Source organism: Cygnus atratus, chromosome 3, assembly GCF_013377495.2.
Source record: "Cygnus atratus isolate AKBS03 ecotype Queensland, Australia chromosome 3, CAtr_DNAZoo_HiC_assembly, whole genome shotgun sequence".
NCBI lineage: Eukaryota > Metazoa > Chordata > Aves > Anseriformes > Anatidae > Cygnus > Cygnus atratus.
In genome coordinates, this window is record NC_066364.1 from 103,579,421 (window position 1) to 103,650,894 (window position 71,474).

The 71,474-nt window shown below is 43.4% G+C and overlaps 3 protein-coding genes and 1 long non-coding RNA gene across 7 annotated transcripts; 2 read left to right on the forward strand and 2 right to left on the reverse strand.

Moving 5' to 3' along the window:
* Positions 1-13,104: 13,104 nt before the first annotated feature.
* YPEL5 (yippee like 5) lies at positions 13,105-24,023 on the reverse strand. 4 transcript variants are annotated; one of them, XM_035563822.2, is made up of 6 exons: positions 23,936-23,986; positions 22,180-22,279; positions 22,011-22,070; positions 21,691-21,838; positions 16,870-17,042; positions 13,105-15,200 (listed from the first exon to the last, which is right to left on the reverse strand). In XM_035563822.2, the coding sequence occupies exons 5-6, from the start codon at positions 17,008-17,010 to the stop codon at positions 14,976-14,978; spliced, it is 366 nt and encodes a 121-aa protein (XP_035419715.1). In that variant the 5' UTR covers positions 17,011-17,042; positions 21,691-21,838; positions 22,011-22,070; positions 22,180-22,279; positions 23,936-23,986; the 3' UTR covers positions 13,105-14,975. The 4 variants fall into 4 exon arrangements, with proteins under 4 accessions (XP_035419715.1, XP_035419698.1, XP_035419720.1 ...); XM_035563805.2 differs by lacking the exon at positions 23,936-23,986 and having other exon boundaries at positions 22,011-22,075; positions 22,180-22,316; XM_035563827.2 differs by lacking the exons at positions 21,691-21,838; positions 23,936-23,986 and having other exon boundaries at positions 22,011-22,075; positions 22,180-22,316.
* Positions 24,023-36,789, forward strand: LOC118256717 (uncharacterized). The gene is made up of 3 exons (XR_004781305.2): positions 24,023-24,319; positions 27,168-27,294; positions 36,091-36,789. It is a non-coding gene; the product is annotated as an uncharacterized LOC118256717 (long non-coding RNA).
* A 2,383-nt stretch (positions 36,790-39,172) lies between these two features.
* Positions 39,173-40,985, reverse strand: LOC118256644 (uncharacterized). The gene is made up of 2 exons (XM_035563781.2): positions 40,840-40,985; positions 39,173-40,130 (listed from the first exon to the last, which is right to left on the reverse strand). Exon 2 carries the CDS (start codon positions 40,072-40,074, stop codon positions 39,355-39,357), a length of 720 nt encoding a protein of 239 aa, XP_035419674.1. The 5' UTR covers positions 40,075-40,130; positions 40,840-40,985; the 3' UTR covers positions 39,173-39,354.
* A 13,045-nt stretch (positions 40,986-54,030) lies between these two features.
* On the forward strand, positions 54,031-54,921 carry LOC118253891 (ankyrin repeat domain-containing protein 9-like). Its single transcript, XM_035558754.1, has one exon. The coding sequence runs from the start codon at positions 54,031-54,033 to the stop codon at positions 54,919-54,921; it is 891 nt and encodes a 296-aa protein (XP_035414647.1).
* Positions 54,922-71,474: the final 16,553 nt, after the last annotated feature.

Genomic DNA, 71,474 nt, shown 5'->3' on the forward strand with positions numbered 1-71,474 from the left:
CTATTTCTGCATGGACAGGGGACTAAAACTGTCGGTGTAAGTCACATCCATCCCAGTATAACAAAGCCAATGCACTATCTTTGGCTGCAGTAGCTGCATCATGTCCTCAGCACGAAGAGGAGAGAGGCTGATCAGTGCAAGGCAGCTGAAGCAGTCACCCCAGTTGGTTCAGAAGAGTCAAAAGGACAAAGGAGAGAAAAACAGTACTGATAGATGAATGAAGTTTGGGGGATGACTGCTTGCCCAACACTGAGCCCCAAGCTCCACTGATTACAGGATTGGCCTTTTATATCGAGGCCTTTTAAAATCAGCCTAGGAGGAGCTACAGCCACAGAGCACAGGAGGGGCTGAGAACACGAGAACCGGGCTGTGCTGGGACACCCTGTAGCAGCCAGGTCCCCAACAGCTGTGGTGTGCCTGGATTTAGGGAGCTGCCTCCCAGGCCGTGGGAGTGCTCATCTCCCTGCTCTTTCTTGCACCTCCGTGTGTGCAGGAGGCAACGTGTTCCCCTGTGTGCAGGACCCCATCCCATCCCATCCCAGATTTGATGAAAGGTTCCTACTGATGCCTATTAAACCAAGCCATGATGCTCAGCAATGACCTTAACTCCGACCTAAGAAGACCTACATCTGTCAAAGAGCAAGAAGTAATCCCATGAAATCCTCAGCTTCCTACTTAAGAGCAGAGGCTAGTTATCCTTGTGCCTTCTGCCCTGAGAGCTCGCTAACGCAGGGATCAGTGTAGTAATTGCTTCTTTTGGGACTCCAGGAATGAATAGCTGAAGTATTTGTGCTCTGCGGTCTGATGCCTACTTGGCCAAAAGTGACTGGTGCCTACTTGGCCAAAATCACACAGAGCTTGCAAAGTGTGACTGCACAAGCACGGAGGAGTGAGACGCCCACATCTGCACCTGCATGAGAGGCAGCTCCTCTCCCCTGCTGGTAGTCCCCAGCCTTCACAGCTCCTCCACCTGGAGAGCTATCAGCATCACCAAACCCAGGGTGAGGCTGTGCCCCGTGAAGGCTCCCAGCACCGTGGTGCACCCCAATCCTTGTGGAGAATCCTCAGTCCAGCAGAGACCCACCAAGAGGAAGATGTAGAGGATGAAGGTGTTGCAGAGTCGCACAAACCGGCTGCAGGCTGCTCAATAGAAAAACAATCACTCACACTCCATCTAAAGGCCTGTGATTTAATCCTGGGGGACTAAGAAGGAGAGATCCAGGATAAACAACATCTGTACATTCACAAATAGGAAGTGGAGCTGCTTTCATGTCCTGAGCCTGTTGATTAACCGGTGTTATTGTTTGGCTTGGCTCTCACTGCCTGGTAACTTGGAAGGAAGGTAACTAAAAGGAATCATTTGGTTACACTCTCTAAATGTGAGTATCTTTAAATAGTGCATGGGTTTGCATTTTGCCTGCAGAGGACTGATGGGAAAAGGTAGCAAAAGAGTGCAGATGGCTATCAGAAGGGGACCTGTGTTTAGTCTGCTTGTGCCAGATGGGAATGGAAAATTTGCTCCCCTGCCAAGTGTTTAAAAGAGGAAATGGGATGTGATATTCTGCCTCCCACTCCTTTCTCTCCCCTGAAACCAGCATGCTGCTCTGCTTCCACTTGGTGTAAAAAATAAAAAATGCAGCTTGGACCATGTAAAGCCTTGGAGATGGCTAGAGATGCATCTCATTCCTTTTTAATGTGTTTATTGTGTAGAGATAGATGTAACAGAGTATTTTTACACACAGCTGGGTCCAGCACTGCGTAACAACTGTCTTTCAGTCTCCAATATTAATCAGTGCAGCAGAAAAAAAACTGCGAAGTCCTCAAACTGCAGAGATGTCCTGCTGTGATCTCCCTGTCTCTGGCCAGGAGGAGATAAACCCGTACCACAGCTCTCTTCCTCCTGCTCCACAGTAAGTCTCATGTCAAACACCTTGCCTGAGAAATGTACCTGTGAGATGGACCAAAATCTCTCACCTGAAATTCCTGTGACTTCCCCTGGCTAATAAATACAGGTCTGTCCTTCCAGAGATGGTGGAGGCTGAGAAAATGTGGGGCTGAGGCTCATCAGGTTGTTTTAGGGCATGCTGGGGTTGACCCTAACCCTGTCTCATTGGCATGAGCACTGTAGCAACCTTGATACGGTGCATCAGTAAACCCTCAGGTTAGTCTCAGAAACATCTCATGGAACCTAATGCCATGAATCACACCACCACTAAAGAGCTTTGGGCAGGACCTCTGGAGGTCTCCTGCCTAGCTCCTGCTCCAGAGTAGGGCTGACCTTCAAAGCTGGAGCAGGTTGCAGAGGGCTAGTGGAGCTGAGTTATGGACACTTCCAAGAGCAGAGACCCCACAGCCTCGCCAGGCACCTGTTCTGCTGCCTTACCATCCCCAGAATGAACATTTTTCTTTCCATGTAATGAGAATTTCCCTCCTGCATCTTGTGCTCGATGTCTCTGGGCCTCTTGCTATGTGCCTGGAAGCAGAGCCTGGCTCCATCTCCTCACCAACCCTGTTACTGTAAAGAAAGCAGCGAAGACCAAGGCATGTTTTAATGTCATTGATTTCACCTGTTATTCGTGACAATACCATGGACTTTCATAGCTGGGGAAGATGAGAAAAGGAAAATGAATGTCTTCCTCTAATTGGCAAAAAAGTCTGGGGCAGTGCCAGCACCCAGAGGAGTGGCACTCGGGCAGAGAGGGCACCAAGGTGTCTGTCACGAAGAGGGTTTGCAGGCAGTGATTGTGCCTGCCTAGGGAGAGGAGCTGGCCTCAATGGCCATATTCAGCTGAAGTGCAGGTAGAAATGAGGCCAGCTATCAACTATTCTGTAATCCCTATGAAACCAGGACACTTATCAGGACCCAGGATGATCGGGTCCCATTAAAAAGCACCTGCCAGTGTGACTTCTCATGGGTTTTATTATCCTGCTTAGCTAGAAGTCGCCTGTGAGGACTGACCTCCTGTGGGCTTTGCAAGATCAAAAGCTGCTGCACAGGAGCATTGGCACAGGGGTGTTTGGGGTACAGTGGCATTTATTTTCCAAATTTCTCCTCTCTCAAAGGCAATGGGATAGTGCCAGCAACAAGTGGTATTCTTGGTGGTCACGAGAGACAATAACATAAAAACTGGGGAGGAGAAACCTGACTTTCTCAGAAGTGAAGAGTGAAGTGCTTGAGCTTAGGAAGGTTGCTGGGAGGGAGGGCAGACTGAGCTCTCAAAATCAATCCCTGGGTATGGGACAGGGCATGGCTAATAGGCAGCAAAGAGAAAACCATGGAAATGCCCACTGCTGTTTGCTGCTTTCTTCTGCATTCATTTGGCTTTTGACTACTGCAAAATCCCTGAGCCATAATTAGGAGCAGACCTGTTGCAAGAGTTCTCAAACCTAATTGAGCTCTCTTGAAACTAAACCATTTATAACAACCTTTTGCAAGAAGAAAACACGATGTACTCTCCTTTGGTACAGTCAAGAATATGCTGGCTTGGGCCTGATTAGTCTACCTGCAGCAGATAAATGGTATGCAGCAGCACAGAGGTTAGTCTCTTCTTCCAGCAGGCAAAGGGTTAAGCAACTTGAACACGATCCCATTAAAATTAGTAGGGATTTTAGGATCCCTTAAACAGAAGTCCTGGGCTGATGGACCTAGGTCTGTCTGCATGAGATATTGTTAATGGAAAGGACCTGGAGTGGGCTATTAGGAAGATGTTTTCCTTTCCTGTGCATTTGACTTTCAGAGGGTAGTGATATCCCTAGCCAGTCTCTAACTGAAGTTAATTTAATTTGATTTATTTTATTTTATTTTATTTTTAAGGGACAAGCAACACTGACTGCCATGCCTCTGACAGGGTGCCTGAAAAGGCTCACATTACGGTGGCATAAGCATACAAGGCCAGATCCAGACCTCTGCTCATAGTCTAGACCCCCTCACGCCTCTCTCATGAACAGCTAGAGATCCAGATGGCAGCTGAGAATTTCCTAATGAAAAATCTGGTCCATTTTGTAATGGGCTAGAACTACTATAGCTGTCCAGAAATCATCAGCTTGCCTTTTTGCTTGTCTGGGGCAAGAGTACCATGCCGAAGTCATGACCTGCTTCTGCATGACACCCAGGCATCCCTGGCTAGCAGAAGAACAGAGATCGGGGCATGGTGGGACCAATCATTTAGCCACTAAAAAGAGTTGTTTCGGACTTAACAGGAATATTTTCAAATGCCAGTTTAAGTCAGCAAGCAGTCATAGCCCTCAAGGCTTATGAACCAGGAGCATTCACATTATCCAAAAAGTCCTGATGGCAGCAGGCTTTACAAAAAGGAGCAAAGTCAGCCTAGGGCATTCAGAGTGAGAATGGAGAGAAGAAAGAATTACAACATTTTTTTCCTATTAAAAATAATTCTAAATGCTGGAAATACAAAGGGCCACTAAGCAGAACTGTCCAAAAGGAGTAACAAGAACTCACCTGTCCTTTTTTACTCCCTCCTATTCTCCATCCTCAGCAAAGACCAGAGCCAGAGGACCAGCCTCACTTCCCAAGAGGTTATGATGTGCTACAGCAAGGGGATTTGGCAGCAGCTGTAGGTCTAGAGCAACTTAGTAAAGCAATAGTTCATTTATTTTGGGAATGGGGAAGAAGAGTCATTATTGCTTTGCCTTCAGACTTCATTTCACTCTTCTCTCCTTCAAATCCTTCTCCTGACAATAAATTTACCTGCCACCACCCACCAGGTGGCACACCTGCGATCAAGGCACCAGAATTCACAAACTAATGTGACAGCAAGTATCATCAGCCTGTGTATCTGAAACCAGGCTTGTTCAAGGCCGAGAGGCCTCAGGTATCACTTGAAAAGACCAAAGTTACTCTTGGTTGTTTCTCCTCTCCGCCGGCACAGACTTTTTGATACAGGAAAAATCAGCCCAGCTGCATTTTGCAGGTAATGGGGCTGACCCCCCCAGGAGGTTTTTGGTCCCCACAGTTTAGGGAGACGAAAAAACAAAAAACACTCAAGGCCTAAAACCAAACCAGCTAACAGAGCCTCTGCAATGGTGGTTTCTGACAGCAGAGGGGGTCATTGGGCTTTTTTTCCTTCTCCTCCATTGCAGAGCCCTACGTGCCCTACGTTCATCTGCACGGTGAGGGCTGCATGGTGCTCTGATGTAGGGTGAAATATGGGCTGGTGGAGCAGCTCTCTGCCTGCGCGGGATCTGCAGTGGCTTTTTGCCCCCTCGTCATCTCCAAAAGTATTGGGTGGGAGAAGAAGGTCTCACCTGCAGCTGTCAGCAAGATGTGTTTGTCTCCAGACACTACCGCTCTGTTTCCAGGTCCCAAACTGTTCTTTCCGAGTGTCAGAAGCGAACCTCCATCATAAGCAATGTCATGAATACTTCTGACTGAATGATGTCCCCTGCTGCATCCCCCAGATGTAGGGTGGGAATTCATTCTCATCCTCTGCTCTGGGGGACCTCAGCCTGTCCCTGACCAGTGGTAAATGCAGTGCTTCACTCTGAGAAGACACCAGAGCAGGACAGTAGGACACAAACCCCTGTTCCACTGTGGAGTGCTCCCTGCCCAGTGCCAGCCCAGTCACATCACCTGTCCCCACGAAGGTGGTGGATTTAATGGCAAAAGGAGGCGAAGTGGGTAACAGTGCACCTCTTCTAAATTGCCTTAGCTCCTGGGGATAAAAGGTGTTTTATGAAGCTAAAATATTAAGACTACCCTGGATTATTCATTAAACATCAATTATCATAATCACATTTACTGTCAGGTGTTTCAGCGTTCCTATTCTGCTCTAGGAGGGAATGTATTTTCAAGCTGGTTTCCTAACAAAGGAAGTTCTGTGGGTCACACACTCTGGTTGTCTGTCCATCCTCACCGATCTGGGAACCTCGTGGTTCACTCCAGCTAAAATTTGCAGAGGCCTGGAAGCCTATGAGCAACAATTTTTGGTTGAAGGATAAAGTTAGCCTCATTTGGAAAACAGGATGTTCCAAAACCAGATCTAATTTTCCATCATGAAAACCTCAGGCGAAAGTAAATTGATATTAACTTTAAAGGCAAACATAAACAAGGACTTATTATTTATCATTAAAACGTCTTAAGAAGGCTCTAGAGCCCTAAAAGCAAAACTTTGATGCTGTATAAAAGAATTATGTTTCTGAGATGTATCAGTTCAATAATTAAAATAGCATCTATGAAATATAAATGTAAGATATTAATAAATTAAATTAAATTAAAGCCACTGAAAGCCAATTATCTTGTAAAATATCTCTGATAGCTAAACTGGTGAGATGTAGAGAGATTAATTTAGACCCTCATTTTAGGAAGTGACTATAAATTGTTATAATGCCACATCCAGTTACTAGGTTGTTATTGACACTTGTGAAATACATTTGGAAGGGCTTTTAAATATTTAGAATGAAGTAGAAATTAGAAAGGTATTAGAAATATTTAAAAACTAGCTGTCTTGTCTCATTTCACCTATAATCCGATTACATCTTCTAGTTTACACAGCTTCAGATTTGTAAACACCAGCACCTGGGAATCCTGTGCAGAGGAGGACAGGAGGAAAGTAAAGGCTGGGCCTTAATTCATGGAGGCAGCCATCCTTTTTGGTCGTGTGAAAACACACAGCCTTTGCTCCTTTGGTTTTGCTCAGATCAAAGCGTGGGGCTCTTGGGGGGAAAGAGAAGGGTCATGTTGGTGCAGTGTATGCCAAAAGCCCAGGAAACATGGTCGTGCTATTCCAGAAAGTAGGCCGCTAGCTGCATATGGAGGTTTCAGCTTGGAAGTTCATTGTTCTTGCTTTGGTTGCGACTTGCATAGTTGTAAGAGGAACTGATGAGCCCGTGGCCCCCACCTACCCGTGCTCAGGTTTTGCTACACTCTGCACTTCCTGCCACAAAGCACAGTTAGCTCTGGGCAGAGCAAGCCCTCCCTGATCTGCAGGAGGACTGCAGCATGGGGATGTGTGTAGGGATGATTGTGGGACCTTGAAACATCCAGGATGGGACAATACCAGAGGCCCTGGTGCTGCGGGATACCCCCTGTGAAGGATGATGACCCTGGGGCAGAGCGAGGAACAATCTGCAAGGTGTGCACAGCCCTGCTGGGACAGCTGGGTGGGTGTATCTGGCTCTGTGACCATGCACCAAGTCCCACAGCTAGGGTTTTTTCTTTTATCCCCTTTCTAATACTCTAGTTAATATTTGTCACTGTTAGTACCATTATAAGTGGGTTAACGAGCACTCTTTGATTAGACTGTTAAAACTTTTAAGTACCTGATAATACATTTTATGTCTTATTTCCCTAGCCCACATAAGCAGCACAAGTTGTGGTGAAACAACTCTGACTTCAGTCAGGGCAGTATTTGCTAAACAGAAGTAATAATGGAAAGAAAGGTGAGCATCCAATGGTAGCCTCAGAAAACTGGGGCAGGTGAAGCGCCACCTTCCTCGGCTCCACCAACAGTGACCCTGCACTGGGGCAAGGCAGTTCTCCTTGCCAGGCAGATGAGTTTCCACAGGTGTTCATTGTCTTACCAGGCCACAGGATGCAACACAGGACTCTTGACCTTCTCCTGCAGTGCTAACACCCCCACAATGTATGACTAAATGTGCCTCCTCCTCACAGTACATGTAAATCAGTGATTTACCCCATTTCCAAAGCACAGCCTCAACATTCACAGGTCACTCTTCTTGGAAGCAATGGCCACAGGCCCCATCTCCAACACCAACAGCCCCACTGTAGAGCTTCACGTCTGTTTTTTTTTTTAAGATGTGAACAACGTTCACATGCAGTGCAAGCTTCTGGCTCCTCTGTCCTGTTGTGGAATAACAAGAACACAGATTTGGGTCAGGTCAGAGGAGCAATGGTTTATTTACTATAGCTGTAGGAGAGAAGAGAGAGAAGCAGACAAGCAAGCTCTGCTGATGTGAGCACAGTCTTTCTAAAAGGAGCGGAGAGTTTATATGCTCTTAGAGACACCCCATGAAAGATGACAGGGCGTGAGCTATACATACCTGTTGCAAACACAAGGCCACAGGACTGCTCAAGGACAGTCTGAATTCTGTTTTCTTCAGTGCAGAAGTAATTTCTCATTAAGGTTACACGATGATTACTGTTCCAGGAGACAGAGTGAAGGTTCGATTAAGAGGCCTACGTAAGCCCTAGCATTTCTACATCCATAATTCTCCAGAGGTTGTTCGTTATGCTCAGAGTGACTGCCTGTTACATGGGAACAGAGAACTGCTACTAGTTATGATGGGGGGAACAGTCCTTCCACCCTTGGCCTGTTTCATCAGGAAGAAGGGTGGTACAGGCTTGAAACTGTAAGGGACGGTTGCTGCATCACACCCCCAATGCGCTTGTGCTAAATGGCTTCTAGCTGCAATATTGTCTGTAATGTCTGACATATAAATCATTTCAGTACCTTCTGCTTAAGTACAATGAAACAATAAAAATGAGTCTAGAAATAGATAAGGAAAAAGAATTATTTACATGAAATCATGTTTCCCTCCTTTCTTTGGTAAAAAGGGTAGAGAAAAACATCAGGTGTGAACCTCAGCATCTTGTTTCCTCTTGCTGTTCTTTTTCTTTTGATTCTGGATAAAAAGGAGTAAGAAAATTTGACTTCCATAGAAATAAATGCTGCAAGGGTTACAGCACACCTTCTTTATTTATTGTTCCCCAGAATCTTCTAAGCCTATTAAAACACTCTGAGATAATCAAATGAAAAGCATTGTAGGAATGTGTTTCTTTAATAAGAATCCTTTGTTCAATTTACAGACCAAAACAAGTGATTGGATCTGAGGGCATGCTGCCTTCATGTAAGATTGCTTTGCTAGTCACATCATAAAGCCATGTGCAAATGGTTCCCCACCACATCTCATCTCCTTCAGATGTCTAAAATCTTCTCTCATGAAGAACAAACCTTTTTGCCCTCCATGGCATACATTTGCATCTCTCCAGATAAAATCTCATCTGGTGATACTATGCCCATGTTTTTAATCTCTAGAGAGATGCATTCCTAGAAGTGAGAGGCATGAAGGAATTATATACATTAGCATAGCAGAGGATAAAGGCAAAAAAGGAGCTGGTATACATGTGGACAAAGGCATCAGGTAAAACTCCTGCAATTTTTCCAGTCCCTGAAGGAATAAATGGTGGTATAAACCCCAGCTGCCGTAAGCAGCGGTTCTGTTCACTGTATCATGATTCAATGGATCGAGTAAATTAAACAGTCTGCCTGGAAAAAGAATAGCAACGACAAAAGCAGGGTAACTGTTGAGACATTTCACAATGTTTTACTCCATTTTTTTCTTTCCCTCTTATCTGATATTCCCCCTTTCTTCCCCCTTTTTGGGGATGTTTTTGCAACTCCTTCAATGTACATAAAATTTGGTAGAAAAGTTTACTTTCAGCCCACACCACAGATGTTTCAAAGGCAGTAACTGACTCAAGTTTGTCTCGTGATGGAAGCAGTGTTGTAGCTTTATGTTGCCATGGCTTCTTCAGTCTACAAAATAATACTTTTGAGAGAACATCTAGGTCTTCCATAGCCCTCTTATTTCTTATGGGACGGGGGTGACCTAAAGGACAAGAAAGTGGAATCAATTGTCAGGGGTTCTAGATGGCTGATGGCAGACCCTGGCAGAGACCCAAGGTATCCTCATTTCCATCAGGCTGTAGCAGCTGCCCTTATCCTGACTTCATGTGATGCAAGCAGGATTTTGGACATCAAAATTTCACCCAGCGCTGGTAACACTGGTTCACTGAAACAGTTCTGAAGACATGCTGGGTTCAATATAGCTGGGTCAATACATGTTCCCAAGGTCTTCAGCAGAACTTCTGGCTGGGGTGATGCTCGTGGCTGTAATTTTCATCTTCCCATCTTTTCCTCCAAAGCCCTAAACAGGGCAGGAAGTTCATCAACTCCAAGCATCAGGAGAAAGAGGGAAAAAAGCAAGACAAAAAACTAACCACAACCAGCACACAAACAGAACAGAGCTCCCTGTTCCATGTTGAGACCATACATCAAATGAAAACCACTGAAGCCTAGGTCTGACATCTGCTCAGACTTCTTAGATTAAAAGCTTCTTACAGCTGTTGGTTAAGTAGCAATCAATCAGCCTTGAAGTTTAAGTAGTTATAGTTACCGCTCTAAATGCGTGGGATTTCCATTTCACATTCTAGTCATGAAGAAGCCAGCAATTACTAATGCTTAACCTGAGTTTCTTTTACTTTTGCACATTGGAACGTTCATATCCAAATTACCTTTAGCAACCAAATTATTGAAAAGTCACAGTCCAAATTTAGGAACACTAGAACACTGGTTGTCACTACAAGTTGAATGCATGCCTATAAAAGGGTGATCCTATAAAAGGGTGATAATGGTACCATCCTTACCCTCGTGACTCCATATCGCTTTCATTCCCAGGCTGCATGTATGCAAGGACAGGATAACCATACGCTGGCTAACCCAATGGAAAGCTGACATTTTCTAAGTGTTCTGCTTTTGTGACCTGAATTACCTCTCTCTAATGTACTTTTGGCTACAACAGAAATCATGCTGAGAAGCCTCATCACAAAGAATGGAGGTTTATCAAGTACATCACTATGTTAATGTCACCTCAGCAGGTAGACATGAAATAGACAGTCCATTGATCCCTTCTGAGACGAAATGAAGAATCTGCCATTCTGGTATAGTAATACTAGGAGTGACTTCTAACATTGCCAAAAGCAGACACTTCCCCAGATCCTTAAACTGTGCTAATTCTGCAGGGAATGTGCAGCAATCACCAGAGATTCACACAGAGCTTTTTTCTACATGCATTTCACCACATACATCTGGGTGCTGACTGAACTGAGGCAGGTTTTACTTTTCCACTAATCACAAAAAACAAATTGATTCTCATAAGGAAGCTTAGGCAACTTGCTCAAGTTGAGGGCATGGACAGTAGCACTCTGTGTGGACTGAAGCATACCTGCATATGGATTTCCAGACCAGACCAAACCTAATAAAATGGGTAGGATGGGGTTAAACCACTGCTCAGCAGGAGCAGAGCCATAGAGGCTATTTCTGCACCTCGTCCATTCCACCTTTCTTGACTGTGCATGAGAGTGAAGGTCCACTCCTGAAAAGTAACATCTTTTTCTTCCTTCTTTACTTACCATGTAGTTGTGCTTAGGCCAGTCTAAAGGGACAGAAGAAAGTCACCAAGATTTTTGGTCAAGCACCCTTGTATGATCTGGCCATTCTGCCTGTGTTCCCCCAAAAGGAAAGGAGTCTTGCTATTTCTCAAAATGCACCTGTTGCAATGTCACATTGGACTACAAGAACTATGGCATGCAGTCTGCTGTAATTCAGTAAACTTGCTGTTTCAAACATTTGTAAATGCTTGCAACAGTCAAATCAAACACTTTCAGTAGGACAAAGCAAGATCCCAAGTCTAAAGACGGATTTCTTTCTAAACAAGTTTTACAAAAACTGCAATGTATCTAGACATCACGCAAGCACACCTCTCATGCTAAATCAGAACGTAGGGTCTGAATACTCTTCTCTCTCCCACCTGTCTGACCCTCTCTGACGCTTAGGAAATGCTAATAAATACCATAGTTTTTTGTTTTCTGATTTTTTTTCTACTTCTGTAAGAAATACAAGTTTCTGCTAGTGTTGGAATGCTTCAGATAATACGAACATAAACAGAACCTGCTTTGAAGGACAAATTCTTTCCAGCTCCATTCACACAAGCAGAGGCCAGAAACTCAGCACTGTTTTTTCAGTACTTCTTGTTATGAGTGTCCTACAGTGACATTCAATGAGGTTTCTGAAAAGAAACTGAAGAGCTTAAATTCAGCATCTTCTGCCATTTTTCAGGGGACCTCAGACCTGTCTACAATGCCCAAGTGAACGTCCAGTTCCACTTTCCCTGAATCCCAAGTTATAAACAAGAGGTTCAAGCTTACCTCTAGAGCATGTCACCTCTTCTGCTTCTCACAAGTGCATTTATCTGTTATAGTAAGCTCCCCCCTTCTCCAAACACTGATATTTTCCTTCCTCTTTTATCTGGATTTTTCTTCTATAACCTGCCTCCTGTTGCAGACAGACTTTTCCTTATACCTGGCAACTGTGTCCTGAGCTGTACCTTCACCAATTCCTTACCTGTTAATCCACTGACAATCTGCCAACTCTGTTTCCTACAGATCAGGGGGAAATCCACAGGGACAAGATTGCCCTGTAAGAATAAGCCTACGCCAGCTGCCCATAGCCAACCCCAAAATCCAGTGTAATGCTACCATTTCTAACAGAGCCGCAGGATGCGTATGCCATCTCCAAAGTTCTTTTAACATCCATGGAGAGATTAAAATGCTTTTTCAGTCCACAAACACAGCATCCAATCTTTTCATCTTACCAAAGATGAGTTTTGCTGAAGTGGCAGTTGGCAGCTTTAATGAAGGAAGTACTTCAGTTTTGGGCACACCTAGACAGCAACTACAGGATGAGATCATAGCACGAGATAATGTAAACTCTAATACTCTAGCGTAAACTCTAATAACATTGCACCATGCCAACCACCCCTTGTTTGGGAATCTAAGGCTATTGCCCTATTAAAAAATAACACTTAAAGCCAAATAGCAATGCATTCTATGTGGCTAGGTGTGCTGAAGCTCATCAGCTTGTCTCCTACACATAAGTTATCCGTAAATAAAGCGTCTCAAGGGAGAATTTTTTGATGGGAAACTCTCCCAGCGCCACCCAGGTGATAACAGAGGGAAAAAGCATGTAGACTGAAAGAGCAATCCAAGGTCCATTGGATTCTGTTTTAAAACTGCAATGGACTTCAGTTCAAGACTTATTTTCTCATGAATTCACCTCTGAAATGTCCAAGTGATATCCATGAAGTGATATGCACCTAGTACCTCCCCAAACCAACTGTATACTCTTTTTGCCACCTATTTAGAGAGAGATGCTCATCTACAACTTATCACCATACGCTGTAGAAACCCAATTATTTACTTAATGAAGGGAAAGGAAGACGGATTATATAATTCATTTGGCAGACTCCATGAAAATAAAATAACTGAAAAAGACTGGCAAATACCAATTCAGGACAAAACATACTTTATTCTATTGTAATGTCAGAAGTACAAGAAAAGTACTGCAGAAGACCATGCTAATGGGACTTCGGGGGGTTTTGAAGGACAGAAACACAAGATAACGGGGTACTACTGTACTCAGTGCAAAAACTGATCTGAGGCACAAGTACACTACTGTTTAAGCAGCTCGATTCAAGCACAGCTCTGGTATGTGATCTACTCTGTTTTCTTTCTATATGACAAATCTATAGTAAAGCTACTTTTACATCAAATAGGCAGTAGATTCAAGTCAGGGGTGTCCAAATTGCCACTAGGCAGCTAAAAAAAAAATACCCTGCACAGTCACCTTCCACATTTTAACTTCATATATGGAGCTGTGGCAAGTGAAGAAAAGTTATTCGGAAAGATCAGAGGCCAGATCTGGTTGTCTCCTTGTACATCTGTGGGTAACTTGTTTCACATTGGCCACTACTTACCCAATAAGAAAAAATAAATAAATATGGATCTTTGATAAAGAATCATACATGTCTAACATTGAAATTAATTGCAGCCCTTGAGATCTTAACTTATGGCTTAAGACAATGAAAGTGTTTGGGCACCCTTGAGTTAATTAAGTTAATGAACAGCATTTTTGCTACAAGGCAAGCAACATCACTGTTTTAAGCGGAGCTGACCTCTACAAGAAAGCAGAAATCCAAGTCACTAGTTACTACTAGGCTGACATGTACTGCTGCCCAGAAAGATAAAAAAGTAACATCACAATGAAAAATTTCAAAGTTGAAAGAGAAGAGAGTTTGAACACCAGAAGTGGCATATGAAAACAAGCTGTTTAAGTTAATCTTTTCACAAGATGCAGCTTGCATAACTCTGCATGAACAAACGTGCTGGCAGTCTTCTCCTTTTACACAGCAGTTGTGTTTAACATAAGTTCTGGGTTTAAAGAAAGCTACTTGAAGAATTAAGATCTGCAATTGCCTGTCAACTTAATGAGATTAATAGAGAAATAATGAAGAAAATTTACTACGGAAACAGGAGTTTCCCACTGGATCCCTATCATGACAAACAACTTCTGATTTGTAAGCAACACAAGACTAAACAGACAAGTATTATTTTATATTATTACTATGCTTATAAGTTACATCAGTTTTAAAAAAAGAAGCCAAGCAGTTTTGCCCTATTTCAAGAATAGTTTTCAATCAACATCAGTTTACATAGTGACTGTGACTTCACAAACAGGAAATGGTGACATCCTGGGGTCAAGAATGACAAAAAAAATAATGGGCTCTGTGCTACCAATCAACCTCAACAAGAATATGACACAAGGGCCAGCCCAAGCTGTACCACCACTGAACCTTTAGCACTTGGCACAAATTCGGATCTCTTTAGTTTAGCTAGCAAATCAGGTGAAAAGACTGAGTCAAAAAAAAAAGTAGCTAAAAACTTAAGCCAAAAATTGGAATATACTTTTAAAAAAAACCTGTAATTTTAAAATAACTTTACACTGATATCAGTTTCTGCAAACTAAAAAAAGAAAATTGATCTCTCTCTAACAAAAGAAAAATCCCCCAAACATTTTTCTTTTAGCCCACTGTATCTGCAGATACATTCTCAGATCTAACAGTTATAAATGCAAGAGAGAAAAAGTTACAGCAACTGCACAACATTCTTTCTACGAACAGCTGCTGGAAGGATAGTAAAATATAAAGTAATAAAGAAAGGAAGGTTCCATCTAAAAAAACTCTCAAAATCTTTCCCACTCTGTAGTCCATGAATCCGACTCTGATGCTAAGGTGACAGTGTATGTAAGCAGATTTTTTTTGTTGATTTTATTACTTTCGAGTTTCAAATGAAGAGAACCCAAGAAGAGACTCAAGTCTCTTCAGGAATTGTCAGACGGAACATGCTCCTCAAATCCTTCACTCTCTCGGACCAAAGCTCTTTCCAGGATAACACGGCCTTCCTTGTAGCGCTGGCTGTCTTCAGTAGCAAATTCATAGATCCAACCCAGTTTGCTGTTGCAGTTCTTGCAGCTCACATCTCGAACCATATGGCGGCCAGTGAGCATGACCCGATCCTGAACTTCACTGTACTGCAGATTTACCACCTAACACAAACATACAGGGGACAGGGAATATAAAGAATTAGTCTGCCTGGAGCAAACCTTGAAAACAATAGGCATGACTGTCAACATCTTGAAAGTAGTCTGTGACACTGCATGTGAACTGAAAACTGAAGTGGAATAGTCTGTGGCCCCTGAAAATTTCCTGCTTGAAAAAGTAATGCTTTTAAAGACATACTTCACAGGGTTGTATAATGACCACTATCTAATTGAGAGAGGCATGAAATCCTATCGTTAGACAGGCAAGAGTGCAAAGTACTGTGTTCAACTTTGGGTGATAAGTTCCTGGTGAAGAGTTTATAAACTAACTGATAGTGAACCACTTGTAAATACATCTACCCTATTTCTAGGAACTAATATGACCACTTATTTCCAGAAATCAGAACTAAAATATTAAGATGTGGTACTTAAAATTCTTGGGAAGCTTTTGAAATAATCATACAAGAAAAAGGCTTGGTGGCTGAGACCATAAGACATTCACTTTTCATTATACATTCACTTTTTGTGTATGCATTATATTGTCAGTTTAAAATATACTTTTAACTTGTTTAGGCAGCAACATCACAAAATCAGGATGTATAATTCACTCAAAAGTTACGTCAGAACTATATCCAAACTGACAATGCATGGCAAAATTCTAAAAGATGGGGCTGCACTTCTCTTTACGCTTTCCACCTGATTATGCCTGCTCTCTCTGCGTCAGCTGTAAGGGTCCTGACTGCAAAATATAAAAATCTAACTTCTTCTGTGATTAAAACCCACTATTTAACACACACAAAATTTCAACCCCAAGACCACGTGCTTACTGGATGAGAAAGAAATCAGATGCACAGCTCTCTTTTATAGTTATACAGGCTTTTACTTGCATATTCATACTACCGACAGGATTCAGCAAATAACAGACAGAAAGCCCCAGACAAAGCACAGCAAAGTGAAGACACTCATGACACCTTTATCAACTCTGCCAACAGCCAGTGGCTAAATGGCTTTCAATGAACTCAAAACAAAAGAAAAAAACACTAACAGTTACATGACCAGGAACTTTGTGAGAAAGCAAAGGAAGATCGCTGTTTCTCACTGACTAATGAAGAAGTCTATATCAAAGCGTTAATAATTAATGCTACAACTCAGGGTTATGACATACATATTTCAATCAGTTGATTTTAATCAAATTTGATAAATATAAAATATTGAACTAATCCCAAGCATTATTACCTGTAAAAGAGAGTGTGGTAACCTAATTTGCTGAAATACTATTAGTCCAAAATGTTTTAGACACGTAAAATATAATCTACACTTCTTTTCTTTCAAACTAAGTAAATAAAAAGCAAATGCCTTTGAAACTCTGATAAACAAAAATTCTCTCACAATGAGTTTGAGGTTCATATTACAGAACTTGGTTTCCAAAGCTAAAACTCCCTACATTTTGGTGATGCCACAATATTCATAATCCTCTTTATAGCCTTTTAGTATCGCAGATAAATTTAGATAGCTTGTCATTAACAGTCAATGCCAAATTTGACTTCAAATACAGTGGAATAGATCAAAAAAATAGTAATTACACAGCACTCTTGGTAGAGTTAAAAACTTCTTGGCTGACAGATTCATATCTCAGTTTTCAGAAGTATTAGGTCACTTTTGGCTTCTTACCAACCTTGTTAAAAAGAAAGGCTCTTCCCGTGGCCCCTGTGAAGCGAGTGGAGATGAGCTCAGAGCGATTGGTCAGAATTGTGTCGCAGTTTGCACAGGAGAACAGGCGAGTGCCACCAATATGATCCAGAAAAATTCTTCCCATTTTTAGAACTTATGTAAGTTTATACTCAAGACCTGAAAGCAAAAAAAAAAAAAAAAAAACATTTAAATAAAGCATCCCAGCAAACAAAAACAAAGAAGACCCACATATATTGCTGAATATTCTGCAAACCAATTCAGCTACTCATTGCAAAAGTTCTTTCATATACAAATTACTGAACTCACAGACTGTATTCACTCTTTTTCACCAGATTAAGAAACACCAAACTTAACCAAAATAACAAGTTCTTTCCTAAAATTGACCACGTCACGAGTAAGAACACACCTAGATACAAGTTAATTACATTAAATGAGGGAAGCATGAACTGAAACTCTTGAAATATTGTGATGACATTTGCAGACCAGTCTCCTACTAGACTATATGGTTCTTAAACCCAAAAGCTTACGCTTCTTCCCTATTTTCTTTTCCTCTTTAATATGATGCTGAAATTCCATTCCGATATATATTCCCAACGAGTCACCCAGCTTAGTCAGCACTGGGAAATGAAGTACACAGAAGTACATTGAGTCACCAAGACAATTACAGTGTCATTTTCCCAAATAACACCCCCATCCCCTCCTTTATAAATATATTTTCTCCTTGTTTTGCACATTTATCACATGCAGCCACAGAATACCACCATCCTGGATGCTTTAGTCCTCTACTACAGCAGACTGGCTACTGTACTTGACACACTTCAATACATATACATAACGATTCATATACATGACATTGGATGATATTTAACTTAACAGTCAGCTGAGTCTTTACACCAGACAGCATTATATAAAACATTTAGAGCTGTCTAATCTAAACACAAAACAGTTTCATTTACCCAAGCTCCATTGCTAAAATACCTGAGTAACTCCCCTGATCAGAAAAAGAGCTTCAAAAGCAAATGTAGATTTGCAATACCTTATAAATAAAACTCTTGCTAGTAGGGAAAAATTAAAGTATCTCAATACTAAACCAACAAATTACTACATTAGCTAGTGAGTAGACACAGCGTATCAGACAGTCTAAAACTTAATCACAGAGGATGAGATAACATGACAAAAGAATTTAAAGATGCTATTTTCATTTCAACTGCAGAAAAGTTTTATGATTAAACATCTACAGTTAAACAATATGCCTCCATTTATGCTTCAGATGTGGAATCACAAAACAGTATTTTCACTGCTTTTTCATGCACAACAATGCAAAGTAAATCTGTCACTGCAATATGCACATTGTGTGGACATTTCAGAGCAGGAGACAGTGTGCTGTTCATACAGAAACTCGTCAAAGTCTGTGCTCATCAAGTTGAATATTCTACGTCTAATGCCTTCAGAAGAACAAATACCTAAACACGTTTCAAGTTTTAGAGGCTCAGTTTCTTAAAGCTTACTTCAAGATGCACAAACAAAACGGTATAAAACAAGCACCTGCACACACAAAATTTCAAGTAGTTCATACGTACAAAAACCATAAATCACTGGAAAATACTTATAAACAGGTTGTTTTCTTGCAATGTAAAAATCTTGCAATGTAACAATTCTAGCAATGTAAAAGATGACTAACATTGAATGGAGTGGTTTTAGCGTAAGCTCCTGGCATGTGGATTTTTCAAATCACTAGTCTTCTAGACCCCATCTGAAGGATATATAAAAATTCAAAGCAATGGAATGACACTTTCCTTTAAAGGTGATACAAAACCCATTGCTCTTCCTGAAGGATAAATATAACAGGTCTTGAGTTTGACAAAATATTTCAAATAATTACCGGAGCATAGTGGTGTAACTCCTTGTGACTTGACTCAAAGTAAATATTTTTCTTCAATTTTCTCTATCGTACCTTTCTAATATGTGCCTGTATCTTTCATAGCAAACGATGGAGAAAAAAAATTTGAACAATGACAGCATGAAGGAAAATCAACAGACAATAAGTGTGAGTAAGGATCAGTCAGTCTCCAACCAGAAGAAACCACAAATACAAGCAATAGAAGTAATTGTGACAGATATGCCCCTAAGGCATTTGGCGTATCTCTGTGTGCCATTCTTACTAATTTTGGATGCTATTTTTATGTTGATTGTATTGTGTATTAAAAACAACTAACTGATCACGTTACTGTAAATGTGAAATCAACATGCAAAGGGGTGTTTCTTTCAAGGTAAACAAAAGGCTCACCCTGTCGTTATTTTTAGAAGCTAACATAAAAAAAATACAAAAACATGTCTGTCTTTTACCGAGAGCAACCCAAACACTAAGCTTGCTAAGTGACAAAAACAGATCCATTACATAGACTAACCTAGCAAACCATGATAATTTGAAAAATATACACCAGAACTGTCAGAAATGCAAAGATATCAAACATCTAAAAACATAATTCACTTAACTGCACCAAGAAACAGGAACCTAAAGACACTGAGAATAAAATTTAAATACTTAAGGAAAGTTGAGTATAATTCTTGCTAGTTAAAAGTCAAAGTGACACCCAAATGTTTTATTACTTCTGATATGGCGTTACGCATGCAAGTGTTGAGTCCTAGAGTCCAAATATTTAAATAAATGCATTAATTAATATACCCAAAGACTTCAGGTCTGAAAAACTTGTACAGAAATAAAAGGCCTAAATCCCTCAATTATTTATATCACCACAGAGAGCTGAAAGATACCTCATCATTAACTAAATGATAGAGAAGCTTCCAACGAGACTTAGGTCCTAACAGAAAGACAAAATGAGATTTATTCAATGGCAGCACAAGGATGTGAGAATTCACACTAAAGTTCCAGCAGAATCTAACAGACCAACTGGTACTGAAAGAACGTACTTCGGAATACAGGACATCAGGAAATGTCTTTTCGAGAAAATCAACACATTTAAAAGTTTAGAAAATGAACCTCTATAATCTGCATTACTAAGGAGTTTTTAATCAGTCTTAAAGAAAAAAACACGCTCAAAATTTAATATAATCCTATTAGAATTTCTAACATTTAAAATAACCACTGCACTCATCTGCCTCACGGCAATTTGCAGTTAAAATAAATAACAGCCTAGAACTCCTATCATTAGCTCCCCATTTTCATTGTTACAGAATTTCAACGAACCCAAAAAGATCCAGCTGAAAACTAGTCGCCTTGCATAGTCATTGCATTACTACTCACAGTTATAAAAAGTAGAAAAATTACAAAATGACTTCTAGTAAGACAGCCTCCAAATGCTGCATTTGATCATGAGTTTTCTAAACGAACTAACAACGAACTGTCACTTTTTCTTCACATTTAGTTTACAGAAGTGAATTTTAACTTGGAATGACGCCCCCCACACACACCTTTTTCTTTTTAGGCAAGTTACGAAACACAGTGTTCACTTCTAAGACCAATGCAGAAGGTACTTGCTGTGTATAAAGACTGTTCTCCCATTACGTAAAGATCCTAAAGGGTATACTCACTGTCCACTGGAGGAAAAACAAACAAACAAACAACAAAAAAAAAAAAAGAGCAAAAGCACAACAGAACGAGGGAGAGCAATTTTCCATACTGAAAATGGAATCGGGGCTCATATTCCTTATATACAGAAGTGGAGTGTACAAAGTCACCCAAGATAATTGTGATGTTTTCCCCCCTATAGTTTTCACTTCCTATGTAAAAGGCATGGCCATCTATTTACGTTTACACGTGTAAATGATCAAAGAAAAGTCACAGGATTATGAAGCATTAAAGCTCCTCTGATCAGGGGAGGGAAAATGCACAGGAAGTGCACTTTGCCATTCATCCACTCTTTACACTCAAAGATAGTGAAAGTAACTTCCATTTGTGCGGAGCTGGCCAAGTTTCCTATTGCCATTCACAACACCAGAAAGTGACGCTACCAAATCGCACCAATGACATCACGCTACCAGCAGAAGTTGCAATAGCAGTGGACAGAATTTCAGTTACTCACAAAAACAAGGTCTGAGAACAGACATTTTTTGGCCCATGCTTTCTTCTTTAAAATCAATCTAGATATTTTTGTTGGATATATGTCTCTGACAAAGTCCTAGTCATCCTGCCCTCGTGCAAGTTACCAAGCACAAGTCATAACATTAAAATCATGGATACCAAATTAAAATGACAGACTTCTTTGTATCTCATTAGTGTATGTATCCACCTACACAGTTAAATCTGTGTTAAATCTACACAGTTCAAAGAGGCAGGTACTTCTATGAACTTAGAGAAGATGCCACTGTCCTAAGTCAGCATCCGGAACACCACTATCAACTTGCACCTTTGAGAGTACCTTTAGAAGAACTATCAGTGATAGCTCATCTTACCTAGCTAGTAAGGCTTGTTGATAGAGCATTATTATGATAGTACAAGCCTTGATATAGGTTCTTAGTCGTACTGTAAAATGTTTCTTGCCTACATGCTTCTCCCAGTAAGTGCATAGACAGTCAGGAAACATGAGCATTGTGCCTGGGTGCTGTAATATACATTCCTAGTGCGGAGTGCTCCCAAACTTACATGTCTTTCAGTGCTGATTTTGGAAATACCAAGCAACAGCTGTAAAAAAAGCTGACATTCAACAAGTTAAATTTCACTACTACCTGCACACAGAGTTCAAACCACCTGAACAACTATGTGATTGGTATTTGTAGTACCTAACCAGCACACTTTCATAAGCAATAACGAATAAAAAAGTAATGCAAAGAGTTATTTATTAACATTTTTCAAACTATAAGTCAAGGTTTTCTTGTCCCAGAGTCCACCTCTTGAAGACACAGGACCATGAGTGGGAGCTCAAGAGAGCCAGCAGGCACACACCAGACTGCAGATATAGCAGATGCTTCAGTGTTGCTTCAGCATCTCAGATCTACAACAGAAAACAGCTACTAGTTAAAGGATACAAAGCTCTGACAGCCTCTCATTCTCCATACCTCTAACTAAAATCATTCTCCTTTGTACGGTGAGCAAACAAGTGCTCACTCCCCCTTGAAAAATGATGGTGCATTCCCCTAAATAAAACATTCTGACAATGTACTTACTCTGGAACAGGGCTTAAGATTCATCGTCTCATCTCAGGAACAGGGCTTAAGCTTTATCTTCTCATCTCACAGATGGGCAAAAGAGAAAAAAGAATACTTAGCACAGCTACATAAGACTACACGCTAAAAAATCACTGGGAAAAAAAAAAACAACACACTTTGTCTTTACCTTGCCAGGTTTCTGCTGCTCACATGTGAGGATGCATATGAAAACATGTAGCTTCTCAGCAGGTCTGACAATCAGCAGTCCTCCAATTTGACTTCCACGACTGTTAAAGCAAACAGGGCCAAGTCTCTGGCCTCTGCCTACATGCAGAATTTGTTATCAGAAAGCACCACACGTAGCCAAAAGCAAAGTAAGAACTGGAACAGGATGCTACACTCCTCAGAGCCACCCCCACTACTCTACGAAACTACACAAGGAAGTTAACGCAAACAAATGACTGAAGAGTCTTTGGCAACGTAATGAACACAGTGCATGGCTCCCACCCATAACAAGTTGACTTTCAGCAGGAAACTGCATTTGTGCAAGTGACAGTAGTGTAATTTTCTGTTGTAGACAGTTTTCTTCAGGTAAAGTGAAAGCTTCACATTCAGATAGTGCATTTAAAAACGCTAACGTACGTTATACTGGTGTATGCAAACACTAACACGTGACAGCGGATGCACACAGATGGGTGCTTGTTTCTAGCACAGCCCCTTTATCTCAGTGTCTCCCACACCATAACTTACACCCTCACAATACTCTTGCTAGATAATAAATAAAAGCACTAATTTACAAGTGGTAGCAGATTCAGATTAAATTTCTTCCCCACTACTACACAGAGTCCAATACTAGTAACAATTTGTGTTTCCTGATCATCTGAAAAGAATTAATTACTAAAGTGTTTTAAGAAAGCTGTATTTCCTGGTTTTGAATATTTTTTTTTATACTAACCATATAAAACGTTTGTCTATCGATCCATCCTGCAACTTCCACAAAGTTGAACTAATTCAGATGTTCTGTTTTCGTTGATTTTAGTGCCAAAGTGGTATAAATATTCACCAGAAGACACCAATGGGTTAATGAGTCAGGAAAAAAAAAATAAATAACATACAAACACTAAAGAGATGGTGGGAAGACAATGACCATCCCAACTACACCCACTGGCATGAAGGTTGTCAGTATAACTAGCTCACCTCACCGAGAGATTCTTACACCACCTAAGAAATGCCTAAATGCAGAGGCTCTGAAGATAAAGAGAGCCTTGCCCCCAAGTTCTCACAGCGCACAGACGTTTCACAAGGTAGTTTTCAAGCTCAGCCTTGCACGTTTCAGCAGGAGCCGAGCAGCTCAAGGTTTACGCGCAGGTCAGATGACAGTAAACAAACACGAACCAGCGACCTCAACAACACCTCAGCCTGCCACGGCCACCGGCAGAGGGAACGCTATAGACACAAACGCAGGGACGCGCAGCTCACCGGGGCCGCCCCCCCGGCAGGCCGCAGGGCCCGGTCCCGGAGCCCCCCTCACACAAAGCGCGGCGCGGGGCGGGCCCGGCCGGGCTCCGTCAGGGGCTCGCAGCCAACCAGCGCGGGCCCGGCCCCGCCGCCGCCCGGAGCCGGCAGCTCAGCGCCCTGACAACAAGCGGCAGGAAACAGCTGACGGGGCGCCACCGCCGGGAGGGGCGCGCGGCCCAACACCGCCCCGCGGGGCGCCGGCAGGGGCCTGGGCACGGCCGCCAGCCCCGGAGCCGGCCCGGGGAGGTGCCGCCGCCCCACCGGGGAGAGCACGGCAGGGGAAGGGAGGCAGCGGCGGCCGGGCCGCGGGGCCGAGGGGAAAGTTGCGGCGGCGCCCGGCCGAGGCGGCTCCGTCGCGGCCCCGAGCGGCGGCCGCCACCCCCTCGACCCGGCCTCCCCGCTCGGCGCGGCCGCCCCGCGGTTACCTGGAGCGGCTCCGCGGGTGCTCGGCCGGTGCCTTCCGACGCTCCGGGTGCGCGGCGCCGCCCCGCCCCCTGCCCGCCCCGCCCCGCCCCGCGCGTCAGTCAGCGCCGGCACGGCCCCGGCGGGGCTGGGCTCGGCAACGGCCGGGAGAGGGCTCTGAGTAAACGGCGTTGGTGTGCGCGTGGCTGGGCCTCAGCCTCTGACTTCTCCGCCGGATTCCGGCCGTTAGGAAGGGCTGGGTCGACGTTAGCGCGTTAAAAACTGCCGGTTGTTCTGGGCTGAGCTCCAGAAGTTCAGGTCTCCTCAGTGCGGCTGGTCAGATCCGCACAGAACTGAGCGTCGACACGGCTCATAGGTGTCGTCAGCCTCCCTGTCGGTGATGCAAAGTAAGCGAAAAGGGTTGGGAGAGTCTGTCAGACAGCAGTCACCTCGGAGTTGGTGGCACAGGGACAACAAAAGTATGGAGAATAGTAGGAGAAAGCCATAAAGACTGTGCCAGGGGGACCATTCATCGCCAGAAAACAGAGACAACAACCTGTTTGCGGTGCCCTTGTTATTAACAGATTGATCTGCTGGGCCTCACTGAGCAAGTGTGAGCTTTGCTGCCAGTGGTTTGTTCAGTCATGTCATGGGAGTTCTGTGAAGGTCCCCATTTTAATCATAATGCTGCTGGGGAGATCGCTGTAAAGGACAACAACAAAAAGAAAAAGATAAAGTGCTGGTGCTTCAGCTGGAGTTGGTGACTGAGTCTTACCCAGCTCTCTGCTGCTGAGGCATGCATACATCCCGGGCAAATCATTTTTTTATGTCCCCTTTTCCTCTCCGTAAAATCCCCTCACAGGAATACTACCTGCCATGCTGGGTAGGTGTATGTTTACTTAAGGACTGCTCATATGATCTCCAGTCTGGGCATACAGAGAGGATGCTTCTCTGAATGTTGCAATCGTGTAATATAACCATGAAAATAAAGCACAAACCTCTAAATAGCATCGGGGAACATACAGGGACCCCCTCATGGTCAGGGGTTGCTGGTGGTTCCTGCTCTGCCTCAGCAAGGTGGTGGCAAGTTGCGGGACCATGGGGGCAATGCTGGCTGTCAGCAGGGATGGCTGCAGAAGCCCATCCTCGTAAGTGATACTTAGCAACATGGTTTAGTGGGTAATATCAGTGGTAGGGGGACAGTTGGTGATCTTGGAGGTCTTTTCCAACCTTAATGATTCTATGATTCTATTACTTTCTCACAAATAAGGAAGGTAGCAGCACGAATCAGGAAGAAGCCAAACTGACTATGAGACAAACAGAGAATGGATTAGCCTTTGTTCAACAGATGCTGTCAGGGACTGATGTTTTTATCTCCCTTGTAAAGGAACTTAGAGGAAAGGGGGCAGGGGAGGGCACGTTTATTAGAATGAAGCAGCAGGCTCTAGCAGCTCTGCTGGAAAACACCAAAAATACCAAAAGGAATTTCCAATTAGTTTGTAAGGGAGATGCTACGCATCAGCTACAGGGTGAATAACAGGAACAGCAATATTGTACCACATGATACTTGTTTTCAAAGTAGCCTGGAAACATCAATTAATTCTCCTCTGGCATAGGCAAATTCAATGCACTCAACAGTTCTTTCCTATACTTCACATGCCAGGATTTGGGAAGACCCTGGGCCTTTTCCACAGCCGATTCATATCATGATAGCTCAAATGACCCTGGAGGAACCAGCCTGCCGTGCAGCACAACCAGGCAGAAAAGGCCTGGTGCTAGGTCTGGAATTTAATAGACTAGAGAGAGATCAGGGGCTGCCTGTACCCAACAGTCCTAGGAAGGCCCACCCTTGATACTAAATCCAGTCTTCCCCTACTGTGAGTGATACTATAGGAGGTATTTAAGGGAAACTGAGGTGATTGAGGACACAAACTGCACAGTGAAAATCTGACACCAGCATATTGATTTAATTAAAACCTCTGATAAAACTTCAGCAGAAGTCAGTGAGCCCTGGGTTTGTCCCATTGAACTAGCATCAGGACTCAAAGGCTGTTTATGCAGATCTCTCTTTAAAGATGAATGTTAGGCCTTAGTGGTTTTTACTCCTACTCGGCCTCCAGAAACACTAACAAATTTCTAGTACATATGTGGATTCCTGTGTGTCAAAGCCAAGCCTACCAAACATGCATCCCAAAGAATGGGCAGGGATCTAGCAGGATTGTCCACTGCTGTTTCTCCCATGCCCAGAACTTCTGGCAGCAAAAATACTAAGCTAGACATGCAGGCTGTGATTTCTGAGATACAAACTTGACTCTTATATGTCCCCTCTATGAGTTCTCAGCTTTGCTGCTTTTCAAAGACTGGGTTCGTTCCACTAGATGCTCTTGTTATTTGAAAACAGTTACTGATGACCTGTATTTTTCAGTGGAGAAGGTGCAGCCTGCAGCTTCATTCTCGTAAAGTGAGCCTATTGACAGAAAAAATAAATTTACTTTTCATTTTCCCCTCAGAAGCTGGCCATTCAGTCCCAGCACCCTGCAGATAGCAAGCTGAAACCTGTTTCTTTTGGCTTAGCTGAAAACTGCGATGGACACAGGTGCCCTTTACAGATAGATACTTTTTCAGATGGCTATGTTTTGCCAGGGGAAATTATTTATATAGTTAAAGATTAGAAGATTAGGATCAAGGATGAGGAGGTCTCTCTATGCCCTCTCTGTAATGGCAGACCTGGTTTCATTACCCTGTCGCTGCCCCCCTTCCCCTGCCCTCCCAAACTGCTGGTCAGATTTTAGAAGGTGCTTAAGTATAAAATTCCAAAACATTCAGGAGCCATATCAAAGGACGAACTTAATGTCCAAAGAGAGCTTGGAGTTTCTGTGCTTTTACTAAGATGTCAGGAACAGTGACAATAAGCAGACGATGCCAGGGAATATACAAAGCTCTCCTGCGTCAATGAAGAGTCATCATTGTGAACATCACCATTCAGGGAGGCCAACAGAGGGGCAAAAAATCAACCTGAAGCCAGCCACTATTGCAATCAACAGTACTTGCTGCCATTCTCTAGCAAAGAAAGCACAGTAGCTAAGTAGAATGGGTGTTGATACAAGCACAGCAAAGATGGGATCTTGCATTTTTTTGCATTGCTAGGCCTTTTTCTGTTTTCCACAGGGAAGGAAGGTTACTGAAATGAAGAGAACTTTCAGGTTGTGGTCTCTCGCAAAAGGATAGACTGATTATTGTTCCTCCTATTTACAGGTTCCTATAACCACTTCCTTGTCAAGGGTCAGGATTACTCCATCCCTCCTTCTCTGAAAATGTTTAGAAACCACACCTGCTCCAGAGGATCAAAAGGGGTTTGGAGGACATACCATCTGTATGATAGGTGTGTGCTTGCTCTTTCCTTTGCTGCTGTGTCCCACATACCGCTGTATAGTGGCAACACTCTGCAAGATCATAAAAGTTCACTTTTTTTTTTTATTTTGGGGGAGATTTTATCAAGTGCCCTATACTTTCATAATGGTCATCTGATTGTGTCCCTTCCTCAACACAACATCTTGATCTGATGCACACACGTGAGTCAAGAGAAGATGCAGTGGGATGGTGCTCCATTGATCCTCCTGAACAGGGCAGGAAATGATTTAGCTGTCAACTCCCATCTGTTTTACAACAGACAATTTCAAGTGAGCTATCTTATTCAGCTAAGGTAAAGCTGGAACCATTCCTTTAGCACAGAAACAAAAAAAACAACAATAACCAAACAAAAAAAATCACAACAGCTGTCTATCAAGAAAGGAGATAAATATTTTGAGAGAGAGCAGCTACTCCAGTTTACATTGACTTCATCAAACAGTCTAGGTGTTCCCTATTGTTTGGGAGCAGTGGATGAAAACAAAGACAGATTGGGCTAGAAAGAGCCCTACACAGGGAGACTGAGAGAGCACATACTAAATAGGACACATTTTAATGGCTACACAGGATCACCATTTTTTGGTATAATCAGAGGAAAATACTAGATTAGGTATATGTATATATATACACACACCTGAGGCCCAGATTAATTCCCAGAGCTTTCTGTTTGGTTACACTTGCATCAAGAGAATGAACTGGTCTATTACATTTGTCATTTCATAGGACAGCGAGGAAAGATTGTTGTAGCATTGCCCATCTTTTCTGGTTGCTGTTCCTAAAGCTCAAGGTGGGTCTTCCCAGCTGCAGTCAACATAGCATTTCCTTGAATTTCTTGGAGCTGATTCAGTATTGTCATCAGTCTTTTAACAGTGCCACCCTTGTTCAGGAGGCACAGCTTTAGGTGTCAAAGGTGAACCTAAAGGAAAGAGCCAGCCCCATTCTATATTTAATAGTCTCTTTTGTTCATACATAGCTACACAAAGACATTTATCGAGGATGATGAATCTAAAGGAAGCAGAGATCAAAAGGCAAGCAAAGTCTGGGAGAGGAAAGAAGTGGCCCACATAGAAATTTAGAAGGGAACAGTATATGCAAGCTTACCCAATAAATATCTTCTCTTCATCCATACCACTGAAGCAGTAGGGGAGAGGCTTGTTTTGTGATCTGCATACAACCTAATACATGGTTGTAGTCAAATATCCCTCTGAAGGCAGAATACACAAAATGGGAGGAGAGCTCAGTGAATATATGTCCATGTTTAAAACCAGTCTCCAGGGTGAAGAACCTTGAGAATACGGACTTCAAATCTGTTTTCTGCCCATCAGTAAGCACAGGTGAATGGCATCACCTTCTTAAATGAACAATGTGTTTTAGCAAGTGAAACTTGGTGACAGGAGCCCACAGCTGATGAAACAGAAAAGGCTTAGCTCCCCTTCTGCAAATGCTTCAGAGATCTGAGGGGGGCTGTCAACACAGAGGCCAGCTGTACAACATCATTTTTGCACCTGGGATAAAGTAGGAGAGACCATATATAGCATATAGCAGGGCATTACTGAGATTGCCACAGAAGAGAGAACGGATTGCCTGAGAAGGAACCCAGGTACGATAGCAGCAAAAAGCTGGATGATAGCTGTGTGTCTTACATCTGAAACTACAGCTGTGAGAATTTGTACTTGCACGGTATTATCCATGCAAAGGCTTTAAAGTACTTTGCTAATCTGAATGAGCAACACAATTCTTACCACAGAGATAAAGATCAGGAGTGCAAGTGAGGCAAAGCAAGTCATATGAAACCCCTTGTCAGGCTAGAGTGGGGATGGCAGAGTTCAGCCAGGAGCTGAGAGCAAGGAGTTTTCCCATTTACTGTGCTCTCCAGGCTTCACTTTGGCCAAGAGCCCAAAGGACAGTGTGCTTGGTGGCTTTCATTTGGTCAGCTGCTTACATGGCAAAGAATATGATGTGGCACTGGTAATCTCATGTGATTGTACACCAGACAGGGGCAGATTTAGACTAGCAGGGGGACTTGTAAAGGTAGCCTGAGTTACTCTAAAGCCAGTGAAACTGGTGAGTGTAAGAGGAGTACAGGGAATTACAGGTTTAGACTCAAGTGGGCTCACACAACTATAGAACAGCATGTGTGTAAGCAACCCACACCATGCCTGATTCAGTTTTCTTATTTCAATAGGACTACACATAGATTGCTCACATTTGACAGATGTGAGCCAGCTTTCTTCCTAGATCTGTGAGACATAACATGTGAAGGTGGATATTGGCTTTCACAGGTGATTATGCATCAACAATTATATCACAGACACACAATAAGACGTTACCAGTATCTCAGCAAGGAGCCGAGCTGCAGCAATGACAGCTTCATGTGTGACAGGTACACCCAACACAGCATGGGGTGGAGGGCACCACAGGGCTACCTACTGGAAGAGGAAGCCTTCAAAAGTGGCCACTGCATGTGTTTTGAGAGGGGCACAGAGCAGGAATAAAGCAAACAACAACATTAATTAACCAATAGAACATGGAAAATTATTCCATCGTTACTGTTGCATCATTAGTCAAGCTTCTAGGCATCTGGTAATGTGACAGCTAATTATTATTACTACTATGTTTTGACAGATTTTTAAGAGGCCTCATGTAGGTGCCTCACTCCTCTTCAGTTTACAGAGGCTTAGGCAACAGGGACTTGTTCACAGTCCAGCTTCAGACTGGAACATGAGAGGCTAGATGAAGTAATGATTCTTTTGTAAGCCTCTAACAAGCAAAAAGCAGATGTACATTCACAGGTGCCCTGTTAAAACCTAGAGTGGTTTGAAAAGATTATTTAGATTGAATTAGCCAATTTCTTTACAGACTAGTTAGTAAGGCTAAGTGATCCTTGTAGACCTGCAGCATAAGAGCATATGGTCTTCTGTACGTCCAAGCACATCCTGTGATATAGTAGAGCTTAGGACGCTGTCAGGCTTATAATGCACACCGTGAAGAGAGGTGTCAGAAGTGCCTAGCACGTGCTTATTTGCACTACTAGCCACCCCCCACCTCCACTAACTCAACAGCATTCAATAAAGCGAACTCCAGAGGGGATGAGTGGATAGATATGAAGAACCCTTTAGCAGACAAAAACAAAGGGGTGGTGGGGGGTAGTCTTACATGAATCCCACCCCAAGCAAAAAGGAGGAACTGTGAGCTGTAAGTAGACCTGTTCATCATGGGACCCATATCTGCTAGCATATATAGACAGCTCTGCATAAGTTAATACAAAGTAAACTGTGAAAGAGGGCACCAAAAAGATACTGGCTTCTTCCCTTACCTTAAACGAGGGCAGGCTTAACTCCAAAATATTTGTCAGGGAGCAGCAATGAGCCACTGTTCCCAAGGAGCACCAAAGCCAGGAGCCAAAGGCAATCTTAGCACAAACCCAGTTCTGCAAACAGCAAGCAAAACCAAATGCTGGTAACAGGGTCAGTCAGCACGACTAGACACAGCAAGCAATGAAACAGGTCCATGCTCTATCCAGGAACAAAAGGAAACAGCAAGGACAGATCACAAGCTGCGACAACCACAGGAGGGGGCCAGCCATCCAGCAGAAAAGCCACCTGCAGAGAAAATCAAAGGTCCATTCAGGAGTCCAGACTAGAGGCAGGCATACCTGCAACGCAACTCCAACAGGAACTGAGCAAATCCACAATTCAGAATTTAAAGGGAGCCCCCAGGCCCATGAGCACAGGGCATGGGGGCGGTAGCCCCAGGTGAGACTGGTCAGTGCAATTAATGTCTTCGAGTGCCCTTAGGGCCCTGACTGTGTTTTAGAGTTAAAATGGCATTGCTAAACCAGGAAGAGGGTGATAGGAACAGGTTAACTTGAACTTCCCATAGTATAACACTTACGTTGGTATTTCCTGATACCCATTTAAAAAAAAATCAGTTATTGTAATTTAGCATGACCTTAATCCATGAAAATGCATTGTAATTTGTCTGGGGGAATCTTGGGCTCAAGCCTGATGAATTTACGAGAGAAATGTGTCTGATCTTGATCCAATTCCTTGCACTTTTTGTTTCAAAACCATGCACACTCTGGGCGGTTTCTGATTCACTTTGAGGAGATCCAGTTTTAAACAGTGGAGAACAAAGCAACTCCAGAAGAAACACAGTGTGGAGAAACCAGGACTAGGACATTTTTTAAACTTGATACTTGACCCATGCTTTCTTATTTTCCTGTCTCCCCAGTTCTAATGCAGTAGTAATCTCTCTGAGCCCTTCTGTTCTTTTCCTACCCCACCAGTTCAAATCTGGTAGTCAAACTTAGTAGGGTTTGGAGTTTGTGTTTTGTTGTTGTTGTTGTTGTTGTTTTTAAATCAAGTCAAGAAGCAAAGTCAGAACCTCCTGTGTTACAGGCAGTGTAGAAACCACTTGTGAGCCATGGAAGTTGGCTTCTCCAGGTCGTGTAAGTCCTGAGCAAATTTATTTGTTTGAAAGATTTCCAAAGGGCAACTTACAACAGAACAGAGCAATGCAGTATGCTTTCTCCTAAAATAGCAAGCAAACAAGGTAAATCCAGAGATGCTTACACACAAAAATTGCAGCTGATGAAACAAAAGGAACAGCTCAGGATTAGGGGCAGCAAAGCAGAATGACAGAGCCAAGAGATGGATTAAAAATAAATAGGTCAAAGTCTGTCTGAAACACTGTGAAAAGCTTTCAGCTCTCAATTTCACTTCAGCACCTGGAAAGTTGAGAGCAGAGTTGAACCATGTATCAGGCAGGTGATTTTTCTGTAGCTGTTAATTGCCCCCTGATTTCTGAAGGCACCACTAATGGCCATTGACAGCAGATCTGTCACACCGCCCTTTGCCTGCATTTCTACCTTCTGGGACAGTGATGCATCCACAAGCCACATTACATTGCTATGTAGCCATCCGCAGGCAGCCCACATACTTCCTTCTGTGCTAGCTCACGGTTGCTAATAGCTGTCATTAGCTGCTGAGAAATGAAGATGGTGGCTCTCAGCTGGGAGGAGGTTGGTGTGCACTGGTGACTCACTGCTCACACCTCTGAGCAATACATCAGCAAGCACAACTGGGACTGAACAAGAATTGGTTGCTAAATGATCACATTTGGTTGATTCATTCTTCTTATTATTATTATTGTTATTATTATGGCTAACCTGGGAAATTTTCTTTTGTGTGGCATAGCTCTGTCTAGGCTGACACCTGATCCTTGGCCCTCCATCTCAGCTATTAGGTTACTGCCACACAGCTTGGTTGTTTTATCTGTTCCTCCATGGTCCTTTAGCCCACACCCACAATCTGATCTTTTGTATGCATGTAGGCAGTGGTAGGCTCTAGTTCAGAGTCAGCTGTTAAACACAGAAGTCTAGGTAATGCTGGGAGAGAGCTGATAAACATAAATTAAATTGAAACCCACGGAAATTTTTCTTTATATCAGTGCTTAAAGTAAGCCTATGGGGCAAACAATGAGCTGAAATAGGCTTGTATGTAAACCATTTAGAAATAGCCTGACACCATTTTAGAGTAGAAAACTACCTTATAAAAGAAGCCCTTCATGAATATCTCACTGTAATATCATAGCCCGTTGCTTTTGTTGCCTCAAGCAAACTGGTGTTTGGCAGTTTCTTACAGATCATTCCTCCTTGCTGTGCAGTGCCTGCTTGGTTCTCTGCAGAGTATCAAGACTCTGCTCTGAGTCTCTGCTGCTGTACTCTGATTCTCTGCTCTGGGAAGTCATTTAAGTCTGTGCTAAATTATGTGACACCCACCCCACCCCCCCATGGTGTTGTGGAATTATAAATACTCAACATGAGGCAGAGCAACTCAGAAATCAATTTTTGGCTCATAACAGCAGCTCTTAAACTGAGACCTGCAGCACTGAGGTAGGAAATTCTTTCCTACTTGCTGAGCAGGACTCAGCTTTCCAGATACTGCTTGTCTCTTCCCTTGCTTCTAGAAACCAGCATACATAAAATGGAAAATGGAAAGGCCACTGTAGGAAATAATCTCCTGATGTTACCCTCCTGTTAGTTTTACATATAACAACGCAGCCGTAGCAGGACTGGTCTGTCGTTGGGAGAGAAAGAGGAAGCTGTCTGTGCTATGATGAAGAGGAGTGGAGGCCTCCACAAGGCAATTGTCTGCTGGAAGGACTCTACACAAAAAACAAAACAAAACAAAAAAAGTCTAGAGAATGGACTTTGTTGTTGATCTGACAAGCAAATCATCCTTAGCACTCTGCATGATGGCAGGAACCGCCAATCTCACCTTGTTTTTTCTGTATAAACTTGTATATAAAAGCAGAAGGGAAGTAAAGGAACGGGTTACATCCAGGCAAAGAAGTTATGTATAAACATCCCTTCAAAGTACAACAGCACACAGATGTGATTAGAATGTGAAGTTTGTCTCTCCTGTCTTTGAAGCCTGCTGTGAATTCATGCTCTCAGGACCCACACTGCACTCAGGCTTGCACTTTAGCAGGTATAAAGGGAATCAATTCCAGGCTTCATTGATAGAAATTTTCCGCATCTTCCCTTTTTTGAGCCTCAACCCTGCCCTCTGCAGTCCTCACTGGGATCTGGGAGCTGAAGACTAAACATTTAAGGTTACACATGGGAAGATACTTGAATATAGCCTTTAGAACAGCAATTATGCTACTGAGAAAGGGGTTAACCTACTCCCAGGAGGCAGCGGCTGCAGTCTGCTGGCAAGGATTTGGGAAGAATACCTTAAGGAAACCAGACATTTATGTCAGAGTTACCTTGATATTGTTAGAGGCAAACAGGAGCTTTTTCTACCCCGAAGCAGTGTTTCTGTTAACAGAATTCTCATAAGCACTTATTTTTAAAAGGAGTGATTCATAGATACTCATTTTTATTTAAAGATTAATTATTTTCCAGGGGATTTAAATCTCCCTTGACAGTGTTTATAACTCAAAATGCCACAAAGCAAGGCTGTCGCGTAGCATTTGGAGGAGAATACTGACTAGAAGGGAAAGAGAAGCTGCTTATTCTTGTTTCGCTATCTGGATGGGAGGAGCTGCAGCCAGCCAGCGAGCAGAGCCATGTGAAATGCTACAAGGAACCTCAGGAGGTCACCCCTGTTGCGAGGCATGATCAGCTAGAACAAGCAGCAAGATGAAAATTAGCCTTGGAAAATAATTTCTGCTTTTATAATTCAGTGCGGTGCAGATTTGATCTTTAGGCGTTGATTTATATTGTGGGTATGACCATCCCCCTTTCTGTTCTCACCTAGTCCAATTTGCTTGGAATGGGGAATGATTCTCGGTGCAGGCTCATGGTTGATGTCATCCAGAGACAGCACTGGCGTTAGTGGCCCCTGGAGTGTTTCCACCAGTGCAACTAAACTACCTGGACAGTCTGGGCCAAAAGGCCATGTGTGGACGGCCCTGCAGGGAGACAACATTTTTTAATTACCTGGCAGAAACCCTTGGAACTGAGGGATTGCCAGTTCCATCTGGAAGGAGTGATCCCAGCTGCCCACTGTAATTTCTGCTACCTGTATAGTGGAAAAAACGTGTAGTATTAGCCTTTTTTTTTTTTCCCTCTGAGGAGCTAAATCTATGCTCTTTGAAAAACACAAAGTGATATTGGTTTGGTAGGGGAAAGGAAAAAAGTGAAGAAATCTAGTGAAGATATCAAACAAAGGTGGCTAGTGAAGCAGATCTTACTTTGCCAATTCAAACCTTGCTGCTTTAGAGCAGGGCTGGTGCCTGCCCACCATGGAGACGTGAAGCTGCCAGCTGCCAGCTCAGGAGATGCACAGTGTCCCAGCATGCTGCCTGGAGAGCAGAGCTCCATAACCTCATCAGTTGTAGCAGTGAAAATCAGCCCAACTCCCAAGAGAAAATAAATGTAGGAAACACACTGTAAAGAACGCCTACTGTGCTTTCTCTCTTTCTGGGTGTTTGAGGTGGGTGAAATTGAAATATCCTCCAAAGCCTTCCTTTAGGTTATGTTGGGATGCAATTCCCCTGGTTCCCCCTCGGACTCCCATAGCATTCAGAACAGACTGAAACTCCCAACAGCACTGATTCCCCAAATGGCTTGAAGAAACACAATCAGCAGCAGAGACCAAGGGAGAGGGCTTAGAGTTTGAGAGTGTTTCATAATAAATTTCTGGAAACCCTGAAGACTTGCACTCAGATATGAACTTGCTGTTCTTCTTTCACTTTTAGCAGATGTTTATCCACTGCACAACCACCACTAACTGCTGTTCACAAAGCGATTAATGAGTGCAGGAGTCACATAGAGCTGTGTTTTAACCATTTAAAAGTGCAATCATAATTTTACCATACAGCAAACTGCTCTTGGTTACTTGGCTACTTTTTTATGCTACCACTTCTCTGAAGGATCCTCCAAATTCAATGGAATATTCCGGCACATTTATTCAGCTTTGATTCCCTGAAGAAATCCCAGAAAACAGGGTTTAGAGACTGTCTGAAGCAGAAGCAGCTATTCTGCGGACAGAAATTCAGAGACTCCAGGCCAAGTACATCGATTAGTTACTGCGAGGACCAGGCAGGAAAACTTGGGCAGCCAGGCTATGGCTTAGGGCCAGGAAAACAGCTGCTTCTAAGTTCTTAAAAGCTAGATGCCTTTGTGTAACACAAATCGTGCAGAAATTCTTAACTCTTCAGTCTGATCCTATGTCTTTTGTTTTTTTTTTTAAATGAAAGCTCATCAACCTGCTTGAAAATATGTTCCATACCTATCTTGATTGCCTCTCTCTTCCAGAGGCAAGGTGAGGTTTCCTATGAAAATGAAACCTGGAAAACTTGAAGAGCACAGGACTTATTCCTGCTTGAATTCAAGTCTCCCGAGAGATTTCTTGTATCCATCTGTATGCACGTGAATCTAACCAACACAGGCCACGCCAGCCAGGAAGAAACAGGCACCAGCAAGGACAAAACAGGACCTCACTTCTGGTCCCCAGCACAGGGAATACCCTCAGCAGCAGTAAATGCAAAAACCAGAAAGCTATTCATGGACTTCCAGATTGAAACTACCCTTCTTCACAAAACAAATTGCATTGCTTTCCCGGTGCTTGTCAAGTGAGAGGCAATGGTAGTTAAAGGACATTTCTACAATCCACAATTCCCAACTGAGAAAACTTGAAAAGACATTTAATATATGAGACGTGAAGAAATTGTGAAGCATTGCAGTTGTGAAATCCATTAGTACATACAGCTTTCAAGGAATGCTAAAAAATTGGGGATGCGTAGAACAAGCTTAGCAACCTTATAAACTCAGAATATTTGCTGTGTAAAAGTTGTGGAATATTTCAAGAAAACAACCCCTCAAAATGTATGATATTTTTCCTTGTTTTTCGTGCACTACCTGCATGACATTGTTCCAAGCGCCTGGATTTCAGTTCAAAGTAGCAGAAAAGAAAATGTGTAAATTGAATAGATTCAACAAAAAAAGTCATAAGCATTTCTGAATTAAATATACACTTAAGAAAAATCTTCTGTCTCACAGTTGTGTCCAAAAAACATTCCTCAGGTTTTCTGAAGCCCTTAGTGTACACACTGAGAAGGCCAATGTGAGCACTGGCATCTCCTTGGTCCTTTCTGTTTGTATAGCTAGTAGTAAAAACAAGTGCACAGAGTGCATGAATACAGTAGCAGTTGGATGTCCAGTACTAGCTTATTCTTTTAAACCTTCCCCAGGTTATTCCCCTTTCCCTGTCTGGAAGCATTAATCAGGGTGGTTAACGGGCTGAGTGTCCTGGGTTTAAACCACCCGCCTTGTAGATAGACAAATGAATTGACTAAGCGCTAATATATTTGTCATTAGACATTCATATCTGAGATGAAGACATTCTTCTGAGATGGCTATAAGCCATTGGTTAATGGGGTAAAATTAGATTTTTACAGGACTCTGTGCAGATAATTTTCTTAGGAAATCTCTTTCTGCTGAAGAGCCAGCCTGTCATGATTATAAAATGTGACGTTTCACCACTGTCTGATTGATTGCTCCTCAAACAGCAGAACTGTGGCTACAAGTGGTAGCCTGTGGCTCCTCCATTAAAGCTTCTGCACTAGCACAGAAGAGCTGTAGTAAGAGAAACGTCACATTAATGTACAAGCAAGCCCAAAGCTCTCAGCTCTGAGCATCACGGGACATGAAGGAAATTTCACGTTTGATCTAGAGCAGAGTTTTTCTGGGGAACCTCAGCTCCGGAACTTTCATGTCTTCAAATTCTAGGCACTCATCCATCTTCACGTGATGAATCCAAAGAAAGACTAATACCAAGGGAACTCCCTCTCAACAAAATCTCAGAGAAATGTCGAGTCATCTTAAACCATATAAATGCTAAATAATATAAAACCTGGCTGGACAAAAAACTTGCTATCAGATATGCCAATACCTGTCTTGCAATGATGGAGACAGAAGCGGGTAAGGATTTCCACATTTTCTCCCTATTTTCCCATAAACATTTTCCTCAGAAATGTCGTTTCCCATATTCTACCTTCCTTTGCAGGCTGAGGAAGGTACACGAAGAAAGCTCTGGGTTTTTCCAGGGGTATGAAGTATTTCATCTCTAGGACACTGTTATCTGCAGTCAGTTGAGATGCTTCAGACAAAAAATCCCCATCCCAACAGACAGGAAAGAGAACATATGATATCTTCTAGTTGCTAATTGACAGGAGTCCACAAAATCACCACCAAGATGTTCCAGATGAGCTTTTTATTTAGCGCTAGCGGTGATGCAAAGGGATAGATAGGCCACAGAAATATTCTACAAAAGATGAGGGGCAACTTGCTATACATTTAGCAGAGCTCATTTGCCCCAGCAAGAGGTCTGTGGGAGGGCAGTGCTATCCATTCTAAACTGGTGACTTATCTCTGGTCCTACATATGTCCATTACTGAGCTCTTTATATCATCCTGTTTTGCTTTCGTTCCCTTGCTTGTTAAATTTCCCTCGACAGACACGGTTTCATGATGTTCTCTGTGGCTGGGAGAAACTCCCCCCCTCAGCACACCCCTGGCTCTCACTTGTTATTCTCAGTTGAAATCCTCAAAAAGGCCGGATGCTTAAACAAAAGTTGGCAGTGTTTAGGCTGACATGTGCCACTTTTGTGTTCTCTTGTCTGGTAGCTCCTGCTTTTAGCCCACAGCCAGCCTGTGCTTGTTTTTTTTCTCTCCCTTGGAGACTTTCTTGGGAGAGTGTTGGCCATTTTGCGCTGAGTCCTTGTCTGAGCTTGCATGGGAGTGTTGGTTACTCTCACTGATACTTCTGTATTTTAGTAACATAAAATTAATATTGTGAATAGTGAGCGGCGACGGGTGCCCACCACGGTGAATTGTAAGAGGCAGAGTTCCCAAAGGAGAGGAGAGGAAGAGAAAGGGAAGTGGGAAAGAGAGGAGGGGATCCTCCCTGCGTTCCTCCCTGCCCGGCCTCAACTGCCCCGCGCAAACTGCCTGTGCTAACTGCCAAGCCAGTCCTCTCCTGCTGGCAGGTCCTGTGCGCGGCGCTCCTGGCACTTTTTATTTAGCCACTTTATGATTGGCCTGTGCCCAGCAAGGCATGAGGGAACGGTGTGATATGGCCCAGGGTGGGCATTGACCAAGATGGACACATCCAATGTGAGTGGGATCCCCTCTTCATTTGCATGCCCCCATCGGGACTTCCTCTTCCCTTTGGCACCCTGAGGTGGCCTCGCCACCTAATGAGGACGGGGACAGCCAAGGTTTTGCTCTCCCAGAGCCACCCTGCGCCTGCCTTTCACTTCCCTGCCAGTGCTCCCAGGCCCTCACAACACTGCAGGAGCCTAAAGAGGGACATCAAAATGGTCCCATGAGCCCTGCGTAGGGGCTGCTCTCTGCAAGTCCCACTATGCTGAGGTGGGCGGCATGGTTAGTGGTGCCATGTTCTTCATCCCGCAGCCCTGGTTTGTCGGCACCGTGGTGAGCCTCAGAGCCCTCCCAGACGTCTCTGCTCATATCAGTGCACTGCCCAGAAGGGGTGGAATTTTAATAGGAATGGGTTTATTTAATAGGAATGGGAAGCCCCAGCAGTGGCGCAGCTTCTTCTCTCGAATGTGCATCTCCAGGGCCTCCCGCACATCCTCATGCAGGAACAGGGCCTCCGCAGAAAAGAAGTAGGAGGGGGCAGGACGGGAGGGCAGCAGCGTGGGAGCCGTGCCATCCTGTACATGTACCTCCTGTGGGACTGCTGCACCATGGTGGGGAGAGCTCCCGGCTTGGTCTCTAGGGACTTCCTGAGGGTGTGCATCCACAGGAGCTTCCAGAAGCCCAGTCCTTGCTCCAGCCTTGCCACGGGACGAGGATCCGCACCAGCGGGCAGGCTGCCATCCTTGTGAGCAATGTCAGAGCCTGTGGTGGGGGGCAAGCCGGCCTCGTGGCGCACAGGAGCCATCTTGACGAGCTCCTCGGCCTGTCTGAGAGGCCCAGCATCGCGGGGAAGTGTGGCTGCCCCCTGGGTGTTCAGCGCTGTATGCTGGGGAACGAGTCTCCTCTGCTTTCTCTTCCGCAGCACTGGCTGCCACCGGGACCTGAGGAATGTTCTCTCGGCTGGGCGGAATGAGCTGGCCGTGGCCCGGTGCCGGCAGGAGTCGCTGGAGTCCCGAGAGGAGGAGGAGTACGGACAGCAGGAGGGTCTTGCCTGCCTGGCAAGGAGCCGCTGCTGCCTCTCCCTGACAGCCTGGCTGCAGCGCCCGCAGTCCAGACCGTAGCAGAGCAGGGTGCCCATGGGTCTGCTGCCCACCCAGAGCAGGCTGCTCCTGCAGCCGTGCGGCGCCTCAGCATCTGCAAGAGATGGGGGACGCGGAGCGCTGTGAGCAAGTGTCTGCGACGACGGGCCCTGCGCCTGGGCCAGGTGGCCAGCTGGCCTCTGAAGGTGTGGCCCGGCTGCCCCCAGGGACAAGCGTCTGTGCCATCCTCTGGAGATGCCTCTCCGTGTGACACTGGCCTCGGTGGCTGCTGTCACCGGGGGATAAGGGCAGGTGTGAGACTGTGAGGTCGCTGCCAGCTCTGTGACACCACCGAGCGCATCAGAGAGCCCAGGCGCAGGGCACAGACGCGGGACCAGAGAGGGGCATCCAGCAGGGCCAGGGGCTGGGGGCTCTGCAGGGAGCCCCCGGGCAGCAGGCTGGGGTAGGCCAGGCCCTGCTGGCTGGGGAGAGACATTCGTAGCTGTCAGGAGAGGGCAGTAAGACTGAGGAAGCCGTGCGTTTTCACTGGCCTCAAGGCTCCTGAAGCCTCAAGACTTCTGAAGCCTCAAGGCTCCAGGTTCAAGGGAATTGCTGCCCATGAAAGCTTCCTCGTGCCACCCTGGGGCCATGGAAGCAACACCTGCAAACAGTTTTGTTTCCTTCAGTGGCAATTGCCTGCATCCATTTAACAGCCAGGTTATTTTGCTGGTGTCCTCCTTCTGTTTGCTTTGGGGATGTACAGACAAGCATGCTTATAGTTATTAGAAAGCGCCTCATGGCAATAAACAAATTACGCTGCTCACCAAAAGTTACGACATCTCGCCATCTATCAACCTGTGTATGATGGTCCTCGTTGGTCCGTGTAGTTCATGGCTCCTATCCTTTAGGACTCGGAGCTTTAGACGGTTGGTGGATGGGGCGGTCCTTGCAGGAGCTCCCCCAGACAGCTGGTCTCTTTGGGCAATAAAACTTCTAGCGCCTCGACTGCTTGCACTCGTACCACACCAGAGAATTCCTGGGGGAACCACAGAATGGCTTGGGTTGGAAGGGACCTTAAAGATCATCTAGTTCCAGCCCCCTTGGAGGTTTTCCCAACTTTAGTGATTTTATGATTCTATGAAATACGTTCTCTGCCCCCGTCTTGCTCATGCAGACAGTCAAATGAAGGCCATCAAGCTGGTGCTATCATTTCTACTTGGTAAATACATGCTGACTGTTCCCAGCTATCTTGCCCTGTACCTGTTTGGGAATGGAATCCAAGAGAACTTATCGCATGTTCTTTGCACAGATGTCAGGTTGTCCTGTTGCTCTTTGAAACTATGTAAAGATTTGCATCTACAATCTCCTGAAGCAAGGAGTTTAGAGATGCATGGTGTGTGAAGAGCCACTTCTTTCCGGTTGTTGAGAACTTCCTAATAGCTAGTTTAATTTCTTGTCCTCATACAAGACAGCACAATGAACAAATGTGTATTATATATCCTCCCCTTGTCCTTCATGCTTTTATAGATCTCTGTAGTAGCAACACCAAAAGACATGAAAAAAATATGTAAGACAAATGCTAAATTCTGCTTTTCTGTCTCTTTGTTCCATGCAGCATTCAACTCCTTATACTTAGTTCAGTTTAATGTTATCTTTAAGACACTCTACTCTCCTCTCTTCTGTGTTCTTCTCTTTTGCCTTTCTGGCACTCCACCTGTGAAGAGCAACTAGGAATACCTGAGGATATAAGGAAACACTTTTCCTGTTCATTTACCAGTGTTGTTCTTGAAATCATTTAATGGTAAACATATGACTTACTGACACACTTTAGACATCAATATTCACAAGTTTAATTCATTGCCTTTGAAAGTCAGGCTAATACAATTTTTCTCTGCATTCCTCCAGGCAAGAAATGCTCCAGGCAGAAGAGCTATCAAGACCCCCAGCTGGATTATTATCTGAATTTCATTAGAATTATGAGTAGTGCTGCAGATCAAGATGCCCAGGGGAAAACAACAACAATAACAACAACTTAATCTGCTAAAGAGCTGTTAAAGAGCTGTAGTTCTTTCTGAAAGATTGTTTTGACTTCTTGCTCTGCTAGTCTGATGTTTATGTTTATGACGACAGGCAGTATGTATCCTCAAGCAACAATATTAATGTTTGGTCAACATATGCTGTTTACATGCTTTACAAGTCACTGATTTTGCAGGCGGTTTGTCATTCAGCAAAGAACAGGACATGAAGAGAAGGAGATAACCTTCAGGTTAGTAACAACCAGCTGAACCCTACAGAAACTCACCCTGATCTGAAGAGGAACTTTACTAGAGCAAGGGATTCAGGGTGGATCTGAGGCAGCAGTACACTTCTAAGCCACTTGTCTGAATCTGACCTAGGCTGGAAACCTCCAAGTCCTCAAAATCTTCTGTTCATTCAAGGCCTACTAGAAAATAACCTAGCCAACACCATGGGAGTGGGAAAGCTGATGTGGAATATAGCTGGTGATGTCTTAATAATAATGAAACAAGGGTTTTCTATTCTTCACTCCGTTGAGAAGGGCCTTTATAAGTAAATGAGACGAAGTTCTGCCTCAGAAGGACACAACTACTTGCAGACAAATCCTATATTGGTTGTGTTCACTGGGAGTACTTTGATGGAGTTTGTTCCCCCCCGTCCTGAGCCTGTCACTAATGAGGACCTTTGTTTGTCTTAGTGAGCAAAACATGATGATGCAGAAAAGACAAGCAGTTTCTGTATGGGAAGTGGAATCATCACCAGGCTGACAGTTACTCTTGCCAGGGACCCTTCCCATGCCTTCTAGACCATTTCAGAGCAAACTAAACTTCACATTTTGGAGCTGTCAGGTTAAAGGTGATCTCTGGTAAATCCAATGCAGGGATGTCCTGACAGGGAGGCATTCTTAACTCTGAGATTTATTACGCTGCAGAGCCACCTTAAAAGGAGGAAAACCCCTAGTGCTGCATATGGAGGTGGATACAACCCTGCAACAGGGAACAGGCTGGAGCAGACATGAAACAGCAGCCAGAAAACTTGAATATGATCCTTTGGACTGATTGAGTGCAAATGGCTGTTGGGCTGATGCTTGGCCTACGGTTTAGAAAGTACATAAATAAATAAATAAAATTGCTTGTGCGATAGGTGGTAATTCATAAGGGGAGCTGTGTTTAGCTTCTCTTCGGCAATGCCTTGTTGAGGTCTCTCCTGCTAAAATTAGTGAATCGCACCACCTTGTGGGTGTTTGAACGCGATGATCTTTTTCCACTTTTTTCCATGTGTTAGACTGCAGTGTTAAATTTCAATAGTGGTGCACCTTTTTAGAAGACAGCAATAGCTGATTCATTCTCACACTGCTTGTCAAAGACTAGGCAGTCATAAAGAACTGTTTTTCTGCTTGTTTTCTGCTAGCTGACAGAAACAGATCTTAGCACTTAGTGGTTGATTTTCATGGTCTTTGCTAGTGATCTTACTGAAAAACTGTAAACAATGATTTTTAATAATCAAAACTTTTCAATTGCAGTAGGAAAAAACTGAAATATGCATTGAAGAAAAGGGCATCCATCCTGTGCACAACATCTTTCCTCTTTCTAAGATGTTAATTACATGTGGCAGCCAATCTGTCCATTACAAAATTCACTAAACTCATGAAACTAATGTATAACTGAATAATATACCATGTGTAGCATCGTGTTTACCTTTAGAAATTTATCTGGCAAGAAGAACACACATCCTTTATAGCAGAGTTTCTGTCAGACATATGTTGGTGAATAGAACAGCTTGTGTACAATGAGTCCAAGACTTTCCAGAAAGCATTGGCTACCAGGTTTTATACAGCAATAGGACTGATATTATCAAGGATATGCAGGATTCCAGAATGCAAAGTAGCCACTGATGAGAGAGTCAGTATGAATGTATACATAGGGAGTTTTTTTGTTTGATTGTTTTTTTTGTCAAGGGTGGGACTACTGCACATCTGTAAAGCCCAGACAAGCAGAGAAGCTCCTTGAAATGTGCCTGGTTAAGATTTTGCTGAGAGAAAGAGATGACATCCTAAAAGGAAAGCCATAATATAGCCTAGACTACAAGAAAATGGAACAATATCTTAAGCAGACCACAGGCAGATCAGCAGACAAATTCATCCACTTCAATTGTCCATGGTAAGAAACATAAATAAATAAAAAGGGTTTAAATGATAGTTCAATTTTTCAATCCTTCTTCTCATGCCCAAATTCAGGTTTGGAAAGGGCATTTTGCTTTTACAGTGTTGCTTACCTAACTGTGTACAGGGTTTTTCCAGGCAGAGTTACAAAAGCAGGTCATGATGGATACAAAGCTGGGTCAGAGATGCTCAGAACTCATGGGTAAAGCCAAGTGCTCAATGCCAATTGGTCCAAGAAGTGGAGAGATGTTAGGACAAGTGACATGAAAAACTTGGCAGGAGTTTACACAGATTTCTGAGAGCAGGCATCAAGGCAGGAGTAAGAAGAACCATGGTCAAAGAAAGACTGTGGGTTCTGGTCATCCTCCCATCCATCAATATCTGCCTGTCTGTTGGCTGATCCTGCCTCTTGAACCTGAGAGATCACAGGCTTAATGCATGTTACCTTGGCCATCAACCAGGATCACACCATCTTAGGCATTGTATGAGCAAAGAATAAAAGACAGCCCCTTCCCCAGAGAGCCTACAACAAGACTACAGATGAAGAAATACAGAAAGGGAAGCACATGCTAGGAAAACAGTTGGATGGCACAAGAGCCGGTGATCTCAGCACATCAGCAGCCTCATCTCTGACAAGTGCTTTTTCCAGCCATGACTGCAAACGAAAATTTAAAGCAAAGATCTGGAAGAGGAAAATGAGCCAGTTTTATAGACGTTTATGGAGATTTCCTGGTCAGTGCCCCAGACTTGCCTACATGGGAGAAAAGATTGAACAAGCTCACTTAAAAAGTCAGGCAGTTGATGACAACAGTGAGCCTATTGGATCAGTCAAACATATATCAATATTCAGCTGTTTAAGGCAGCAGTGGGAAGGATGGAGATTTAGAGGTTGAAGAGATTACCAGTGAATGTTTGACAATGTCAAAAAAAGGGAGCCTTCTAGTGGGAGAAGCTGAGAAAGGCGATCACAGCTGTGAAAACGATCTCGGCGGCAACATTCAGGGTGGTCACAAACAGGGCAAGGTCAGGTCTGTTACAGCTAAAAAAGCACTATATTCATAGCAGATGTTTGAGCCTGTCCTGAGTCTGAACCCCTGCAGACCTATACAATTAATGTTAGAACCCAATGGACCTCAAGTGTTCATACAGGGCCTCTCTCTCACGCCACAAAACACCAACTTCCAGAGAAAATTGTTCAACATGTAAGAACTGAGCAAATATAACTTGTCATGGGGATAAAGCAGGAGGGATCAAGGACATTTTGCAATTTGTTGGGTGATGATTCGAGATTGTCCAAAGAAAAGGATAGTGTAGCAAAATATAAAGAAAGGCAAAAAGAAGGGGAAAAAATCCAAGAGTTTCTGCTAAACTGATTGCAAGAAAAGTCTTTCCTGGCTTGATATCTGGCAGTGGAGTCAATTCTGATCATATGAGCAGAACATGCTGATCATGCATATGAGGGACATTAATAAAGGGAGAAACAGCAGTGTATTTCATAGCCTTTTAGCCAGGACTCCAACCCTCTGCTCATTCACTGAGTGCTAGGGAAAGCCACAGAGACACTGACGTATTAAACTACTGGACTCCACTGTTGTGTAAATCTGAGGTAGCCAGAGAGATGTGTAGCATGTGAAAAACAAGGCAAAACAAAAATCCAACAAAACATGAAAATAGAAGAAACACTGCATCAGTCATTTGGGGACATCAGTAACTCTGCTTCTGCCTCAGTCCCCAGTCTGCAAAGAGAAGAGTTGGATAGCAATTCTTCAGACTTATGAAGACCTGCATGACATAATCATGAAGGCTCCGAAATGAAATACAAAAGACAGGGAACCATATCAGTTTTGGGGTAGAATTTGGCCCTGATGTATAGTTACACCATTTTTTTTTTTTTTACAGTTTGCAGATTATGTTTTAGCACTGAGCTGCCAAATTGGACTAATGAGCAACAGGGCAGTGTGAGGAGAGGACAGCTTCAGCTGCAGAGCATGCTGGCACATAACAGCCCATTTATGCTTTAGGAGCCGTGACTGCCAGGAGGACAATGCCTCTCCCTGAAGAAGAGAAGTCCTCTCTTTCATAGATGAGGAAGATAACACTTATTAGCCATCTGCACTTTCAATTTCATGCTGCAGCAGCACAGTCAATATTTCTACCTATTTATGTAGTGGTTTTAGGACTCTATTTGACAGGCTTTAATGTAAACATGGCATTGCAGGCACATTGCTGGCACACAGCCTTTTTTTTTTTTTGGCACTGCTTTCAGTGTCTCTACATAGAATGATTTGGAACAATTTGGGTGTTACTGGGATTTTAGTTACAAACCTTCAAGCCAACAGTTTTGAAACTTGGTTAAGGCTGGATGTTTGCATCCATGATATATGGCCTTATTTTCAGGAGTGAGTCCTGACAACTGGAGCCAACCAGGAGGATGAATTTCTGTTTCACAAAGATTATTCTATTTTAGCGATATTTTCAGACCCCAGATCAAGATCTAAATCACCAAAGTCAGACATCATCATTTAGAAATGAATAGCATTTCATCTTGCCAACATCAACACTATAGGAGATCCCTAGCTGCCTCCACTGTTTAGCCAGGATGCTGGAAGAAGGAGGAGTCCCAGCTCTGTTGTCACTTTTGTCACTTGCCTAATGGAGCTGCAAAACAGTGGGGCAGCAAGAGTGAAAGCTGTCTGGAAACCTTACTCAAGGGACTGCGTAGTTCCTAAGTGCTCAGGCAACTAGTCCACCTGTGAACTTGTGGACTGTCCTTGGGCCTTTGCATGGCAGGGTTGTCCTAGGGTTTCACAAGAGCCCTGAAAGTAAAAGGACAAGAGAGTGGCCATTACAGAAACCCTGACCATTCTTCAGCCCTGCTAGGGCCTGACCTCACCAGAGGCTTTTCTGGAGCTCTTCAGAGGAAAATCATTTCCATAAACACATCCCAGTGTTCCCACTGAAGACCTCAGTCACTTTGGACAACCAGTCATAGTCTTCAGTGTGACTACAGCTTAATGCACCTTTGGAAGGTGGAGTGTGTGCAGACTGGCACACCTTCTGGACCAACGACTCTGAAAGAAGGAGTCACAGAGGGTCACAGAGTCATGGAGGGTGGCTACAGAAGCCAGTGAAGCCATGCACGTGTCTAACACTGGGGCTAAGTTAGAAGCTCCATGTTATTTTCCCTGGCCTCCAGCCACTTCTCTGGAAGGACCTTCAATAGAGGTTCTTCTGGCAGCTCTGTGTAGATGTCTCAGATCCTCAGCACATCTCAGATAACACTAAATGTTGCATTTAGGGACAGCAGCCCCCTGTGAATAATCTGTCAATGTCAACATCATGACCAACATCACTACCAGGGAAAGCAAAGGGAGGGCTACCTCAGGTACCTGCTGAGATTTCCTACCATCCGTGATGCCAGGAAGAGCAGTATCCCCCAGGTCTAACTCCCAGCCCCCAAGAAGCTGGATTTTTGATTCACTGACCACAGCATGAAATTTAAGCCATGCTTCTAAATGCCAGCAAAGATCTGAATGTTGAGTTAATTTCTTTCTGCCCTTCCCTTGGTTACCTTGTGGTAACAGCTCTTTTCTTACCACCAGTTATCAACTTTACCAAAAAGAGACAGTTCTGCTCGTGATGCACAGAAGACTCATTTTAAACAGAATATACAAGTGATTAACATAAATTCTGCATTGTGATAAGGAATTTGACATCCTTTGGGACATTACTGAGGAATATTTCACTATGTTTAACCAGGCACAAATAGAATTTATTTTACTGTCCCGAATCAACCAGATGTAATGAATCAGAAGAGAAAGAAGCTTCAGCTAGTGCAAGGTTGGCTCTGACTGTAAACAGGCCCAAATCTCTCAATTCTCCTTCAGCTTTCAATTCAAAAGCTGTTAGCTGGGATCGTACTAAAGGCTGTTATGAACGGACAGCTCTTCCAGGGTTTCTGATATTTAGTGTATTTGTATCTTCAGGCTGCTCAGAGGTGCCCAGGATTATATTTTCCCAGGTGCTGATGAAAGAGAGCTGAAAGCTGGCTGTCCACGCAAATAACATACCTCAATGAAACTAAGGGGAAACCACCACGTCCAAAGAATTCTTGAAGCATCAAAATGTTTCTCCTTTAAGCTTTCTTATGGAATTTCCTGCTTTTACATCTCTTCATTTTGCTAGTAATCCAGCAACTATTGAGTCATTTCTTACCGGCCAGATTCACATGTACATTAAACCCTAAAGAAGAAGAGAGCAGAGATGACCAGCTGCAGGTTAGCAGGCTCTGAACTCATTAAATGTGGTGGTAGAAGCAATTTGTCACTGACTAAGTCATCACAAGTACCCTGTTCAAGGAAACCATTATTCCAGTACAATTCTTTGAACAAAGCATCTGAGGCCTCAGAAGACACCGTAAATACTTCCTTAACAAATAATTTTGTAATGATAGTATGGCTGAAGATTGTTTTCACTAGCTTCCAGCAGTAAATCATGGGTTGACAACTGGAGGCTGTAGGGATTAATGGAACTGCTTGCAACATGAATTTTTCTTTTGTAATGAATTCAATAAAAATAGATTAAAAATATGTTCTTATGTAAGGATACATTGGGATTCATCATGCTCCCAAGTGGCAAATAGTTTTCCTGCTCCTACAGCTCCTGCTCAAGCTGAGCTTTCTTTGAGTATTTGGCTTCTCTGCCCTTGAAGGGGAAATCCAACTGTGACGATACTGGCTCCACAAAATCTGGCTGTGAGGGTATTGGCTCTGCAAAACCTCAGCAGCTGGCAGGAGGTGATCTTCATCCTTTTTTGGACCATGGATTTTGTCAAAATATGCAATGAAATTGATATATTCTGCAAAGAAATGCAGCTTTATAGCCCTTGCATTTCCCACACAAATACGCAGACATTAACTTTCTGACAAGCTTTTGTTTGTACTACTGAGACAACACTAGAACCACTAAGACTGTTCAGACAAATTTGTCGGCATTGCATGAGGAATGGTACAACTATCATTTTTTATTTATTTATTTGCCCACCTGCCTGGTAGCAGAACCTTAAAGTTGCAGTTTTGGTGTAGTGTCAGCTGCTGCATAAGCAGAGAACAAAGACCTTAATGTTTAATGAAAAAAGATCTTATTTCGGAGACTGCCATGAATTTAACCTTGTTGATATTGCATAGCACCAAATTATCAGGATAATTATGAGTTTTATAAAACAGCATTGCTTTTAATCGGTTTTGAAAACTAAAAGTATTCAGGAAGTAGGGTAAAACAGGGCACTGATACCCATAATCATCATGAAAAAAGAAAATGTTCAACAATATCAGACTCTATCATAGTCTTATCCAATCACTGGAAAAACAGCATTTGGTTCAATGTATCTGTAGGCACAAACTGTCTGCAAGTGCTTTTTGTTCTTTAAACAGAGTTCAGCTGGCAGGCTACTTTTTGGAATAGGCATGGCAATCTGTCTATTTCTGTGCTGTTTGAGAGATAAAGTCTCAGATTAGGACAGGAATTGGGAACTGAAACAAATGGGCTCTCAGAAATGGGAGGCACGAGGATTTTTGGCATGCAGGCTCTATGCAATCAGGTCTCAAAAGCACCTCTTAAAATGGAATAAAATAAGGCTTGTTATTTTCACAACTGCTTAAACCAAGCTGACATCTCATCCTCCAGACACAGGTGTGCTATTTGATCTAACCTATATTTGAAGAGATGTAGGACATTCAGTGAGAGTTAGCAACATCTTCACCCCCCCCTTTGGAGTTATTCCAGTATTTATTGAGTGCCTGCCATTACAAATGGGTAATTCCTCCCTGAGAGTTGACAGAGGAAAAGCATGGAAATGGGTCTTGCTCCTGACCCATCTCCAAGCCCAGGCTCCCCTACTTCTTGTGAGTGCTCCAGGTCTTTGGCTAATGCACAGGTGAGGGTCTGAATGTAGCAGTGTGAACAGTATGTGTGTCTAGATCACAGCAGTGCTCAACTGGCCACGTGTACGTAATCTGCGCATCCTCATTTTGTCTCTAGATGGCTTTCCTTCATATATTGGATAAGACTGTTGCATTTTAGGCAGTTATCTTTCACTTCCAAACTTCTGCAAGTAAATAACCACCTGGGGACTGGTTTGTTCTTCACAGAGCATATCAGCTGGTCCCATTGCATGTAATTCAAATGCTTTCCAAACTGCTAAAGCTCTGCTTATTTTCATTTCCACTCTCTACCATGTAGTCAGAGATGGCTTCATTTGCTGTTTGAATTCTGCAAACAGAAGTGAAATATTCTGCAATTCAGGACAGGTCTGTTTATAGATTTTTCCAACACCTCAAAGCCTTGTTTAGTCAGCTGGCTGACTTGGAGCTGGTAAATTGTGGTGCAGGGTATAAAAGAAACCTTTCATGCCCAGTAAAACCCACCTTCTGTGTTAGCTGTACTCTTCCAGTTTCTTCACACAAAGTTGTCCACTGCTTTCTTTGTAGCTGAGCAAGAAACATACTGTTGAAGTTTTTGACAGATGTAGGATGCTGGAGGCAGTCCTAATCTTCCTCAAAAACTTTTCTTCTTCTTTTCACAAGCAGCTTGAAGTTTTTTCATGTGTGTACCCAGGCAGAAATGTGGCAGGAAGGAGCTGAGCTGAGCTTAGCTCAAATTAGCCACTAGACTGCTGGGGCCCCGTGACATGGCCACTCTGATCTTAAAGGAATCGCACCATTCCCATCAGCCAATGAAAAGAAATGCAGATATGGAGCTAGCTAAAAATGGTTTTAGGGGTAGCAAGGAGGAAAAAGAAATAGTATCTTATGTGCTCCATTTTTAAAAAGGATAAAAAGGAAGACCTGGGGACCTGAGGCCAGCCAGTCTCACATCTGTGCCTGGCAAGGTCATGCATGGGGCAGATCCTCCTGGAAACTATGCTAAGGCACATGAAAAACAGAAGGGATTAGTGACAGCCAACACAGTTTCACTAAGGGCAAATCGTGCCTGACAGATTTGGAGACCTTCTACAACGGGCTTACAGCATTGGTCAATAAGGGAAGATCAACTGATGTCATCTACTTGGACTTGTGCAAAGCATTTGATCCTGCCATGCACAACATTCTTGTCTCTGAAATGGAGAGACATGGATTTGATGGATGGACCACTCGGTGGGTAAGGAATTGTCTGGATGGTTGCACTAAAAGAGTTGTGGTCAAGAGCTTGATGTGCAGGTGGAGACCAGTGAGGAGTGACATTCCTCACAGGTCTGTATTAGGACTGGTGCTGTTCAACATTTTTGACCATGACACGAACAGTGGGATTAGGTGCACCCTCATCAAGTTGGCAGATGACACCGTGTTTTGTGGTGGACTGTGTGTATCCTGGACTGCATCAAAACAAGCATGGCCAACAGGTCGAGGGAGGTGATTCTTCCTCTCTATTCCACTCTCATGAGACCCCACCTGGAGTGCTGCATTCAGCTCTGGGGCCTCCAGCATAAAAAGGACATGGACCTGTTGGAGCAAGTCAAGAGGAAGGCCACAAGGGTGATCAGAGAGCTGGAATACCCGAGGGCATTTTGTTTAGCCTCAAGAAGAGAAGGCTCTTGGCTGACTCTATAGTGGCCTTCCAGTAGGAAGGCAAAGGAATCTAAGTCCAAAGGCACCTAGCTTGTGCCGCAGCCTACAAAGGTGAAATGTAAAAACTGATTTGCATTTTACTGCAGAATGGATGCCCTGGCAGTCACCACACAGCACTGGCACCACAAAAGTGGTAGTACTTGGTGATGACCCTGCCATGGACGGGAAGTGCTGGAGCAGTAGCAGAACAACTTTTGCTCAGATGATTGCCATTGGAGGTGGATTTAACACCAGAGAAGATGACTGTGAGCCTGCCTGTACTGGGGTCAACGTGCCATGGATTAGATTGACATGGATGAGGCTACCTGGTACTAAACCATTACATCCTTTGAGAGTGCCTGCACACAATCCCCAGGAAGGAACCAGCATACTGTAATTCCCCTCTCAATGTACCAAACACTAACTTCCCTGTACAAATATGTACCCTGCATCTCAATTTACCTAAACACTAGAGCAGATGTTTAAAGCAGTGAGGGTTGGTTAGTGTCTATAACCCCAGGGCAAAGATAAGGCAATTCCTGGTTCAGTGTGCAGCCCGAGCTGTGAGCTGCTCTGGGTTAGCAACCTGGGAAACAAAATGTGGATTCCCAAGTGCTCAACTACTGCCTGAGCTGGAGCACACTGAAATCAATGGGAAATTCCCTGTGCTCTTCAGTAGTCTTTGGATCTGCCCCTAAGCATGCACATGGTTTATTACAGCCATGGATACAACTGGATAATAGCATGTGCAAATGACTATTTAGCAGTATTTCCATGCATAACCACAAAAACAATGGACTAAAGCTGGACATAGAATCATTTATTCTAACAATATGAAACCTGGCCCTAAAATTAAATGTTTAGGGCATGAACAACGAGAACTTTTGATAATGGGAAGATGTGCTAAATCTAGATCCAGATTTGTAAATGGCTATGGTTTTCTCTTTGGATGACCCCAGACATTTGGAGATGATTGGATTTGGTACTTGAACACTCCTTATTTAGTTTGAATATACTGTCGTCTCCTTGCTAAATGAAAAAAGAATTCTTGATTTGCTGTATTTTTCTGTTTTCATATCAAGGTGGTGAGATACCATCCTATTGAAATCTGTTGATTTATAAGATAAGTAGAAGTTCTCCTTCCTTAAGCATAAGTTGCAATGAAGGGTGCTTAATTCATTTATTTTCTATGAATTTAATTTCGGTCTGGCCCTTCTGCCTCATCCTATAGGCAGCCCCCATCAAGCCTTGGTCCTCTGTGTCTTACCAGGGCATTACACAAGTCGGGTTGCTTAAACCCACTTCCCCCCATTACAACTTGCTCTGATCTCAGTCCTGGAACATGACATCTGAGAAATGCTTAGATCAAAGCACTCTATCCACCAGTGTGGTTTGGCCATTAACCTTTTGTTTATGTCCCTGCTGTGCAATACAGAGGCACTTCAGATATTTCCTTGCTAAACAAAGGCAGGCATTTAAACTGGGCAATATACTTTGCAGCTCTGGGAATGGTTACTCCATATCCTGATTGACTCCTTTCTCTGCAGAGATCAATGCTGGGATCTTAAACATCACTAATGCCTTATAGACAATCCATTAACATCAGTCTCCTAATTGGCCAGCCATACCATTATTTCTAAAATAGGGATCCCTTCCTAATGCTACAGCTACCAGTCCCTTGATTTCGTGGGTACATTATCATCCATATTATCAGCTGTGTAGCATTTTAAACTGCAACATATTCTTTTTACTATTTACTAAGCTGTGTGTGTGAGTGACATACAAAAAATAGATGAATATCGCTGTCGTACTTACTGCAGCATATGAGCTGATCTGGTTAGACGTGAAATGCAGACAGAAAACTACCTCACCTCTCAAGCTAATTTTAGTCTCTCCCTGCTTTCTCTCTAGCTGTGTGTGTATAAAATCGCTTGCAGTCTGACAGCGTTCCAGTAACCTGCGCCACACACAGAGCAGGATATATTTACTAACCATCTGCTTGCATGGCATGGGTTAACCGAGCCTGTGGGATTGTGCTTACCTAAACAAAACCACTGCAGTGAGGGGAAAAACAATGAATGGGTGGAGATGATCAGCCCATGCATTCCAGCTAGTGCAGTCCAGGCAGCAATGACAGCCTGAAGGTTGCAGCAGCATCGGGATCTGCATTCCAAGTGCACAGATCTTACCATCTGGAGCGATTTTACGGGGAGCAGCTCTTTATTTGCTGAGCCATGGCCAGTAACCAGGCCAGCCTGCAGGACGATCAGAGCAGGCACTGCAAGTTCTTATCCTATATGTTCTATCAGGCTGTGAGAGATCACAAGCCTGTTTGGATGCTAGAAGACATGAGAACTATGGAATATTTTTACTGGGAGGAAAATGCCAGCCTAAGAACGTACTCACCTTCAGAAGCCCTTCTCTATGCAGTGGTGCATAACCACCTGCCTTATGCTCAGTATCTGCTGTCTCATTTTCCAGAGGAGGCTCTCAAGGTGCCTGGGGAACACTTCTGCTATTGCCCATCATCTGCTCCCCACTTGGCCATGGCAGTCACATATGACAGGAGAGATATCTTGGGGCTGATCATCAAAATTGCACACAAGCTCCCCAGCTTGAACTCCTACATCAATAGGACTGGCTGCTTTCATCTGGAAGATGGGAAAACACCCCTACACCTTGCCTGTGAACTGCTGAGGTCAGAGACGGTCCTCATCCTCCTTGGCAATGGAGCTTCTCCTAGGATAGAGGACAGCAAAGGACTTACCCCGCTGGACGTCATCCTGGAACAGATGTGGGACTCCAAAGTCAACGTGGCATCAAAGAAGCTCTGCCTCGACTACCTCTTGCTCTTCATGCCCAACCCACAATTTAAGATGCGGAAAGTTCTACAAGATCATCCAGAGCACTGGACAGCTTTGCTGGGGGAAGACAAATTCAACAGCCTGGTGGGGAACACGCCTGCTTCTTTATATCTGCAAGCTATGCAAACTATTCTCCAGACTCTGCCTCCATCCCACTTCCCCAAAAGCATCCAGGAACTACCTATACCTCAGGCACTAAAGCCCTTACCATCTTATGGCAAAAAGCTAACGACAAAAAATGTGGTAAATGTTTTTCCTTGACTTTATTTGCTGGGTCTTGGATTTTCAAAGGCAACTTAGGGGACCTGGTCACCCAGCACCCTGTGTATTTTAGTGTGATTTTAATACTTATCCTATTAGGCTATGCTGGAAAATCCAATATTTTGTGACAAGATTTTAAATGTTTGTGATTTTTTTTTCTTTTCCTTTTTTTTTTTTTTTTTCCTAATTGATTGCAGGCACGGCACTTTTAAAGACAAAAGCCTTCCTTGTTTTCTGTTTGTTGTGCATGTGAAGGGTTAACTGTAGCTGAGACTGTGTTATGTTTGTTTTTTCAGCTGTCAGCTGGTATCAGTGTATCTGAATTCCCAATATAACTGTATCCTGTGTAATGTACCTGGGTAAAAAGGAACAACTCCTGCAGTAGGATTTTCAAAGGGTGTAACTGCAAGACTGTGTCCTACCCCCTCGCAGGAAAAATACTAGGAAAAATACTACCGTGTATGAACAGGATTGAAACGTCAGATTTCCTTTCTAACAATGATCCAGTATCCTCTAGTAACAACCAAGAAGTCTATGGCTGATACTGCAGAGACGTAAAATTAGTCCTGCAGAGTGTGTGATTTTAATGAGTTACTTGACGGTGGGTTATAGCATGGACTGTATGCACTTAGAGAGGGCCAGTGGGTGTATATTCTGAGGGGCAAATTGGGACAGGCAGAAGAGCTAGTGGAAAGCATCCTGGCTTACATGGGAGTGAGGGGGTTAAAGGCAACCCAGCCCTGATGTCTCTACAAAGCTGTGCAGTGGGGAGGGAACCATTTTCCATGCTGTCCAGTAAAAAATTGCAAATAGAGCAGGTCCACTGGTAGCCCTATCCTTCATGAGTGACATTATTTATCCTTTACTTGTGTTTTAGGGGTGACTGTGTCTCCAGAAGTGATGTAGCTCACTAACTTGATATACCAGTGGGTCTGAGAGTCACGGGCACTTGTTAGTTATCCGAAATGTGGGCATGACATCCTGCCATTAGAAGTTGTTGCTTGTCAATCAGAGTATTTTTGTTACCCGAGTCTAGACAGAGGGCCTGATCCTGGAAAATACAAAAAGTTCCCACTGATTTCTATGGGAACTGAAGGCAGGGTGTTTTTGCAGCTTTCCAGGAGTGGGCTGTCCTTGCAGGGCTGGGGATGCCCTGCCCAGGCAGAGTCCTGTCTGTTCAAGGCACTGGTCCTGCTCTCCTGGCTGTGCCCAGCACCAGCAGAGCAGTGGAAGAATCCTAAATCCCTCTTGAGGAACATCCCTTATTTTGGACCCAACTGTTGTCCTTCCTTTGTAAGTGTAATCCTGTGCTATAATGAAGTAGCATAACACATTTTCCAAGATCCATACTGAGCAGCAGTGAATAAATCCCTCATCTCTTCAAATACGTTTGGTGCAAAAGGCAGTGGGGCACAAACCCCTTTCTGCAAGGCTCTGGCTAAGAAAAGATGTGCGATCAACCTGTGCATTCACATCTGTGAACAGTGGAATCACTCAGCACAAAAATGTCTCCTGTCTCATCTGGCTAATTCTCTGCCTGTGCCAGGGCTGCTGTACCAGAGCTGCACCCTTTTGTATTAATTAGCACGTGGAGCACTTCTGCTTGGTTTCTCTGTGTTCAGGGTACCTCCTGTGTGCCAGGCTACTGGTGTTGCCAGCCAGGGCCAGGTGGAGATATCTTGTGGGGCTGTGCCAGAGCCAGCTGGAAGGGCCCTTTGGAGATGCTGGGACACTCCTCCTGCACACCCTTTCCCAGGTGCTGGGAGGTAGCACTGTGCCAGCGTTGCCTGCGCTGCACTAGGTGAAGATGCACACTTGGTGAGGCAGAGAAAATGCCAGCCAGACCTACCAGTGGTGAGCAGGCCACAAAAAGGTTAACCCTTCCCCTGCAATCACACCTCCCTGTTGGTGCCCCTTCAGCTCTGCCTCTGGAGACTTGCTCTGCTCTCCCATCTCAGTCTATTCTACCTTGTTCAAGGAGGGGAGGACACGAATAGTGGCAGAGAAATCCAGGGTGAATCTCGGGCAAGGTTTTTGCACAGAGGCTGCAGCACCCACTGGCAGGTGGAGGCTGTCACAGCTTCAGGAAACAGAGCAGAGCCAGAGACAGATTTGCATAACAAGTAGTGGCTGAGCTGCTTCTGCCCTGGCAGCCTCCAGAAAGGCAGTGTTGGAGGAGGAGGACAAAGCAGGCACTTGCTGCCTAAGGCTGCTGAGAGTGACTCTGCAGAGCATAGTCTCTGTGGCACCCCTGGAGCCCAGAGAAACAGGATTCACTTTGTCCCCAGCAACCATGTGGTATCTTATCCGTATGTCAGTGGGCGAGAGGCAGAAGAGGCTGGTGATATTATTAGAATAGTAATTAGGCGCTGGGAGCAGAGAGGAGGGAAAGTAAATCATCCAAAGGAGGGATGGTAAATCATCAAGCATTACTGCACTGTCTTGATACCATGAGAGTTTTGATGCTATAAAGAGTTTCAAAAAAGGACAGGAGCGACAGTAGGACTGCTCAGCTTAGAAAACAAATGATGCAGGTGGGAATTCTTGGCATTACTGAGGCAGCTCTTTCTAACAGGGCAGGGATGTGTGTCCAGAGAGCCAGAGCAACCCACTGTGAGCAAGTGCTTCTAAAATGGTGCAGGGATTATTTGTTGACTAATAGTTGGGGATCACTGCAAAGGTCAGAGTTCAGGCACTTTGGCATTCAGGTGGCTTTGTACCAAGCAGAATGCTTTATGTGCCTGTGCGAGGTTATCCACCAGCCAAGACAGAGGATAAGAGCTTGATTCTGAGCAATTGCTCAAGAAACTCAAATTCTGGGGCATATCTGCACCTGGTATCACAGCCTGGAAGAAGGCTTCTGACTGTTTGCTGGCCAGCATGCAAAAACTCAGGTATTGTTAGCCCAGGGTGCAACAGGCAGCTGATCACACCAGAGCTCTGCCATTTCGGCTTTTCCTGACCATTTTAAGAAAATATCAAGCACTGTCTGGGCCTTGGCCACTCTCCTACTACCTGACCTCAATGTACAGTCCCACTGGGCCAGGGTTTAGGGCCATTAGCATCATGGTGCTTCATTTACCGAACAAGTTTTTCCATCATAAGAGTGCAGGGTGGGATGTCCTTCTGCTGGAGGGAAGGGATCTTCTACCTAAACCTGGTTCACTAATCTTGCAGTGACCTGCCTGTTAGTTTGATGTTCCATTTGTCTGCTACAGTACAGTCACATTACATCATTTACAGACAAATCTACCTCAGCCTTTTCTGTGTTGATCATTTTTTTTTCATTCTTTCCAAGCCAGGTTATTAGCAAAAGTAAATTCTATATACTTTCCACTGTTCCTGCTATCTGACAGTCAGTAGTCTTTAAAAAACCCTGTACTTGCATGGCAAATATGTTAGTGACTTTGCTAGGAAAAGAAAGTGCTAGGTGCTGTGTAGTGATGTTTACATTTTGCATATAGACATAGTAAGTAAAGGTAGCTTTTTATTTCAGAACTTGTCAAGAAGAATGCAAGCAAGAAAGAAAAGAAAGAGGGTTCAGTCTGTGCTAATCTTTGGATTATAGGTTATGTTATTTGATTTCAGTTGTCAGGAGTAGCACTGTAAAGATCTGATGTGTGTCTGTGTTTTACTTCAGTATCAGTGAGCATCATTTCAGTGAGCTCTGAGTGACCTTGCGTTTGTATGTGTGCATGTATGTGCACACATGTATGTCTGCCCTCTTCTGGTACAATTCGTAACTGACTGACAGTACTTAGACATCACAGTACTCATACACAACAGTGATCAATGCCTTAAGAAAGCAACCTTTTAATGAAATAAGTTTGTGTCCCAAGCACTGTGCTGCTAACAGGTAAGAATGTTTCTTCTCTTTCCAAGAGACAGCAGCTTTGCTTTTGAAACAGGCGTTCTGTCCCTAAGCATCAAACACAAGGGCTTCTTCATGCCAACAGACACAATCATCAGCAAAGGATTTGTGACAGTGGACACATTTAATTCTTGAACCGACTTTTTAAACAAAATCTATTAAACGTACATCTTCATCTTTCTTTTTTCCTGGGCTGACAGCAGAATTCAGCTACATACGATTTACCAATCTTATGCTACTGTTTCTGCAGCACCATTAGCAGGGAGGACAGGCCAGATTTTGACCTCAGTTACATCTCTTTATACCTGAACTAACACTTTTTACAATGGTCAGTTGCACCACTGCTGATGCTTGTTGGTATAAGAAAAAATGTGTTCTTCAAAGCTCCGTAACTCTGACTTCAGAATATAAATAAATGTAATACTTAATCCCTGAAAACATTTTTTACATTTTTCATACTTTGAATGTATACAGATATATTCTCTAACACTGATGGGCACTTCCCTGTTCCTAGTTCCCTTGGCTTTTTTTGTCTTCAGCATGACAGGGACTGATGCTGTTGTTTACTGATGAATGTTGCCATGCCCAAGTACAATGTTCATTGTATGATACAACTTAATGATTCTATGATTCTAACTTTCTTATAAAGCCATACTTTCGTAATTTTGGTTTCTCTTTTTTAGGGAAAAAAATCTTCCATATACTTGTGTGTGTACATTACTCACTGCATGACTAAGGATGAAAAGATTGCAACGTGCTGGGAATAAAAAAAAATATATACCTTATATAAATATAATAGCTGTGAAAATTATTTAATCTGATTGTATTGCCATAATAAACTTGCAGTATAAATTTGATGTGTCTTTTATCAGCCAGTTGGTCAAAACCACCCACCAGCTGCTTTTGCTTTGGCTCATCTTGGTATTTGATTACTTCATTCTGACTGCTGAGCCATTACCTCCAAAAATTTGATCTGAAGAACATGGTATTTTCTTTCACAGGCTTGTAATAGCTGGCTGTGCTGCCAGGGGATGACCCCAAGTGATGAGGTGAACCCACATTTCACAGACTTGCTGTAAGGTGAAGGTGAATCAGAAGGGGCTCAACAGGAGCAAGTGGTAATTGGTTTTGAAGATTTTCATCTTTTATGTTTGAGCTCAGCTCACAGTAGCTTATGACAAAGCTCTTTCCAGTGAATATAACAGTGCTGGCAGGCTCCTTCCCCTATCTCATTTGTATGCAGTGAACGTGCTCCTTTCCTTACTAAGGTTTTAACTCTGGAAGGAAACATTTCTCTGTTAGGCTTCCAGAACCAACTCTAACTTTTCCTGCATGGTCAGCTGCTGCTGAAGGTCCACGGGCAGATGTGCATCTGGTACTCACTGTGCCACCTCCCTCTGGGTAACAATCTACTGGCATCTGTGTAGAAACACAGCCCGGCCAAACTCCTCTACTGACCTGCCAAACAGCTACTCAGACTATTTCAGATGACACCAACACAAGGCTTGCACTCCAGTGCCAACTGTACCTACAAATCTCCTCTAGTGCACTATGTACAAGGTATAAACAAAGGAGTTAGTACTTCAGACTGTGATTGCACAATAAATTATTGTTTTCATGGTAGAACGTGGAGAGGGGAATTGTTTCCCTGATTCCACTTTAAAAAAAAAATAATGGCCAAGATTATCTCTTTGTATTTCTAGTGGGAGATTTAACTACTTTGCCCCCAAGAATGTAGTCCCCAGAGGCAAGTTTTCTGGCTTATTGGTTTCAACCTTCCCTGTCTCTCTTGATTATTTTTCAACAGTCTTAGGAATCTGGAGCAGTCCCAGTCAACTACCAAACATTGTTCCAATTTTCAAGATGGGCAAGAAAGAAGACCCTGTTAATTACACGCCTGTCAGTCTCACTTCAGTGCCTGGTAAAATTATGGAGAAGATTGTTCTAGGAGTTATTGAAAAACACCTAAAGGACAGTGCAGTCATTGGTCACAGCCAACATGGGTTCATGAGGGTAAAGTCCTGTTTAATGAACGTAATTTCCTTTTATGACAAGGTCACCCACCTAGATGACCAAGGGAAGCCAGATGATGCAATCTTTTTGGATTTCAGCAAAGTTTTTGATACTGTTTCTCACAGTATACTTTTGGACAAAATGTCCAGCATACAGCTAGACAAATAAATAATACAATGTGTGAACAATTCCAAACTGCAACAGAATCATAGAATCATAGAATAATTTAGGTTGTAAAAGACATCTAAGATCATCAAGTCCAGCCATTAGCCTAGCACTGCCAAGTCTACAACTAAACCATATCCCTAAGAAACACATTTACATGTCTTCAGAATACCTCCAGCGTTGGTGACTCAACTACTTCCCTGGGAAGCCCGTTCCAATGCTTCAAAACCCTTTTAGTTTTTTTGTTTTGTTTTGTTTTGTTTTCCCTAATATCCAACCTACACCTCCCCTGGTGCAACTTGAGGCCATTTCTTCTTGTCCTATTGCTTGCTGCTTGGGAAAAGAGCAACCCCACCACAACCCACCCTGCTACAACCTCCTTTGAGGTATTCGTAGAGAGCAATAAATTCTCCCCTGAGTCTCCTTTTCTCTATGCTAAATAACCCCAGTTCCCTCAACCGCTCCTCATAAGATTTGTTCTCTAGACCCTTCACCAGCTTCATTGCCTTTCTTTGGACACACACTAGCACCTTGATGTTCCTCTTGTAGTGAGAGGCCCAAAACTGAACACCATACCACAGAGAGTGTCAGGTGTCAGTCTCAAACCTGAGGCAATACAATGCCCTTGCCATCTACATTCTGGCTGACATATAGCTCAGATGGTCTCATATGGAAGGATGTTTTCATGAATCATAGAATCCCAGAATGGCTTGGGTTGGAAGGTACCTTAAAGATCACCTAGTTCCAGCTCCCCAGAGAGGCAGGTACACCTTCCACTATACCAGGTTTCTCAAAGCCCCATACAACTTGGCCTTGAATGCTTCCAGGGATGGGGCATCAACAACTTCTCTGGGCAACCTGGTCCAGGCCTCACCACCCACTGAGTAAAGAATTTCTTCCTTATATCTAATCTAAATCTGCCCTTTTTTAGTTTAAAGACATTCTCCCTTGTCCTATCACTACACAATCTGATGAAAAGTCCCTCTCCAGCTTTCTTGTAGGCCCCCTTTTGGTACAGGAAGGCCACTATAAGGTCAAACCAGAGCCTTCTCTTCTCCAGGCAAAACAACCAAAACACCCTCAGCCTGCCTTCACAGGAGGGTATTCCATCCCTCTGTTCATCCTTGTGGCCTTCCTCTGGACTTGCTCCAACAGGTCCATGTCCTTTTTATGCTGGGGGCCCCAGAGCTGAACGCAGCACTCCAGGTGGGGGTCTCAAAAAAGCAGAGCAGAGAGGAAGAATCACCTCCCTCGACCTGCTGGCCATGCTTCTTTTGATGTAGTCCAGGATATGGTTGGCTTTCTGGGGTGCAAGCACACATTGCTGACTCACGTTGAGCTTCTCATCAACCAACACCCTCAAGTTATTCTCTTCAGGGCTGCTCTCACTCCATTCATTGCCCAGCCTGGACCTGTGCTTGGGATTGCCCCAACCCAGGTGCAGCACCTTGCATTTGGCCTTGTTGAACTTCATGAGGTCCGTCTGGACTGCATCCCTTCCCTCCCGTGTGTTGACTGCACCACACAGGATGGTGTCAACTGCCAACTTGATGAGGGTGCACCTAATCCCACTGTTCGTGTCATGGTCAAAAATGTTAAACAGTCCCAGTCTTAATACAGAGCCCTGAGGAATGTCACTCATCACTGGTCTCCACCTGGACATCAAGCTCTTGACCATAACTCTTTGAGTGCGACCATCCAGACAATTCCTTACCCACCGAGTGGTCCATCCATCAAATCCATGTCTCTCCATTTTAGACACATTTTAAAATACAGCAGTGCATATACAGGCCTGAAATCTTTATGCTATATTAAGCTACCTTTGATGCTGGAACAAATACAAGTTGGACAACCATTTCTACTTCTGCCTCTCCTTATTGACTTTATTTCAAAACTGTCTTGAGGAGGAACATTATTGTGTTATGTTTACGTTATGCTCAACATAATTAGGCCCTATTCATGAAAGAAATATTTAAAGGCTCTCTCTCAGTGTTATTATGACAGTCCCTCTGGATCAACTGCCATCACAGTGGAAAGAGCATTGTCTTCAAATTGTGAGCAAAATCTAGATGATCTTTCAGAAAATCATCTTCTGATTTTGAGGATTTGACTGAAGCAGAAAATGAGAAACTATAGGACAAAAGTCGCTGCTCCTCTGCCTGGAAGGTATTAGGTGGTGACAGTATAAGCAGTCTCTTTTTCTAAGTTTCCAGGTCTTCAATGCTATTTTTCTCATGTTATAGATATATTTTCAAATATTACTACTGTTTTTTTTCTTTTTTCTTTCTTTTTTTTTTCTTTTTCTCAGAGTGAGATAATATATCATCCTCAATAAAATTTAAAGACTGTTCAACCTGGGGAAGCTGTTAATGAACATGCTCTCACCAGCTAAAAGCAAGAAAAATGTGGATTTTAAAACAAAAGCCCTGCATTACATATATATACATATATATATTTCCCTCTAATTCCTGTGGCTTTGTGAGAAAGGCCTGTGTTGCTCAGCTATTGTTTGACATTATACGGTTCCTCCATTTTTGCAACAGGTCCTTGAATTGCCACAGTTTTGAAGAGGATTCATTTCGTCTTTTTCTTCCCTCTCTGCATTATGAGTACCCCAAAAGCTCCACAGGGATAGCTCAAAAACTACATTTATTAGAAGAGAAAATAAGACCTGTAACTCCTAAACCAGAGAAAATTCAGCTGGGAAAGGCAGGATAAAAATGAAGGGATTGTAAAAAACCCCCCCTTCCTCCAGCCTGCTTGTTTGCCACCAAAGCTGTAGCACGTTTAGTAATATCACTGCCACCCTTACACCCGTGCAGCTGCTACTGACGATCATTTCTACAACAGACTGCCTATTTTTTTACGACAATTTTAAGATTTTCCAGCGTGCCCATCCCAGGGCGTCCCCCAGGCGCCAGGCCGCCGAGTTTCTCTGGGCCGCAAGATGGCGTCGCGACCCTGAGTGGGGTGAGCTCGGGACCTGCCGCTGTCGGCTGCCCCTCACCAGCCCCCAGTGGATGAGGGTGACGCCGTTTTTGTCACTGTGTCCAAACCTAATTCAAATAAGCAAAAACAGTTTGGGTGATTTTTTTGTTTTTTGGCAAAATTTTGATATAATTTGAGCAACAGAAGGGCCTCAGGTACCCTAGAATTTGATCCTGGAGCTGAGCAGTAAACAAAGAGCTGTGAACAGAAGAGAATTGTTTTTCGTGGGCCTAGTGTGGTTGCTGGGCAAAGATATGTTGCAGTCATGAAGAACAATCAATCAGCCATTTCTTATCCTCACATCTTTGTTCTCTCCGAAGAACAGGAGAAGCTGTTTTGGCTGAGCTAAGAGGCTACATATTTGTATGTTACAAAGCACATAAATGCCAGCCCCGCTCCACGCACCTGAGGCAGCCCTGCTGGGGCACTACTCCTGCACACAAAAAAATCTCATTACACAGAGGAGCAGGATGAGGTGGAGCTGCAGGTGTCACCATTTTTCCCTTTCTGAAGAGGAGGTGGGTGAAACCCACTGCGGCCAGACAAGAAGGAAGGCATTTCCGATGTGGCAGGAGCTCTGTACAGGGACAGGGAGGCTGCCTGTTAGCGTGCTTGACTGGTGCAGAAAGAAAAGGGCTGATGAAGAGGTTGATACCCACGGGGAGCAAAGAAAGGTACTGCCAAAGATGTATTTACCTGTCTTTCTGGCACATTTGATTAAAGCTCAAATAGCTCCGTAGATACTGGCAGCAGGCCTGATAGCCTAATCTGTCAGCTAACAAAAATCAGTATAGCTTTCTGAAGCTATAGCCCTCTGATCTGAAAGTCTGCCCTTTATTTTCACTTCTGTCTGCCTCCAGCCTAATCAGCAGACCTTCCAAACTTAAAAACCAGCTTTATATGCAAAAACAAAAATAAAACATCTGTATATATCCTGGAAGTCTTCACAACCTCCTGTTTTAATAATATCTCTAATATATATATTTTTTTCCTGACTCTAATTCAGCCAGAATCACTGAAATAATCCTTGTAGGACTGTTATATGTATTTCCAATTATGCAATTTATAAGCACTGGATGCAAATAGCTTTTTGTTCTTAAGAAAATTATTTCTTCATTAAGCATAAAATCAGATTATTTTTTTTAGCCCTGCTTTATCTGCAAGTCCTTATGCCCCCTTTATGTATGGTTTAAGTACTGAGCTATGTAGAAAGAAATTAATCATCTTGTATCCCAACAAGACACAGCAGCTGGGTCAGCCTCACTATGAAGAGGCTTTTCAATGTTTGTTTTCAGAGAGAAGTAGAAGTCTGATAGACAGACGCTTACTTCCAAGCTGCTGCCTTTGCCAGAGGCAACCCACGCAATCATGAGCCCTTCTGGCATCTCACTGAGTCATGTAGAACTGCCATAGATAAATGGAAGACAGCCAGGAGGAAAAAAAATTCCATTCACATCCAGCTAATGAGTAGAAAGTTCAAAATTGCCTACTGTTTTACAGGCTGTGTACCTTAATTAGATGAATCACAGAACACTGGGGGTGGAAAACACAGGCCAAAGAGCTCATAAGAGTCCACTTCATTCTTTTACACTAACAGCATTATCTACCTCCCCACAAGGGAAGATGTCACTCCATTTTCTCAGACAACAAAGTCATCTGGTATGATGCATGGACTAATGTGGAAAATAAGAGCAGAAATGATGTATGAGCTAGATGCACAAGCACTTTATTCATTTTCCTTGCCCCAAATCCAACTATTAACATCACTTTCCATAAAGACACTTACCTGCCTGCTTTCTGGTTGAGGTCAGGCCCATGACGAAACATCATGAGCTACACTGAGTATCAACATAAGGAACAAATTCAAAGTGATGTCCACATGGTAGTATTTGGAATTGACTAATCAGAAATTTCTCTGATGTGATAACAGGAAGATGTTATCAAGCGCTGGGCAGTCCTGGGACTCTTGAGAAGAAACCTCCTATTAGTGTAATAAATAAATTGCATTCCCTTCATCTTTCTTTAGGCCAGATTAGAATGAGGCAGCCTAACAATGGAATGTTTCACGAATGCTTAAGATTGATACCTGGTATCAGTTTACAATAGCAAGCACAGAGCATGGAAGAACTAATAAAAGAAAACGTAATTAGTACAGTTAGTAAACAGCTAACCTGTAGAAGTAGATAGGAAACCAACACATACTGTCATGTAAACCTATACCTATACTTAGCTTGCACATTATCACTGGAAAATGTGTAATGGGTTCCAGCAGCCCCACTCGGTTCTCCCAGGAATGGGTGTGTAAAATATCTGACAGCAATGGAGCTAGTAGTGGTATGTTCAACTGTGTAGTTCAGTGTAGAGGCAATGTGTTCACAATGAACTCAAAACCTTGTGGTTTCCTTCTCGGTCTCTCTATATTATGACATGCTCAGTAACACAATTACTGTCTCTTTTTCCTTTACTGGATGGATTTATTTTTTTCTAGCAGCAGAAGGAAGAAATACATGGTTGTAGATCTCAACAAGCCAAATGGTACTTTGTATTTTGGCTATTCTGGTTTTATGATGTCTGTTGCTGTCTTAGAAGGAAATAGGTTTTGACAAGAGATTTGAAAAAAGATGGATAATATTGTCACATGTCGTTTTGTCATTGCACATGGCTGCTGGAACATAGACAACTCCATTGGCAAATGAAGAGTCACTGATCTGTAGAGTCAAAAAATGGAGATAAACACTTATGCCATGGCAGCATATGAAAGAAAGAGAATAGAGCAAAAAGCATACCATAGTTGGTGTTCAGAATTCATTGTTGTCAGAATGAACGGGAGAACAGCAAAGTAAATGTCAGAAACAGATATGCAGGTTGATAAAAGGACTTTGGGATGCAGAGGTGTAGGAAATAATGCCATAGTGGGAAGTCAAGAGATGAGGAGGGAAAAGTGTCAACAATCATTATGCAGGGCATGAGGTTGATCTAGAAGCTGTGCTTTGTGTTGACTGCAGTGTCAGAGAAGCCAGAAAGGGGATAATAATGTTAGGCAGGAGATAAGGTGAAAGTTGGTAAGAGCATGATCTGTCCTGAGTCTTAGAAACATTGCAAAGGAAGAACCATTGGTATTTAGACCTAGCCTACCGTGCAAAAAGAGTACAGAGAACAAGAGAATCCTAGAATGGCTTGGGTTGGAAGGAACCTTAAATATCACCTAGTTCCAGCCCCCCTGCCTAGGCAGGGATGCCACCCACTAGACCATGTTGCTTAAAGCCCTTTTCAGCCTTGTCTTCAACACCTCCAGGGATGGGGCATTCACACCTTCTCTGTGAAACCTGGTCCAGTGCCTCATCACCCCCTGAGTAAAGAATTTCCTCCTGGTTACTTAAATAAAGGAAAAAGAACATGGCAGAATCTTAATTATAAAAGATAAAGGGAATAAGAAGACACACAGAGGAAGATCAGGATTAAATTTTGCTTGGTGTTCAGTCAGCAAGAGAAGTGGGGGTGGCAATTTTGCCACAGCAAAGCTAAGTTGAGGGAAATAGATTCGGAGCAGTGAGTCAGCCTTGAGAGTTCACAGTTGCACAACTGATACTTGCAGCTGCAGAAGAGTGAGGATCATATGAAGCTCCAAGGGAGCATTTCTTCCTGCGCTTTACAGCTCAGAATCCCATAGAGCACCTGAAGTTCAACAATCCTTAGTCGTCAGAGATATGCACAAGCATGTCAGGTAGAGAAGAGAATGAGAGAGCAGTGGCTAGATATTGAGCTGCAGAAATATGCCTGGAGTAGAGAAGGAACTTGAGAGAAAATCCCTCTCTCACTGGAGACCTCACCTCTTGGGGAAATCTTCTGTGAGTGAAGGTTTAGGACAAATGTGTCAGCTGCTGCGAAGTCTTTTCTGTGGCCAATCCATGAAGTACCTTACTGGGTGATAAATAATAACACATGGACTATGGAGTCATATTTCAGTCTATAATTATACTGATTAAAATAATTTTGTTTAAATAGCTTATCTTTGTTTGCTTCCTGCAATACTGCTGGAAATCTTATGTGGTATCCAAATACATTTTTCTCCCTTTACTCAAAGTTTTGTGAAAAATGAACTGCTTTGTGACATCTGATTCTTAAGTACCTGCCTTAGTGACTGAGGTAGCAAACACACTCCTTTATTGCTCTGGAAACTAGCTTTGCATGTACTGTTTCATCTACTCCTTAATTCTTCCACTGGGGCTCTAAATCTGGACTAAGCTGAAATACTAGGACAATAATTCTTAATCAACTGTGGAACATTAACTGAGTGGTAAGACAGCGATTGGCTGCATACTATGAACATGGTTCCATTTCATTTCCTCTCTGGAGATGCTGATTCACTGATGGAGTGATGTTCTTCCAGGCAGGAAAAGATTAAATAGAGACAACAGACTCAAAAGTAATAAATAAGACTGTAGAGCAAAACTGCCTATGTTGTGTTATTTTAGAAGTCCTGTGTTATCATGCCTAGCACCGGGGAGGAGGTATGCATCTATTTAGCTCCAGCAGCAGTGTCTCCTTTTGGTTCTTTCTTAACCCCATCACGGTAAAAATGTTCTTCAGAGGAACGTGAATGCTGTTTCCCTTGCTTCCCAAATGTGAAACTGAGGTGCTGGAGCAGAGAATGTTCCTTTGCTGCCTGACACTGACAGAACATGCAGCAGACAGGAACCATGTTTCCTGGCCACAGCTTCTGAATGCAGCATGTGGTCACAGAGCTTCCCTTCTAGTGTAGTGCTGCAGAAGGGCTGCACGGCTGAAACTCCGAAGTTCGGGTAGTGCTTCTCTAACAGACACAAAGCATGGGCTAGAATCACATGCAGCCCTTCAGAGAATTGTCACATCACCCTGTTCGAAGGACCGTCTTCAAAACCAGGCAGCAGCAGTTGATGAAAAACAAGGCTGGTGCTCTTCTCTCTTGATTTTGTGATCCAGAAAGCAGCTGTGCTGCTCTCCTCCCAGCTGCTATTCGTACCGGTGCTGCGAGCTTACCAGATCACCCTTCCTCAGCCCTGGGACAGGCAGCGCATTCGGAGTATTGAGCACAGGCTCAACATTCAAACTAGACAGGCCCACAGGATGGGGTTCACTGGACTCTGTTTCTGTCTTTTCAGGGATAATGGCCAAATGGCATGCATTTCAGCAGTTTTTTGAATGTACTAATTTTACTCTAGGGCCAATAATTGGTCCACGTGAATTGTGAAAATTAGGCAGTTGCAAAGGTTTTACTTCTTCTCTGTGTCGATCAAGGTGCAGAAGAAAATCTAACCTTGCTTGTTCTTTACAAGAAGCCACGTTGCTGTAGGACTTAGCGTTAACAAAGAAGCATGCTTGCCTCTTTTATGTCAGAAAACTGATCACTGACTGGTAGCAGGTTACCAGAGGGTTTGAGTCTCTGAGTTTTCTGTATGTGCAGAAATCCACAAAAACACTGCCTGTGTCTGTGAATTGCGATCAATTTCACCTGATCCAGAATGTTAATTTGCTAAAGGAGACTGAAAAGAGGGCTTGATCTTTATTTGTATGCAAAACCAGAGAGGCAGAATGCTCAGTTTGGTTTTGATAGTATGTTGTGCAGCTGTGAGAGGTCAGGCCTCCAAGACAGACTCCAGAAGTGACCTTGCCCTCTCCTGCAGGTGAGGGTGTTCTCTCAGGGCTGGAGCATGCATCTTTAATATCCAAGTCGTCTTTTTTGCTGCATGTGCTTGTGGCTCACAGTGTAGTTACTCTTGCTATGTGCTTTGGGGAACTTCAGTGTTTCACAGCAGGGTCATAGTTGACATTCTTAGCACATTCCTTTCATTTCTTCACCCTGATATCGCAATTGATATTCCACACAATGCTGCCTCATTTCTGGTCAGGCTGTTCTTTACAATCTATTTTTAATTTTTCCCCAAAAATTTGCCTAGTAAGGACTTTTGTATAATTGCTCCTCGAGATTTGCATTTCAGTGTAGTATTAGTTCTTGGAGCTGGCTGCAGGCTCACCTCACCTCCCGCCAAGTTAATCCACATAGATAATTTACCTAAATAATCTAAACACAGAAATACATTTTTGTTGTTATTCTCAGAACAGTATCACTCTCTCTTTTTTCTTTTTTCTTTTTTTTTTAAACTTTAGTAATTCAATGGCTTCTGCAGTAGGTCTTCAGAACTCTTCTCCTAACTGAAGGGGGCTGCAGTATCTGTCAGAACATTTTTTTTTTTTTTGGTGTATTTTCTAAGTGCTTTTCATGTTTTCCAAGTTTTGCAGCCTAGAGGTAGGCTCAACTTATTTGTGACTGGTGGTGTCAGGCAGGTGGTTCTCTTTCCCTTTCCTCCATAGGCATCTGCTTTAAATTATCCAATTTAAATTAACCTATCTGTGATAGGTTTGTTTATCTTCATTTCAACAGACTCAGAAGGCTTCAGATCCACCTATGTCATTGGATTCGGATGGAAAGGATGACAGACTGAACCATATTTGCTTTCCAAAATCAAGCTTGAAATTCCCTTTGAACTTGAACTCCCTGGTTGTAATTCACATGTGGATAGACTGACTTAAGTATTTTCTTCATTCCTCTCCCCAGATATATGATCCTCTTTTTTCTGTGAGGATGGTCTATTTGTAAGGGTTCCTTGATGTTCTGCCTACGTTTTGCCTTTGCTTCAGGTCATTTTAGAATGCTCCTGTTTCTACCTATTGCTCCCATTATGATGTTTGTACTCTTGCAAAGAATTGAAAAACATCTTCTGTCATTCTTACCTTTGGAGTTGTTGTTTGTCCAGGTTAGTCAGTTCTTTTTCATGTTTCCTCACTAGCTCTAAAAGGTATTTTATTTGAATCTGGGAAATAATGTTCTTCAAACTCAAGCTTTGTGACCCTGTATGCCCCTATCTGCCAGCATCGATAACCTTTTCCTTATAAACAGTTCTTAGCATTTTGCCAAATTGTCATAATAAGAACAAAACGGGGAAAAGTATAAATGCAGATGACGTTTATCGAATGTAATGGTAATGATCCTCAGTTTCATCTTGCAATAATGTGCTTGATATGCTACCTTTCTGGTCTCCTCCTCTGAGTATAAAAATGACCTTTGTATTCTTTTGCTGCCATTTTAAGAACTCTTGTTCCAAACAGGCAGTCTAACTGCCTTGGCAAGTTTAAAGACCTAAGCACAATCGGCATGTTTCTCTGGTGGTAAGTGGGCAGTAAGCTACAGTCTCAAAATCTGTGTGTGTGATCACAGCCATTTTTTGGAGTTACGAACCTGTTTGCATCTTTCTCCACTAGTAAACAAACTAAAAGCACCTGACAAAGCACAGCTGAACTCGTGCAGCCATCAAAGCAAGGTAGCTGTATCCAGGCTGCCTACAGGAAATGATATATAGCATGTGTCAGCCCCACAAACCATTTGCAGGTACTGTAGGTGTGTATCAGCTGACCCAGGGCACACCTGTGCCAGGACTATGCCAGCAGTTCAACAATGATGTGTCTTTTTCTGATGTGT

What these genes read in the sequence shown, in the direction of transcription:
- YPEL5 (XM_035563797.2), bottom strand. Translation starts at nt 17,010, where the DNA reads ATGGGAAGAATTTTTCTGGATCATATTGGTGGCACTCGCCTGTTCTCC. An exon ending in GAGCCTTTCTTTTTAACAAG is followed by an intron (nt 15,201 to 16,869) that starts GTTGGTAAGAAG and finishes TGTTTGTGTTAG; the next exon opens with GTGGTAAATCTGCAGTACAG.
- LOC118256644 (XM_035563781.2), bottom strand. Translation starts at nt 40,074, where the DNA reads ATGGGCACCCTGCTCTGCTACGGTCTGGACTGCGGGCGCTGCAGCCAG.
- LOC118253891 (XM_035558754.1), top strand. Translation starts at nt 54,031, where the DNA reads ATGGCCAGTAACCAGGCCAGCCTGCAGGACGATCAGAGCAGGCACTGC.